The 69,499-nt window shown below is 38.5% G+C and overlaps 4 protein-coding genes and 2 pseudogenes across 4 annotated transcripts; 2 read left to right on the plus strand and 4 right to left on the minus strand.

The window, feature by feature from the left end:
• Positions 1 to 72, plus strand: part of LOC129356555 (ras guanyl-releasing protein 3-like) — a 7,830-nt pseudogene extending 7,758 nt beyond the window's left edge.
• A 533-nt stretch (positions 73 to 605) lies between these two features.
• Positions 606 to 8,379, minus strand: LOC129356558 (E3 ubiquitin-protein ligase RNF166). Its single transcript, XM_055026143.1, has 6 exons — positions 7,892 to 8,379; positions 5,400 to 5,556; positions 5,119 to 5,231; positions 4,900 to 5,014; positions 4,577 to 4,684; positions 606 to 3,836 (listed from the first exon to the last, which is right to left on the minus strand). Exons 1-6 carry the CDS (start codon positions 8,077 to 8,079, stop codon positions 3,771 to 3,773), a joined length of 747 nt encoding a protein of 248 aa, XP_054882118.1. The 5' UTR covers positions 8,080 to 8,379; the 3' UTR covers positions 606 to 3,770.
• Positions 8,380 to 9,477: 1,098 nt separating this feature from the next.
• ctu2 (cytosolic thiouridylase subunit 2 homolog (S. pombe)) lies at positions 9,478 to 16,165 on the plus strand. Its single transcript, XM_055026130.1, is given in 17 exon segments — positions 9,478 to 9,654; positions 10,242 to 10,316; positions 10,527 to 10,605; positions 11,069 to 11,128; positions 11,682 to 11,742; positions 11,944 to 12,053; positions 12,377 to 12,467; positions 12,470 to 12,614; positions 13,063 to 13,198; positions 13,281 to 13,412; positions 13,516 to 13,607; positions 14,014 to 14,102; positions 14,403 to 14,459; positions 14,593 to 14,695; positions 14,886 to 14,952; positions 15,681 to 15,739; positions 16,066 to 16,165. Coding segments are annotated over 17 exon segments (1,473 nt in total). The 5' UTR covers positions 9,478 to 9,598; the 3' UTR covers positions 16,127 to 16,165.
• Positions 16,166 to 16,676: 511 nt separating this feature from the next.
• LOC129356561 (cyclin-dependent kinase 1-like) lies at positions 16,677 to 21,825 on the minus strand. Its single transcript, XM_055026145.1, is given in 9 exon segments — positions 16,677 to 16,859; positions 18,117 to 18,258; positions 18,881 to 19,044; positions 19,122 to 19,292; positions 19,377 to 19,500; positions 19,566 to 19,574; positions 20,485 to 20,545; positions 20,548 to 20,631; positions 21,792 to 21,825. Coding segments are annotated over 9 exon segments (903 nt in total). The 3' UTR covers positions 16,677 to 16,745.
• A 5,750-nt stretch (positions 21,826 to 27,575) lies between these two features.
• On the minus strand, positions 27,576 to 47,149 carry LOC129356559 (heterogeneous nuclear ribonucleoprotein L-like; annotated as a pseudogene).
• A 4,008-nt stretch (positions 47,150 to 51,157) lies between these two features.
• LOC129356560 (galactose mutarotase-like) lies at positions 51,158 to 55,460 on the minus strand. The gene is made up of 8 exons (XM_055026144.1): positions 55,267 to 55,460; positions 54,810 to 54,964; positions 54,193 to 54,306; positions 53,596 to 53,688; positions 52,687 to 52,762; positions 52,251 to 52,401; positions 52,001 to 52,175; positions 51,158 to 51,335 (listed from the first exon to the last, which is right to left on the minus strand). The coding sequence occupies exons 1-8, from the start codon at positions 55,451 to 55,453 to the stop codon at positions 51,258 to 51,260; spliced, it is 1,029 nt and encodes a 342-aa protein (XP_054882119.1). The 5' UTR covers positions 55,454 to 55,460; the 3' UTR covers positions 51,158 to 51,257.
• Between the last annotated feature and the right edge of the window lie 14,039 nt (positions 55,461 to 69,499).

Here is a 69,499-nt window from a genome sequence, read left to right on the forward strand (position 1 = left end):
GCTGAGCGCCATCGCTGTTTGGAAGGACGGGATGACTCTGAGGGAGTCACCCCGGTCCTGTACAACTTTTAACTGTGATGAGTTTTATCCTTGTTCTTACCTGCTTTTAGTTTAACTTAAATTAATGAAATTGTATCTATTAAAAAAAAATGAAAAAGATTTTCTGTATAACAGCATAAATGCCATGTTTTTAAAATGTCCCATGTAACAATAAATTTTTTCGAAGGAAAAAAATTCATATCCATATAAAATTATATGGATATGATATATCCATATGATATATCTTATGAAAACTTTTTTTCACTTTTTATGAAAAGTGAAAAAACTTGTGATCTTGGGTTTGAATCCTGGCCTGGGTTCTTTATGCACAGGGTTTGCTTGTTCTCCATGAGCATGACTGGGTTCTTTGCATGTCTGTAATTATAATTGCCAGCATTTATTCTTTTGTCAGATTCCTCATGGGAGGGAAAGTTGTTTTTTTTCCTTGTTATCCAGTTCCAGCGTTTCTGAAGTTTCCACTGGTTTCTGCCATCCAGCTGAACTCAGGGACTTAGTGAAAAGATTTTAGAATTGAACTGGATGAGATACACATAAAATGACTGGATTGTAAAATAGTTTTATTCAAAAGAATAAAAGTGGACCAAATTAATTTCCAGAAATTGTTTTTTAGACTCGTAAGCAATACAGTGTGTTCTCAGTATAGAAGAGATAAATCTAACAGACAGCTTAGCTATGACAATAAGTATGTTGAAATCAGATCAGGGAGGACTCATTTGATACATAATCTGTTTCCCATGGTAACATAGTACAGAAACAAACAAACAACAAAAAAAGAACAGTTTCAGGAAAAATATCAGTCTGGAGGATTATTCCCAGAACATAAAACAAACAGTGACAATGAAAAGTCCAAAAGAGCTCAGATTCTTGAGACACTAATTTTTCTTCTGTCTCTACATAACAGCAAAGTGGTATTGCTTAGAATGTGAAGGACGTTTCTATATCAAACGTAATGCCCTTTCTTGGTCAACTGTTAATTATTGGCAGATTTCTGAATTGGTTGTCCAACTTTTGTCATAATGACACATATCAATCAATCATCACCCACATGAAGTAAAACAACAAAAACAAAACAACAAATATTTTCTCCAAAGTCTAGAGGCTCCACAACCCTCAGCAGCAGCTTTACAAACATCCAGCCTGCAGGTGACAACCAACTCCACAAAGGTACATATTAATGTGACCAAAATAAGAAAACTGAAATATTTAGAATACAAGTAGCACCCATCTGTCCATCTTTTAACTTATCCACATCAGGTTATTGTGCGGATTTGGATTTACAAGACCTATGTGTAGCTCATATTCAGTACAGAATATGTATGGCTGGGAAAAGACTGACATCTACTGGTTAAACTGTAGCTGTGTATGAAACTGATGTATGAAGTTTGTTAAGTATAGCAAAACTGTCTGTTCTGACAGACAACAGCTGACATCTGTACATATTCAGACTGGAAAAGTGCTGTTTTTCTGTATTTTCTATATCTTCTCTAACCCCCAGCAGGTTTCCAGAGATGATCTTATTGGGTCTGGTTCTGGTTTCCTCCTGTTAAAGGAGAGTTGTTCATTTCTGCCAACTCCACATGCTTGTTCAATACCTTTTAGTAATATTATTCCACGAGGAATGGCTCTTTGCCAATAGACCTGTGTCAGTCAGGCGTTAGCAACAACACCTGACCAACTGAATGGCATTAAAATTCATATCAGACTGTTTGGTGTCACATTTGGGATGAGATGGGACTGTCACTAAATCTAATCTGTCACTATGTTCGGACTGTTTTTGGATAATTTACATAAAATATTTCAAGATAATTAGAGGTGAATTGGAGCCGTGTGTCCTGCAGAAACTTATCCCAGGACACAAGTTGGGAATGATGCCGCACCTGTTACAATTCAACAAAACAGCAAGATTTGCTGTTTATTTTTAGTGCCAACTACCATTAGCTTTGTGACCAAATGTATATAAAAAAAAAAAACTAAAGTAACATGTTCATAAATAGAGGTTGCACAGAAGTTAGGATGCACTTCTTACAGGCATAACCTGTAGAAGGTGCAAATGAAGGATTTTCATTGGCCGGCTCGGCATCACTACATCCCCCAGCAGCCACATTGGATATTTGAAGTCACTGCTGCTTGGCAAGCCTCAACGTTCCTGTTGGCATTCGGACTCCAGGGGGCGCTCTTGTTGTGGGAAATTGAATTGTTTGCGCCAAAAATGTTGGATACTATGGAGAGAACCTGATGGCACTGTGCGTAAAGCAGGACGCAGTCATTACCCTAATGTAGACAATATAATGTTCTATTTTAGAGGTTCTTAAAGTGAATTGGTTTTTAAACACACATGGGATTGACACCTGATTGGAGTTTGTATCTGTACAATCTCACATATAAATGACTGGGATCTTTCTGTATGTGGGACAACCACTTCAATCCTGTCTGGATTTCTAAACCGTGTTTAACCTGTGACTCTTCCCGGGCTGGACGTTGTGATCCTTGTTGGCTATTAAATCCCCTTAGATTACAGAACACTGTGCCAGCTAACTCGGGATTACTTAATCTGAAACTACCTTTAAATCCTTTACAAAATTTGTTTCTGACAATTTTTTGATGTTATTGACTTAGATGTTTTTTTTTTTTGATGCACTTTGGGACTTTTTGTACCTTTTTTAGTCTTTCATGTGACTGTATTGTAAGTACTAAATAAAACCCAGTATGCTGGAGTCATTACTTCTCCACATGGGTCCAGGTTCAATCCTAAAGGAACTTCTGTCCTTTAGGATTGAAATCAACATTTCAAATAGCTTCTCAAATTTACTCAGATTATTGATGTCCAACATATTTTTATAATGATCTGAAACTTTTAATTGGGACAAAAAAAGCAAAAAGAAAAGAAATGTGTAACTTTCTGCCAGGCGTCTGCCTCATAATCAAAACGGTAAAACTACTATCAGGTCAGTCAGGGGTGGTGGGTGCACTGATCACTGATCATAACCATAAAACATGTTGTGAACAGCAACATGGATGGGATAAAAAGCAAGTCTAATGAAATAATCTCACTTCCGAGCCACATAAAAAGTCCCGTTTTTGTGTGAATGATCCACTGCAGCCTGACAATGCTGCTGAAGAATCACCTCCAGGGTTTTGTCTTTGAGGAGATGCATGGATTTGTGCAGATGCTTGTTAGATCTTGCTGATGGGTAGCCAAAGGTTCCGTCCAGATCAGTGCAGGAGCAGAAACCGAGGCCAGCTTACTCACAGTGTCTACCTTCGTGGATCGGTGCATCTGGTCCGGGAGCCGGACCACAGAGGAGGCCTTAAGAGTCAGCAGCAGGTTTTTCCCAGGAGGTAGCCCTTCATGCTGCAGAGGCCCAAACGGGATCTGATGAACTGCTTCCAAACCGTAGATGAGGGGGCTTGCAACGGTCAAGGTGTGTGAGTTTTTCCCGGGTGGGAATTGGATCCACTCCGGACCTACGGTCCAACCTGCCCTCAAAACCGTTAAATCCATACGGCGCAGTGAGGATTGGTCACGCTGCTTTTGTTTTGGAATAAAATGAAAGTGCTCTGCTACACCAGGAGAAAGAAGTGAGGTTATTATTTAAAGTTGGCTGCAGTTTTATCATACAGTCGAGTCAGGTGCCTCCATGTGACGTCTGAGAGGTTCTGACCCGTGGAAGAACAGCAGAGGAGTGGAGAGGACAGAGCGGGGTCCGATGTCAGTTTTCAGCCAGTGACAGTGCCAGAGCTGCCTGAAGCGCTGCCTCTTCATCAATGCTGTAATCCTGACAAAGAAAACAGACACAACAGCTGTCAGCTGCTGCTAGGAACTTTGCTCAACATGAAACACTTTGTGTCATTCCTAAAACTAAAAGACTGTGAATTTCTGACAATAACGCAAAGACAAAAACTTCAAAATTGCCAAATTGTGTGTTTTTTTATTTTTTAATTAGTAGAATATCAACAAAGATTTGTGCACATCCATAGTGGAAACACAGCTCCAGTCAGAAGTTCAAATCTCATGTTCAGTGGTGATTTTTGATGCTGTCTGGAATTATTATATAACATAAATCTGCAATGATGTTTAAAAGCAACAACTGAATGTGATAAGAACAGATCAAGTCTGTTAACTACCAGGGGACGAGATGGACTTTGAATTTTATCCAGATACTTTGTGGTACTATTGTGATAACGATAACAATTATGATAATTTAAAACAAAAAACTATTATGTCTTTCTTAGATACATTTTTGGCACAGCTTTCATCGCGCCACAAACAAAAAAGCTGTTCTTGAAAAACATTCCCATTTGAAATATGCTTCTTTATGAGATTGTTTACTGATACAAGTGAGATTTATATCACTAAATTACACACAGTAACTGAATTTAATCATATTTTAGAATTTACTGATATTTATTGATACACTGTGGAGAAAAAAAAAGTACATTTTTGTTTTATTTTTTATTTAACATTGATAATTGTAATTTATTAATCAATTCTATAACTATATAGAACTGGACTTACAACAAAGGTGTCGTATGAGAACTTATGTCTGTGAAGAAGATGCTGCAGAAAGTTGGAGCTTTTGTAGGTGGGGTCTCCCCATGGCATGGCTGAACACACCGGGCACACCTGTAGGGACAAAAACATGAGCGCCATCCGGTCAGCTTACTGGACCAGCTGATATAAAGTTCACAGCAGCACATTTGGTTGGAACGACTCGTCCAACACCGTTTAATGTCCAACATTCCTACCAGATTAGAAGAATCATCCTTTTTTTTATTTTGGGGGGATTTGGCATCTAACCTCAAGCAGCCAATCAAATTCCATCTAGAGTGTCTCCTCACCACTTTGTTGGGATCATTGCGGTGGTTTTCCATACAGTGCTTCACGAGTTCCTGCTGGTCCAAGTTTCTGGCCCCACAGAACGGACATACAAACGTCGACCGGTTTGGAATATTGCTACACGGCGAAAGACACAAAAAAAGTCAAATCATTCCTCAGAAGAACAGATGCTTCCTGAACCATCGAATGAAACACAAAACTGTGTGAGAACACGTGTGTACCTTGGTATAGGTTGGGATGTGGGGACCACAGGGACAAACTTGGGACAGTTGGCTATCTGCTCTTGTACTTTGGAACACGAGGAAATGTGGGACCTCATCTTCACCAGAGACACCTGTCAACAGAGCCGATATTGTTACCTGCATGTCTGAAATGATGAGATCAGCTGCATGTCAGTCAGAAAAGATGGTCAACAAAACATCATCAGTGATTCATGGAGAGATTTCCGGTGACCTAAGGACCAATGAGATGACTTCTTTAACATGGAGGAGCTATTCTGGACCTTTTTGCTGCAGCCTCTGCAGGGGGCTTTGTAGGAGGCCAACTGTTTCTCCACATTGGAGGAGCGCTCCACTTTTTTGGGGTCAAAGGGCACACGACAAAGAGGGCAGAGGGGCGAGGCCACCTGAAGACATGGCTGCAGACATTCCCCACAGAACCTAAAAGACAAAGACGAGAGACATCAGCTCATGGGCTTCACCCAGAGCTACTGTGTTGCACACTGGATTCAGTCCAATTGAAATAAAACGAGTTTACTGATAATCTCAGAGAAATTTGCATTTTTAGATTTATTTTTATATCTGTGACATTCTAATATTAACCTTTTTATTTAAAAAGAGTTGTCATCCATTTCCTGATCTTATGAAAGATTGCCACATTCCATGTGAAATGTGGCAATTGTCCATCCTCACAAATAATAAGAAAGCACAGATGGAAGGTGACGATGGTGTTTAGGGGGTCAAAGTTCAACACTGACAGCGATTACAAGAACACTTGTAATCTCTGCTGTTAGCTTCCTACATAGAAAGAACTGCAATACAGAGGTTTCAAAATCATCTGTATCACAGTTAAATCCTGCAGCAGCACAGCTTAATGCAAGAGCAAAAAACGTTTGTGTTCTGTGACTAATGGTTTCATAAAAAAAACCATTCACAAATTCAGTGACAAAAGTGCATTATAAATAAGTTTCCGTGACAGCATCATTCCCCGCCACCCCAACAAGCAATTTGAAGATTATGAGATGAAGGAAACCCGAAACTACAGCCACGGTTCTGAATATCCGGTCCCATCGAGGAGCTTCTCTCATCTTTATGAAGGCAGAATTATTCTGAGCGAGCCAGAAAAATATAAAAAGAAGAATACTGACACATAAAACATGAAGCTATATTTGTGCCGGCATGAATGTGGGAGACATTTTTAGCTGATTTGGTTCATTGTGTATATGTAACCTTTTTTTATTACTGCAGGTACAATGCCATACTGAGTATAGTAATACTATGGCAATAAGGCATGTTAAATGAGGATACTTTATAATGATTCATATACAAAGCATCATATCTGAATGAAGAGATTATCTCTATATCTTTCCTTGCTCCACAAACACAAATCATAGTAACAGAAACATAGTATTAATGCTAGCAAAGATGAATATGAATTAAATTAGGCTTATTTAATCAAAAAGGGGAAAATGGTGGTAATAATAAAAACAACAGCAGTAACACAAGAAGGATGAGAATATCAGACAAAATCAAAATAAAATGAGCAAAGAACAATTATATTATGGTGTTAAAGCTAATATTTGGAAAAGGTCAATGTTATCATGTGTAGATACAATGAAGAGGAGCAAAGATATATATTTAAAGTTATTGAGATATACTTATTTATTATTATTTTATTAATGTATTTGACTTACCTTTTAGAGTTGCTATTTTTAAACTTTGTTATGCTTTCTTTCTTTAAAAAAAATCCATAAAAAAAGACATTTGAATTATGAAATTGTATTCTGATGCTAAATAAACAGATCCTGAGTCAAAATCTGCTCGGAATAAAGCAGATAATAACGATGCTACTAATATCACTATTAATAGCAACCACAATGAGCGGCTAATTTACTTAAGTGGTGGCAGAATGACTTATTTTTAATCAGAAGTGGTGACCAAACAGGCCTGTCACAATAACACATTTTGCTTGGCGATGAAGTATTGTTGTTTTGAGATCCTTCTGAAGTATTATTATGGCGTCTGCGTTTTATTATGCAAGGACACATTCTCAAAGATCAATAAACTTCTAATGGACATTTAACACTGGAGCTGGGAGGCATTTTAAATTACCAAAATAATAACAACAACAAAAAAAGCAAGAAAAACAACAAATAAAATTAAGAATGACATCTATAAACAAAATTGTTATTCAAAATAGGGCTGGTTCTGGTTGAGGCCAGAGCACCAAACTGGAGACTTTTGTGATGCAATTTTGGTAGAAAGAGAGAAAACAGAAATGAAAATGATTAAATTAGTTTTTAGTTATTATTTAATTGACAGACCTAATTCTAATATGTTTTGGTTATGGCTCTGTTTTGGTTGATAGTTAAACTCAGTAGAATCTGACTACTGGTATTGTTATTGTTTTATTAAGCCATAATGTGAATTAGAGATCAGAGTCACTTTAGTTTTTTTTTTTTGTGTTTTGTTTTGTTTTTGTTTTTGGGGGGGGGGGAGATTGCTGCAAAGGTAAACTATGTTTCAGACATTTTATTATTAATTATTATTATTATTATTATCATTATTATTAACCAGAGCTCATTGCTCAGTAGCAATAGTCAAGAGTCTCTGCTGTATTTGAGGGTTTGTCATCCTGCGCTCATCCCGGTTCTATCAGAACCTACTCTGGGACTTGTTGAAGCCACGTGACGAAATGTTTGGACCACAAACAACGCGGCCAGTGACCGTGGAGACATCTGGCCTCAGACAGTGAAAGAAGAGCGGGGTACTTTACGTGTGTCCGCAGCTGGCGATGCTGACGGGTTTGTGGTAAACCTCTAAGCAGATGGGACAGGAGAACTGGCTCTCTACGCCCTCAGGGGGGGCTGCTAGCGGGCCGGGGCCGCTGCTGGACTGCTGCTGCTGCTGCTGCTGACGGAACTGGGTGCTCGCCGACACAAAGCTCCGAAACATCGCCATCATGGAGCCGAAGAGGAGCCGCAGTTGTCGACAAAAGCCTCACCAGGGAATAACAGTTCAAACTAGCTGGTGCATATTCCGTTACAGATGTCGGGGGGAAGGGTCCCTCTACTACGGTTTTTTCTAAAAAATAAAATAAAACAAACGAGAGAAACGTCTCCTGTGTTGTTCAGCTTTACTTCCCCCTGGCTGGAGAAGACATGCCAGAGAAGTAAACATTGGAAGCAGCGCTCGCAGGCGACTGAAAGCACGACGCTGTGATGCTTGACCTCAATTAAAACCCTCGACCCATAAGCGTGTGGATCGCGGGGAATGCTGCATCCAGATGGCTGTGAGATCAGCGCTGACGGCTCGAGAGAAGCGCTTTGCTCGCGAGGCTCCTCCGTGGCGCTTCGCGCGCTCAGCCTTCTGGGAGATGAAGTCCCGCAGTTCATCCGCTGGCAGCAGGAGGAGGATCCGAGGAACTGCAATCCCACAGAGCAGTTCACCCAGAAACAGCAGGCAGAAAACATCGGGGTCACTTCTGAGCTTCAGCCCGTCCTTTGTCCAATGTGTCCACTCTGTCTCATATAATAGTTTTACATTACTGGCTCCAAACTAAGAGCCTTATGCTCTGTTTACAACTTTAGCCAATACAAAGTACCAGATAAAACTAATATTTGCAATTGTTGTTGAAGGGGCAGTATTGTGAAAAATGTACCCTTTTTTGTAGCCTATATCATCTTATAATGTTATTCCCTTGTCAAAAACAAACCCAGAGTGTTGGCTTGATTCTGCATGTTTGAAAAATCATTGAATCTCCCTGCGCAAAACACGTGGTTGGATCTTGCCCCTCCTCCTCCGAGGTGTAGCTCCTCCTCCTCAGAGCTGCAGTCCCCAGGCTGAGCTTCCGCCTCACAGAGCAGCTCTACCCTGCAACTCAGTCCCTTTAGACTAGCTGGCAGCAATTAGCAAATACCTGGCAGAACTGTGAATCTGCTGAACTCTGTATACAAGCTACTTCTCTGTGCAAAGTTGAAACAAAAACATTGTTGAAGGGTTAATAGAGGAGAGATGTTGTGATGACTTCCTACCTCTGGTGTAATGTGACATAATGAAAAAGGTTCAAAGGGCACCAATATATTTATGAGGCTGTACCTGTAAGGCAAATAAGCTGTTTTATTTTGCTTCAAAACATCTGCCTTTACATTGACACACTAACAAAATACAGGAAAACTTAATACTGAAAGAGAACAAATATGAAACTAATTTAATTACATGTCGTGAAAATCATGGTGGGTGCATATGAAAATGGTATTCCTTTATTTATACACGCCTGCTGCCTCACCCTGAGTCCACTAGGTGGTGGTGTTGCACCACGAGCTGGTTTACAATCTTGAGGAAAACCAACAGAAGAAGAAAGAAGAGCCTGTAGTCGGAGTTGTGGTTGTTTGTAAACCTCCCATCTGAAGCAGAACCACCTGCTCTGATCCTTGGTGGTTCAGACCCGAGCTGGAAACGCGTCTCGTCCCTCCGCGCAGCGATGTGTCAGGTGGAAGAAGAATACCACGAGCAGCTGGAGCGCGTGGACCCACCCAGGTAGGCGGCGTGAACCTCCACGCGTCTGGAGAGCACAGCACGGAAAACGCCGGCGTTTAAAGACGGTGTTTGGCTTTTCAGTGACGCTGCAGAAACTTTGTGAGACGAGTTGAATGTTTTCTAACGGGCAGGAAGTCATGTGGTGAACGGAGCCGCAAGCATTTCACATAAAAGGACCAACAGGGAAGTTTCTGCAATCTGTTTTTGTTCCTAAACGAAATAAATATTGTTTATATTTTCTGAGGTCATCTTTGGCTGATGTTAGAAATATTAGTATCAGACGTTGTAGTCAGGAGAGTGAAGTTATTAGGTAATTATGCCAAACATTTAATTCAGGATCTCACAGTAACAAGCCCTGGATGACTGTCTGATAACTGACTGCTTATCCACCTCATTTGCTTTTGCAGTGCCTCTTTAGGTCTCTGTCTGATATATGATTTCCAGAAACTGTGACTGACATTACAAAGGCAAATGTTAAAAAGATGGATTGTTTATTTGCTCCACTCTGTGTGGTATTTTACTGTGTTTCTAAAACACTTTATTATGTAACTTCTTTAACCAAACACAGTTTTTCTCTCTGTTGTCAGTGCTTCGAAAAAATGTGTCAAATGCAAAGAGGAGCTGGCGGCTGTGGTCATCAGAGCAGGAGATGCATACTGCAGGTAGGACAGCAGCATCACTCAGCCAGCGTGGCACTGTGAAAACGAGGTTTACATAAGACTGAGAGTAAGTGACGCAGCTTGGATCACTGTAAACTGATTTAATCTGCAGCCGTTTATCATAATAATTGTGATCTGTTAGACAGATGTTGCTCGCGTCAATGAGAAAAGTTTTGAAATTGTTGTGCTTCCTGCCTGCTTCCTTGCTTCCAGGAACTGTTTCAGAGAGAGCTTCATTCACAAGTTCAGAGCCATGCTGGGTAAAACCCGGGTCATCTTCCCTGGAGAGAAGGTGAGGAGGTCACCAACTCTGACTCTGGATGGTTTTAAATCCAGTTCTTCTATTTCGTCAAGAAGATGTTTTTATTTTTATTATTATTAAAAGCCAGAATTGTTTCTTCATTCCATCCACCAAAAAACTTTGGAAAAAGAAAATGGCACGAAGGCAGTGATTAGGTTTGAACTGGCTGAGGTCAGACCTGTTGAGTCGGGTTTTCTAATGACTAACACACACACGTTTTAATTAGTTTGAATGTCATGTTTAGCTTCTATTAATATGCAACAACATTGATGATGATGAAAGATATAGAAAATGTTCCCTAGACGTGTATAAAACCATAACGCCTCCTCTCACATCTGGAGGGTACCAGCAGAACCCAGTGGGTCCAAACTGAGCTGGAAACTCCATGCGTTCTGGCAGCTGTAGTGGTGAGTTCAGTGGAAGTCGTAACTCTGAGCGTCCCCTCTGTCTGCAGGTGCTGCTGGCCGTCTCCGGGGGTCCTTCTTCCTGCTCAATGCTCAGCCAAGTCCAAGAGGTGTGAACATGTCAGCCAGCCTGCTGAGTGAAACCGGGTCGTATCGTTGCATCCAGCCGCTCTTCTCACTGTCCTGTCAGCGCAGGAGTTTTAGGCTCTGACTGGATTAGTTTATTATTATTATTATTATTCCAGGTTTGCGTCAACATGAACCCACCACTTAAGCGTCCCCGTAATACTGTTTTCCAGAAACCAGTTCCAGAGTGAAACAGTGGCGTTTGCAAACAGATATATTAATGTATAGTTATCGAACCCCATGAATATTCCAGTCTCAACATGAACCTGTCACTGCACTGCAGAAACACTCAGTCTTACCAAAAATCTTTATCTAGTTCTATTGCAAATATTTTAGTGTACTTGAAATGAGACAAAATCAGTAACTTTTCAGCAAGACAAAGGTGCTTGTTTTAAGTCAATAATTATTAAATATAGATAAAACGAATAGTTCCACTGGGAGATTTCTTCACTTAAAACTTTTCAACATTTTTCCTGTTTTAGGTGAAAAACTGAAGTGTGTAACCGGTGTTAATGTCATGCTGTGTCTCCCTCTCAGGGTGTGAGTCAGAACGCTCATAAAAAGCTGCGCTTCGTCCCTGGGATCGTTTACATCGACGGTAAATGAAATCATTTCTGTAACTCCAGTTACTTCCTCTCTGGCTGAAGGAAATCTGTTAGACGCATCTTCTTTGGTGTGTGTGTGTGTGTGTGTGTGTGTGTGTGTGTGTGTGTGTGTGTGTGTGTGTGTGTGTGTGTGTGTGTGTGTGTGTGTGTGTGTGTGTGTGTGTGTGTGTGTGTGTGCGTGTGTGTGTTTCCAGAGGGTGGCGCTCTTGGCCAGCCTAATGAGATGAGACAGAAAACAACATCTGAGCTGTGTGATATGTTCAGATCAACTGGTTTTCCCTTCTGCATCCTTCCTCTGGAGCAGGTCAGTCTGAGCGCAGGGACAGACCTGTTTCCACGATTACAGATAGGCCTGTCAGCATAACAAATTTTGCTGGACATTAAATTGCTCCAGTAGTTATTGCAATAAAAAGATGATGTTGTTGTTTAGAGACCATTTCCAAGTAATATTATGGTAATGGCTTAATAAGGCAGGAACACATTCTCAAAGATCAATAAACTTTCAATTCTGATGAACATTTAACAATGGAACTGGAGGACATTTTAAATATCCAAAACAAATAAACAGAACAACAGAAATAACAAATAAAATGAATTGTGAAGTGTCGTTTTCATCCCTCCTTCCAGGTTCTGGACCTCCCTGGATCCGTCCTGACTCCCTCACCGCCGTCAGACCAACCAGGCTCCGCCTACAAAGCAGCTGTGGATGTCTTCGTGCAGCGGCGGCGGCGGCAGCTGACAGAAAGGCTGAGGAGCAGGAGTGTGTGTCGCCGCCTGCTGTTTCGGGAGTCACACGGCTGCTGCAGCAGCTGATTGGCTCAGCTCAAACCCTGACAGCCAAACAAGACCTGCTGAACACACTCAGGTTGGATCACCTGGAATTCTTCTTAAAATTTACATCAGCAAAGTGTAACACGTTTATGTTTACTAAAATATTACTTGTTATTAGGCGGCTTATTTTCCTAGAAAATGTTGTTATTGTTGACTGAATAATAACTCTCATAATTTAGTTCAAAGATTATAAGTCAATAGGCAATTGGGATCAGGGCCGACCCTGGGGCCCTAATCTGATTGTAATTCGAGGCCCCCCACAGCAAATGCAGATTTTTCATTAGTCCTAGGCTGCACTGTATACCTTCTATTATTGGTCATTTGTAATTAGATTAGCTATTGCGCAGATGAGCTGATGGTGCGGATCGTGCAACATCTCCATGTTCTGTTCTCTGCCCTCTATTTGTTGAAGCAACAATCAACAATAGATAGTTTTACTGACGGTGAAACACACGGTGGCCTGACTGACTTTCCTCCTAAAGGCAGCACCTGCTGGTGCACACGGCTCGGACCAGAGGCTACAGTAAGCTCATGCTGGGAGACAGCTGCACCAGACTGGCTGTGAAGCTGATCACCAGTATCTCACTGGGCAGAGGAGCCCAGCTGGCCCAGGACACGGTGCGTACCGGGGCAGACCACACGCCCAGCGGCTCCTATCCGACCTATTTAGATGGAACATATCTGATTTAGTTTTTTCCAGGGCTTCTCTGACTGCAGATACGGTGATGTAACAGTAGTGAGACCCATGAGGGAATACTCCGCTAAAGAAATAGCTTTCTACAATCATATGTTCAAGGTTCCATCCGTTGTCATTCCAAACCTGGACACAAAGGTGAGGAACCATCTGGTCACCGTCGCTCTCCTCTTGTTGCTTCAGAACAGGACGGCTCTGTTTCTGTCCCGATTACCTGAGGCAGACATGTTCTTCCCTCCAGACACCGGACAAGGCCAGCATCCAGCGCCTGACCCAGAGCTTCGTCACCACGCTGCAGGCCGACTTCCCCTCCACTGTCAGCACAATCTACCGGTCAGTCTGGACGGACGTCCAGCATCGCTGCACTGCACAAACACTAAATCTCACCAAGTATTTCTGCTCTGGTTTTTAGTTCAAATATTTTGAAATAAAACAAAACTAACTTACAAGCACCGATAACTTTTCAGAAAAGTTGAAACTTTCACTCATAACATTGGAAAAATGTCTTGTAACTAGTATTTTTTTAACCAGTGTTATGAGATCACTGACTAAAACAGCTGTCCACCTGTGGACGTGGAGGAGCTCTGAGTTTGTACCTTTGTCAGTGAAGTGTGTGAAGAAGAGCGGAGAATGACAGACAGCAGAGCTGAAACGTCTCCTTGCTGAGAGAACACAAACGGAGCAAAATCTGGACTGATGAAGGCAGAATCACAGCTTGACCTTTGAACCGTGTTTTCAGGACCGGGGAGAAGCTGCAGACGGCAGGCAGGAGCCTCCACCGCCGAGCGCTGTGTGTGCTGTGTGTGTGTGGCCTGGACACTGCTGCTGGTGAGTCACAGCGGCAGCATGTCTTCCGTTAACACTGTAACTTTGTACATCTTGCTCTGCAGAGCAGTGGCATGCTCAGACATTTTGGGGATCAGATGCTCAAATGGAACCACTGACTTGAGGCTCAGCTTGAACATCATGTCTACGTCCCTTTTTCAAATCAATATCCATGCTGTCTGATGTAGATGTTTAATGTTCATCCCAGAGGAAAGAAATAAACTCAAAACGGCTTCCAGGTTCTATACAGAGCTCTGGCTCTCCGCTGCCAATCAGTGAAGTTGTGTTTTCTCCTGATTTCAGAAGAGGCTTCAGCGCTCCAGGCCACGCTTATTTCAGAGCAGCTCTCTCAGAGTTCAGGTGAGGTATTCCATCAGATCACCTGAGATGCTCTTACTGATCGTAGAGCAGGTGCCATTTCTGGGGACCATTCTGGTCTTCTGGGGAGCAGTCAGATCAGTCCTATGACTTTTTGTGTCCTTGTTTCCAACAGTTCCAGTGAAACCAGAACCACCTTCTACTGTTGGACAGTGTTGCTCCTCTGAAAGTCCCTGTAGAGGGTCAGGAGGGGCTAGTGACTGCTGTAGGTCTTCAAGGTAAAAGTTGATTATTTACTAAAATCTGACCACCAGGACAGGAGGGACACTTGGGATGCAGAATCAGGTCTCTGTCCTTTTTCCTCAGCCTGTTCAAGTTATTGAGGGACAGGGACGAGGCAGTTTGCAACACTTTAGAAGCACCAAAACACGCTCTGTGCTGCCCTCTTGTGGGCTCTTTGTCTTCCAGGGACCATGAGGCCACTGAGCTGACGAGCCTGCTGTGCTACAGCTGCAGACGGACTGTCAGAGACATGGTGAGTGGAAACTGTCCCATGAAGTTTAGGAACCTGATGTAAGTTCTGTTTGGTCATCTCTGTCCCCTAATTGGTGAACCAAATGGAGATTGTACTTTTCCAAAGTTTCCCCCAGAAAACTTGCCACGCCTGGTAGAGGTGGTAGGGTCAGTAAGAATAAGAAATGTTAAAAAATCTGGAGGTGAATAAAAACATTAAAGGGACGGGGAAATTGATTCTCACCATCTAAAGCCCAGTTGAAAGAGTCAACTATATAGCAAATGGTCTGAACTCATACAGCACATTTTCAGTCATGTGCAGACTGGTAGGCATCTTGGTTTTAAGTGCCTTGCCCAGGGGCATATTGACTACAACCTGATTACAAGATGACTAATCTACCCACTGAGCCACAGACACTACAGAACTAGCTATAAGTTTAGCTTAATCTGTCTTTACAGTCACCATTACTGATGTATTAAAAATCCTATTTAAAACAAAGAAACGATGCTCAGCCTGGTGGGGGGGGGCAAGTGAAGCCTGGAGGCCCGCCAGGCTTATAATACACTGGGAGGAAACCCTGCTTCTGTAAAAGAACTAAAGATCCAGAAATGTGCTGGTCTGGTCTCCGTTTCCTATTTCTATGCAGGAAGGAGGATTTTCCTGAAGTACCAGGATTTCCATAATGATACATTAAAGTATATTTAAAAGCGTTGTCTTTTTTCAGCCCATTTCTTCTGTTTTCCTCACAGACTTCAGTCACTCATCTCCCTCAGTATGTCCTGTCAGAGACTCAGAGGAGACAAAACCGGTGAGACATTCAGCCTTCACACTCGGTACAAGATGATCAAATACTTTAAACCCACACTTCAGTCACTCATCAATTATTATAAAGTACACTTATCAAATTAATCCTTTTAATAACTGAATATCCATCTGATCATTCTGGGCTATAACCTTCCAAAACTGTTTTGAAGTATTTTGGCTGCATTGTTGCCTTATTTCCATCATTAGGAAATGTAATCCAGTATGAGTTTGATTGTTGGTTGTTTTGGTAAAAGCCCACTGTAATGAACTCTAAAGACCTTTATTCTGCTTACTAGTGTACACATGAGTTCTCACCTTCATCTTCTGCAGGTCTGCAATGAAAGAGCAGATCAGTAAGTTTCTGCTGGATGATGCTGATGAAAACGATTAAGGACAAGATGATCAAACTTGCTTCATTTTTTAATGGTGGAACTTCTTGTAACTAGAACTTCTCAATATTGTATCAATAAATAAATATCCTCTCTCTGAAATCAGCATGTTTCCTAACTGCTCTGCCTTGAATCATTCATAACTTTAGATGAAACAGCAGTACACCACAGTCCATCCATCCATCTTATGCCGCTTATCCGAGGTCGGGTTATTTTCACCTTAAATCAGTCAGTCGGGTATTAATCAGTTTTGGCTTAACTGAAGGAAATCTAAGGAAAAAAACCTCTTTAAGCAAGTAGCATAAAAATCAGTCTTGTATCATTTGGTGATTCTGCAGATATTCTGAAATAAAAAAAATGAATATACCTCCTCTAGCTCAACAGAGCCATCTCAAGGTTGGGTATGTCCATAGATTCTGGTAGAGCCGAACAGAAGTAGAATTTGACCCACAAGGGATTAAAAAACCCCAAAACATTTCAGATAGACAAAAAAAAAAAAGAATGGAGAAAATCACACAAGGTGCATTTTTATTGAAAAGATATTAGAAACTTTAGGTCTGCAACAAATCCACACAAACATACAAGTATTTACAGGTTATTAGTTCACAGAATAATGTGTTTCTACATGTTGATGTTGGCAGCTGGCAGAGTGGATTTGTCCAGGTCATCGAAGTACGGATGGCTCAGAGCCTCCCGGGCAGAGATCCTCTTTGGTGGATTGTAGATCAACATTTTCTGTTAGAGAAGACGGACAAGGAGAAAAACATTAGGATTCAGGAGTCACCTCGCTATGGACTCTGGCTTTATGTTCATTCCTCTCCCTAATCGAGTTTTTTCTTCTGTCTTCAACTGGATTCATGTTCTAATTGAACTTTGTACCACATGAACAAGAGGACTGCTTGTCCAAGCACTCCAATGAGTGCATGGTAGCCATGTTATTTATGCTAACTCAGAACTGTGGGACTTTAGCAGCATCCAGAAGATTCTCTGCTGTAAACATTTGATTGTCCAGCCAACAACCGATCTGACCAAAACGGTAAAAATTTCACAATTACAAATTTTGCTGGATGATAAATTATCCCAAAAAGTTATTACGATAAATATGCTTTGAGACCATTTTCAAGTAATGGTAACGGCTCAATAATGCAAGAACATAGAGTCAAAGAATTCAAATGAACATTTAACACTGGAACTGAAAAACATAAAATATGCAAAATAAATAAAACAGAAACAATAAGTACAATGAACTATGAAGCCTCTAAACAAAATTCTCCTTCAGAGAATGAGTCTAGTTGAGACCAAAGCACCAGACTCAAGACTTTTATCATCTAGTTTTTGGTAGAAAAGAGAAAATACATGATGCAAATGGAACAAGCCGTCAGTGTCTGCAGACATGCTGCTCTCTGGACTGGTGCAATAGAGCCCTTCACTGTGTGTACAATCAATAGGCAACTGAGCATTTTGACCACATCATTTTTATGCATTATATTTCTAAGTTTTATAGAAAACTTGAATCAGTTTGAACATGAAACTGAACAGGATGGCTTTGTTTGATAAGTAGGATGAAACTGGAGCGGATGAATCTGTATGACTGGCTTGAATCAACTGTATAAATTATGATTTTTCCTGTTTTTGTAAAGTGCATTGAAATACTTGTTAATCTGCACTACAACATAAAACTGAATTGAAAATGGAGTCAAGTATCATCCAAGAGGAAATGGAAGATGTGTTTATCAGAGAAGAAGCTCTGGGGAAAAATCCTAAACAACCTTGATATCATTTAATCAGTACTGAACACATCCAACTGCAGCTCGGCCTGCGTTTCACTTGAATTGTCCAGGATGTGTGTCACACAAAAAGCATTGAAATCATTTATCATACAGGGAACAAGTTGAAATTCTTACAGGAGTGTGTGTGTGTGTGTGTGTGTGTGTGTGTGTGTGTGTGTGTGTGTGTGTGTGTGTGTGTGTGTGTGGGATCCATTGCCCTCACCGCCAGCAGGTCCAGGCCGTTCTTATCCAGGTTCTTCACCATCGACGACAGGTTTCCTCCCTTCCATTTAGGGAAAGTGCTTTTGTAGTCAGGCAGGTTCTCCACATCAGGCCAAACATCGTTATTCGGAGTTCCCAGCGTTCTGAAAAAAAAAATGCAACTAGACATTCATCAAGAATATCAAGAGTTGTTAATAATTTTATCCTGAAATACCAGCTTTCCAGACGCTCATGTCAGACAGCATTTTATTTGACCTGCAGGTTAATTTTCATAAAAACTGACCCACAGTTATATCAACGCTTAAAAATAACATTTTTTTGTTTTCATACAGAACCGACTTTCAGCGATTTTCCCCTTCCTTTTATCCCCTGAATACGTACATAAATGTTAATAAATAATGTCAGAAGATGCTTAACATTGCTCATTTTAATTTTCTGCTATTTTTTTGTGTTGGGAGTTGTCATAAAATTACTACTTTAGTCTCCTCATGTTATGACTTCACGCTCTTAATTTAAAAATAAAGAAAGAAATCTCAGCCTGGCCCTAATATTTTGTCGTAGAGTTGACCTGAATTCAAAGTCCAAATAAATAGAAGCTGTAAAACTCAAATCACTCAGAACTATGTGAACCCAAGAAAAGAATTTGCATGGGAAAAGAATTTAAATTTCCCAAAATTAAAGATAAAAATAGTGAATCAGTAAACTCAATGCGTCGCCCAGCTCCAGTCATATCAGCCCGTTTGTTCAGTTTCTCTGCTGAATGACCTGAAGATCCTGAAGAGCTGGTCGATCTCAGAGTCTCCGTGGAAAAGCGGCTTCTTGGTGGCGAGCTCAGCGAAGATGGTTCCGGTGCTCCAAACGTCCACAGGGGTGGAGTATCTGGGGGAGCCCAGCAGGACCTCTGGAGCCCGATACCAAAGGGTCACGACCTGGAAGCACACAGTTTACGATCAGAGTAAAACCTTCAAACAGGCAGAGTGGGTCCAGTTCGCTCGACGCGTCTCACCTCATGGGTGTAGACCCTGACCGGTACGCCAAAGGCTCGGGCCAAGCCAAAGTCCGCCAGTTTGATCACGCCCTTGTTGTCGATCAGGAGGTTCTGGGGTTTCAGGTCCCGGTGGAGAACCCGGCGACAGTGGCAGAAGTAGATTCCCTCCAGGATCTGGTAAAGGTAGCTCTGGGGAAAACCCGACAAGGAGACGCAAACAATCAGGAAGACGCATCACTGACAGCAGACTGCGGTCAGCCTGTCAGGACGTACCTTGACCAGCATGGGGTCCATGTACTGGCCAGACGGGATGGAGTCCAGATACTTCTTCAGGTCCATGGACAAGAACTCAAAGATGAGGTAGAGACGAGACTCTTGCATCAGGACGTCCAGGAGTCTGTGTGCACACACACACACACGCACACACATACACACGAACCTGGGTTTGTGCCAAACTTCAGCTCTAGAATCCTATTTGTTCTCATGTCAACAGTGAGATAATCAGCATTATTAGAAACCAACTTTTATATATATATATATTTTTTCCTTTAAAAAAGAGGTTAAATAAACTAATACCTTTGAAGTTTAAATGTTTTACGAAGGTATTCCTCGCTAATAAAACAGTTATGCGTAGGCCTGTCACAATAAATTTAGCTGGATAAATCTCCCAGAAATAATTAGAATTCCATTATTCCAATTAAATTATTGAAATTATTGCAACAAACTATAATCTTACTGTTGGAGCCCATTTTTATGTGGTATAATATTAATGGCATATTAGTGCAAGAACACATCATCAAATATCAAACTTTCAATTCTAATGAACATTTAACATTGGAAGACATTTAAATATCCAATATAAATAAACAGAACAGAAAACAAATAAAAATGAATTATGAAGTCTCTGTAATAAAAACAATAGGCCAGTTAAGACCAAAGCACCAGACTTATTACATTTTTGGTAGAAAGAGAGAAAGTAGGGGGGAGGGATCCTGCAAATGGAAATTATTGAGCTCATTTAAGTCAGGATTATTTCACTAGTGATTTTAGTGAAAGCAGAGCAGAAACCGTCTGTGACCCTGTGGAAAGTCTGCTCTGCTGGTAGGCTGTCAGATTTGAACTCAGAGCTCAGTGTACCAGCAAAGCAGCTTTTTGCTGATGCTGAGCTTCTTTGTGTATCCTCCTCTGATACAGTCTGTAAAGATACATAATTAACCTTATGAAGAATTTGTAGCAGACACTGAAACACCATTAACATTTGTGTGATGAATCTGAGCCATGTCGGCATCTGAAGAGGTGACCCATGAGGCCGCCGCACATCCCCCACAGCGGTCACATCCTCCCGCCACCCCGTCCAGCTGCAGGTGGCGTACCGTACAACGTTGGGTGTTTGAGCTCCTGCAGCAGAGACACCTCTCTGACAGCGGTGCTGGGAACTCCTCCTCCTCGCTCTCCAGTCGGATTTTCTTCATAGCCACAACTTGTCCTGTGGACTTATGTCTGCCCTTATACACCACCCCATAGGTCCCTGGAAAACAACCAAGAAGAAAAAGTCACACACAAACCTCGTCTCTGATCGAAATTCTAATTCTATTGATCAAAACAACTCAATCATTGCTTTTCCTGACAAGATCTGATTCAATGTTCAAGTTTTCCCCCAATAAACTTGCTAAGCCTGGTTGTTCGGTGCTGGGCCAGTCATCCATCCAGTGGCCCATCGTGTTTTGAGTTTGTTTTTTTTTTTTTTTTTTTTTTTAAAGATTGACAGGAAATTTGAAAATATAACTTGACAATTACATGTTATTGAAAGATTAGAAGATTAATACTTGAACACCAACTATAAAGTCTTAAAAATGCATTTTAAAAAGACTTAAATAAATAAGCAATGCTGATCCTGGTGGGGGAACAAGTAAAGCCTTGTGACCCACCAGGCTTATAATACACTGGGGGAAATGCTGCATTGAGATTTTATGAGGCATATAAATCCAGTGGGATGAATCAGATGGAAACACTTTTTGTCACTTGCAACGAGGACACATAATAAATGAAAACAGACAATTTCCATTTGTATGATATATTGCTTCTCTCTTTAATCTCTATTTCTATCAAAAATTAGATGACAAAAGTCATCAGTCTGGTGCTTTGGTCTCAACTAGCCCTTTTTGTCAAAGGATGACATTGTTTACAGACTTCATAATTAATTTTAATTATCGTTTACTTATTTTGGATATTTAAATGTTTCAATCAATCAACTTTACTTGGGCAACACATTGCAGCAATAAGGCAGATCAAAGTGTTTTATGTTATAAAACGTCACCAAATTATTCCCAAAGTTAGTAAAAACACTAATTTCCTCTGTTATTATTATTTAAATTAAAGTTCAATGATCTTTGAGAATTGCATTTTTTATGCATTATTTGAAAATGGTCTCACAACAATATATCATTCATTCCAATAACTTCTAGGACAATTTATTTTCCAGCAAAATTTGTTATCATGACAGGCCCAGAAGAAACCTTCACAGAAGATCCTTCTGATAAACCAGAGGAGCTTTCTGCCTGCAGTGATTAGTGATTGAACACCAGATGCAGTCTGACTGTTTTTAAGGACAGCAGTTCAACTCTGACACTCTGATAAGACAAATGTAGACTTTTACCTTTTTTAGAATAAAAAGCCATGTATACAAACCTTCTCCAATCTTCTCTATTTTCACATAATCCATCACTGCCTTGAAGAAGGGAAAACGCGTCATTTAGGCAAATAGCGGGTATTTCAGCATGTTCCATCAGATACAAACCGATTCAGTAGCTTAGATATTACTGAAACCGTTTGTTCGTAGTTAACTTCAGTCAACTACGAACAAACATGTTCTTCGTCCATGCAGACATTCTTCACCTCCTCACCTACCGTTAGCTTACCTAATGCTAACAAGAGTAACCTTTCTCCACTTTTAAAACTATTCTCAAACTTCTAACGAGGAATAAAAAGTCCTTGTCTAGCCTCCAACTAGTAAACAAGGCATTCACTTATTTGTTAACATGACGAAACGAAGATAAATACCTAGTTTTGTAGCGTTTTGTCGAGCAGCTCTTTCTTCATTAACCGACCGTCGCTACTGGAATGCTGACAAACCCTTTTGAATAAACCGCAGTACAGGGGCCGTTCAAAACGCACCAATGAGTTCACTCGATACATTTCAAAGCGACCAATCAAAGAGTGGGATACTTGCCTGTTGGTTGAGCGGGAGACGACGCGCCGACGTAAGAGCGTTTGAACAGTACAGGTTTGAAGGGTGGATGTGTTACTGATGAGATATTTATACTATTTTACAACTTTATCAAAAAAAAAAAAAAAAACATAAAGCTTACAAATCCGAATTACGAAGTCAACTTGAAACAAAGTGACAAAGCAGGTAATTTCTTTTGAAGGTTCATAACAGTCTGGTAATATGAAATACTTATTTTGCCAAAACTCAACCTTGTATTGTTTCTTCTAGAGACATGACATAGGCTATATATTTTTTCTTTAATGAAATCTTGTTTTTCCACCAAACGTATATATTTAAATTTGAAACACCTGTACATTGAGAACAAACTTAAATTCCTGGTTCGTGTGCATTAATTTGTTCAATAAAACTGATTCTGGCTGAATTTGCATGAGGCCCTTTATGGATGAAGTGTAATCTATGGAATAGAATTATTTAATCATTTTTGTTTGCATGGCAGCTACTTTGACACTACTGAAACTTACACTAGTAAAGATGCACAATAATAAATCATCTGATCTATTACTTACTAGTCTGTGTTTACCTTTGTTCTATTATATTTCAAATAGAAAATATCTTATTAGCAGCTTATCTTTACATATTTATGGTCCAAATATTACTTTAGGAATTGAGGTTTAGATCAACAGATAAAGGAACATGATTTTTGCAATCACATTGCAGTATATCTACACACAACTGGCAGCTCCTTGTGTTCAAACTGTAACATTATGTCTACTAACTTTCATTACCTGTAACTCTTTAAATGTTTCAAATTCAGATCTCTGAAATGATCATCAGGTTAACACCCTGTAGTACAGCAATAACACTTTAGCCCAGTTGAATAATTGTTCTTGTTCAAGAGATTAGCGCGTCGCATTTCTTTAATAAACTTTGCCGTACTTTGGTGCAGCTGGGTTTGTTTTCCAAGTGAATGAATGAAAATGAAAAAGGGGAATACTGAATTAAAACGTCCAAAACTGAAGAAACACCAGGCAAATTTATCTGTTTACTGATTTATTGACATACAAATAGGCAACCTACAAATCTGTCTTCATCATTATTTCCTGCTAATCATAAAGATGTCTAAAAACAAAAAGCCTGCACTATAAAGTAAAAAAGTCCTGTGGAAAAAAGTGCACCCTTTTACAATTCATAACATTACCCCAAACCAAAAAGCAAATATATACTTCTCTGATTATAGTCAGCAAAAACTGAACTTAAACACAGAAGTATGTAAAAACTGAGAAACATCTTTTATTTTAATGTAGAGTTTAAAATGTCTTTATTGCCATTTCACAGTAGAAGTCATCCCACAACACGATACAGAGAGGAAACGATAAACAGCATCTTAACCACTAACAGACCTCAGAGATGATCTCTAACTAGGCTGTGGACCTTTGGCCACTCTGCTTCACAACATCCAGAAAGAGTCCAGTTAAAGTTTCTGACTCACCGCAAAATTTAACTAGTAAGCCAGTTAAAGGCTTAACTGATTGATTAATCAATCAGCCCTTAATCATCCTCCTCCTTCTTGGAGCAGCAGAAAGAGTGGAAGCCATTTCTCAGACTGATTCCTAAGTTTCTGAGGACGGTTCCTGTTCAAACTAATCCAACCGTGGCAAATTAATTTACTCTGGGTTTTTACTAGACATCTCACTGATTGTAGTGATTTGTTAGTTGCTGAATCATGAAACAGAAATGTGTTGCCCTGTATGACAAATCAAAAAAGATCTGACATCATAAATACCCAACTTTTTCTGGACTCTATGTAAACATGTCATCTCCCAGGCAGCATCACCGAGGTGACGAGGAGGGCACTGGTAGACACTAGACTGCTGGGAACTTGTATCCTGGCTCATTCTGCAACAACAATTAGCTCATCGCTAAAACGATCTAATGTCAGGTCCAGATACTAACAGCTTTCATTCCAACAAATATGTCATCCAAGCAGCAGTGACCACTGATAGGATGAGGAACACCGAGAACATCCAACACAGGAAGGAAGTGGATGAAGATCGCACTTCATCACCAAACATGGAGAAGCATTCGGCTTCTGTGCACCACAAACACTGCATTGCTTTAAATCAAGGCTAAAAACCCACCTGTTTAGAGTTGTGTTTGAACCATAAAACATTGACCAAAATATTTGATGTGCACTGATGGTTTTAACAATGACATTTGTCAAAATGTAATATTGGTTTTCTCAATTGTTGACTCTATATAGTGTTTTTGACTTGGTTTTGTTGTGTTTTTCGTTGCTGTTGCTGAAATGTGCTATGCAAATAAACTTGACTGATTGAGTGACAAAGCAAAGCACCAACAGAGGAGACAGAAAACAGCTGACTGAGCCACTACCAAAGCGTTCCATGACCCAAGCCCCTATTCTAGTTATAGTTAGATTGTTCTGTTAAATGTTTAATATATTATTTAATAATCTTTAAAGCACATCTATGGATATTATACTTAAATCCATTAGAAAAACTGAGACAAAAAAATATATATAACAATGCAGTAACAATAAAAAAAATGGGGATTGGCGAGAATTCAGAAATACCCTAAAAATATTTTATATATATATATATATATATATATATATATATATATATATATATATATATATAAAATGTTGGTCACATCTACTGCCATAAAATTCATTTTGATCTATTACTTACTAGTCTGACTGTTAACACCCAAAATACTTAATAAATGATTTTATCAATCATTTGATCCAGTGACGGCTAACGATGGCTAACTTTCAACTGGCATAGAGGTGGAGCATCTGGACAGTTTCTGTCCAGAGCTTCTGCTGAATGTACCTGTGTTACACTGTAAATATGTTTTATATGTTCCATATCTATGTTTGTATCGAACACTTTTTATTAATATAGAACGATCCTTTATTGGTCCTTCAGTAGAAACATTGATTTGCATCAACATGAAATCAACAGGCAAATGGAAGAATAAATATAAGTAATTATAATAAAATGAAACTAATTACATGACTGAGTCAGAGGTATATGTCCATAAAACATGTCAACACTTAACCTGTTACCTACAGTGCCACCAAAAAGGGAAGTGACACTTTTATGTGATATGTTTATAAATGCCCTACAAAAACAACAAAATTTATCAAGAGTTTGACTCATTTCTACTGCATATATTTTAGTTCACTTGAATTAAGACAAGGTTAACTTACAAGTAACTTCTCAGCAAAACACAAGCCTGTTTTCAATAATTCTTAAAGCAGGAGAAATGACTTGTGTGACATAATCTGCAAGTGGAACTAGTACTGTTTTCTATCAAGAATTAGTGACTTAAAGTAAGCTTGTATTTTGCTAAAAAGTTACTTTTAAATTAGTTTTGTCTTATTTCAAGATACTTGAACTAGAAATTAGACCAAAAATACTTGCTAAGATTTTGTGTTTTTTGCAGTGTGAGGGCAGCTGTCAGCAGTAGATGGGTGACTTGGTCCAGGCCAGACCACATGTGCCAAACGTGTCGACCATTTAGTCACAGCACCTTTCAACACATGCAGCTTCATTTCATCTGAACACTCTGTGGGTGCAGAACTTCCAGTTAAGTGTGGATTTGAAATATTAAAGGCAGACTTTAAAAATGTAAAAACCAAAACTTTTTAATGCCCATGTGAGGGTGTAGCATATTGTTCTATTTATGTCAGACAGCATGGGAGTTTAAAAGTTGCTGATGTGCAGAACAGTAACCGTGGCGATTAACAAATGAGGGTTCAGGCTATAAAGGGGCAGCACTGTGTGGTTTCCAGGCATATAGTATCATTTTATAGCACAACCAAGTAACTATGTTACCTTCTGTTATAAAAATGCTGTATTAAATATGACTAAGTTTGCAATTTAACACCTTGAAATTGGGCCACTGTATCTTTAAGAAACTCCCGTTTCTGAAACTCCACCTTCAGGAAGTCATCACAATGCACCTGCATTGACACTTCAACAATGTTCTTACAGGCGTTGTGCAGTTCTACCAGGTTGCTAGTTGCTGCGGACTAGTCTGAAGGAGCTGCCTGAGGGAGTTGCGTCGGAGGGCTGCTCTGTGAGGCAGAGCTTTGGAAAACTGGAGGAGAAGCTGCGCCACGAAGGCGGGACTAGGTCCATCCAGGCATTTTGCACAGCAGAGTGGTTGCCATAGAACAGGGGTGTCAAACTCCAGTCCTCGAGGGCCACTGTCCTGCAGTTTTTTGATGTGCCACAAGTACAAAACACAGGAATGAAATGGCTTAATTGCATCCTCCTTGTGTAGACAAGCTCTCCAGCCTTGCTAATGACCTCATCATTCTATTCAGGTGTGGTGCAGCAGAGGCACATCTAAAAGTTGCAGTTCAACGGCCCTCAAGGACTGGATGTTGACACCCCTGCCATAGAAATTAAAAGATTTTTCAAACATGCATGAAAGAATTAAGGCAAAACCCCAGGTATGCTTTGATTAGGGAATAACATTATAACATGAGGTAAAGTTGAAAAAAGTCCATTTCACATAATACTGCCCCTTTAAAGCATCCTTCCCACTTATGCAGTGATGTGTTCAGATGTGCCACAGAAAATGACCATCATAAAACACACTGTACATTAATCAGCATATATTTGTTAGGATTTCTATGGTAACCAACTGCAGCCACTCTGCTTCAGTCTGTCGCTCTCACCTGCAGATGGAGTGAAATGAGAAGTCCTGCTCATGAATACCTGAGGACTCATGAAATAGTTATGGCTAAAATTCTCATATGATTCTGTAAAAAGGCAACACGTTGTGTCAAAATAATCAGTTTCATATATATTGAAATGTTTGCCTCTAAGTATCCAGTGTCCTACATCCTCCAGCTGATCAGCAATGGAGGCATCTCATGCTGACCAAACAGCTGGGAAATATCTGTAGCTGCCACAAGACGAAAGGAATACAGAACATGCACCGTTAAACACTGGATGAGAACTTAAAACGTTGTTCCTACTTATTTAAACTCTTACAGTGATATTCAAAAGCACAATGGATTTATCAGGTGTCTTAACAGGAAATATTCTTAAAGCGTGCATGAGTAACTGTGAGAGATGTCAGAGCCACGTTCAGGTAGAATCCAGACAGGTCAGGTTTTCCCTTCATGTTCCAGACGGAGTGGTAAACACACCCTCAGGTGTTTTCATTGGTCAGACCTCTGGACAGTTTGTTCCTTCACTCTCCATTTCTTTCACCAACCATCTCACCATCATCCAGGTAGCTAACCTGCAGAGTGTCTCTCCGTGGTTCTGTTGAGTCTTACTTCCATCAGAGTCACACATCAGCAGCCTGCAACGCTCTGATTGTGCTTGATAGCCTTTATAAATGAGATGAGGTGGAAAAAACACAGTTTCAGTGTGTATGGGTTGGATCCGTCTGCAAGATAAGCAGAAACAGATACTTTGATACAGATTTGAAAAACAAACTGAACTGTGGCGCTCATACTGGCAGCATGCTGGAACAGCTCTGTTACTTTAGCTCTGATTTCTCTCTTGCAGATTTTAGTTTAGAATCATTCTGGTTGAATCACTGCTTGTTTTTATTCCCTATAGTTCTGGATTCTCCAGATGTCCCACAAAGGGAGTGTGACGTGTGAGGGCCTTAAAATACATTCACAGGTGTTTCCCCATAAGCTTGCCATCATTATCAGTTTCCCATCCTGTCATAAAGTTAAAAATGCTAATTTACTAAATGCAGAGCAGATGTATTAAAACTGAATTTGAAGGAAGTTAGAAGAGTTTGTCTAATACTGAATTAAATTGAAATGATTCAACCAAGTGTCTGTCTAAGTTATTGAGGATTTCATTTGACATATTTCAGGAAATAAAGTCTATCTAGATAAAACTGTAACTCATCCTTATTAGAGACTGGACTCAATCCTTGATGTTAAGATTTCAAAGAAACAGACAGACTTACTTGGTATCCTAATCTGGTAGTGATTGAGAACAGTAAGAGCCTCCACAGCCTCCGTCTTACTGTCAAACTCCAGCAACCCAGAGATGGTCTTAGAGGAGGCTGAGAGGAAGATGATCGACACGTCACTTCACACAGGAAAGTCCAGGCAATTCATACAACTACAAAACAGCACTGGTTTAAAAACATGCAGCAAAATTATATGAACCCAATAATATGATCTACTTACGCTTGGCGTCAAACATCTTGAATTGATGAAGCCAGGCACGTCGTGCTCCCTACACAGCTGCCAAAAACATATTGTTCCAAATAAATACAAACATGTGACTAGCTACCACCCACAGCTTGTTTAAGCCATGTTGAGCCATGAATCCTTTTCGCTCTCAGTAGTGATGATGCCATTTGTTTATCTACAAATAAGATTATTTCTGAAATCCTAACACTGCTGCATCCAGATGTCAAAGAGAGTAAACAGGTACTGGTGTCTCAGCTGGTTATGTCCTGATGTGGAGATTCTAGATATTAAGGTCTGAATATGACAATAATGTTTCCCACTGTAGGACGGTGGTCCTCCACTGTGGGAAATGCTTTTTTTATGGTGTGAAAAAGACTTTGTGCCCTTCTGGGTTTCCTGTTCTTTTGCATGTTTGTGTTTCAGAACATCAAACCAAAATATATAATAATTGGCTGAGTCACCTTTAGCAGCTGCAACCAAGTGTTTTTATGATAACGTGCAGAGAGTTTTATCCACCTTCCTCTAGTGTCTCTGTAGAGAGACACTAGAGGAAGTTTGGCCACTCATCTTTGCAGAATTATTCTTTCAGCCATGTCGAAAGGTTTTCCAGTATGATCTTGCCATTTTTGTCATGCCACAGCATCTCAATAGGATTCAGGTCAGTCTTTGGATAGGCCACTTCCACATTTTTATTTTAATTTAGCTTTTCAGGAGATAAGGTTTCCCCAAAATTCAAAACTTTGGAAATGTTTTCACCATATGTGGATAACGGCTCTCACCCTGGTTCACCGGAGACCCAAAAGCTTTAGAAATCGCTGCGTAATCCTTTCCAGACTGATAGATATCTGTTATTTTCTTTATTTTTTTTGTTCCTGCATGATGACTAGCTTTAGAGGGCCATTTGGTGCACTTGAACTTGTCCTCCAGGTCCTATTAAAGTGACGTCTTTATTGAGAACAGGTGTGACAGTAATCAGTAAGCAGTATTGTACCTTGAGCAGCTGGTCCTGGGATATACAGGGAGGAACGTTGTAATAGTGTAGCACAGCAGACGGAGGCTGGATGATGTTCTTGGAGGCTTGTCCAGCGCTGCTGAAGCGGTTATTCCTGGTCATGGCGAAGTCCTTGTAGCTGCTGCTGCCCATCTTCTAACTCAAACACCTGGCTGGGAATCACTGCGTGTTGCTTAGAGACACTGCACCCAACAACACAACAACATTCTCATCTGTCCACTTATTACAGGCTGAAACATGCTAATGAGCATGAGTGGATTAGAGTTCCTCTCACCAGACATTGAGTCTTTTTCCAAACAGCTTGATACTGTTGAGGTGTGTGATGGCTCGGTCCACTGCATACTCGTCTCCCATCTCCACCAGCGCCGTACCTGGAACGCTCTTCATAAACTTCACCTGGAACACACACACACACACATGCACACACGCACACACACACACAGACGCACGCACACACACATAAACACACACACACACACACAAAAAAACACACACACGCACACACACACACGCACGCACGCACACACGCACACACACATGCAAACACGCACACACACACACACACACAGACGCACACACACACATAAACACAAACACACGCACACACACACACACACACACACAGACAAACGTCTGTAATGTTAAAGTCAAAAGAAGCGGAAGGGCTGCAGCACATTTCAAGAAGTGTAAGGTATAGTAGACACAGAAAAAGACAAATAACAGGAAAAAACTGGACAGGACATTTTATGTAGTGGTAAAGACATTAACCTAAGAAAAGTTTCCTGTTTTCCAAAGACACAGCACTGGTGTTCCCAAAGACATTTTCTAATGAATATTTTGTTTCATAAAATTTTGTAACAAATTTGACAGTTTGGATAGCTTCTGTCTGTCGAAACTAAAAGAGTCTTTTCTCAAAGCAAAAATCACAGTGAAACCATTTCTTTATGACTTAAGAACTAACATGAATTAAAACAAACCTTCAAAAAACAAACATGGTATTAACATGTATTCCTACCTTCTCTATGTTACCATAGAGACAGAAGAGGTTGAAGATGCGGGTGCAGTTCATCTTGGATGGATGGAGGCCGCTCACCATGGCTACGGAGCTAGGGGCGTGGCCAGAGTAGGACGGGGAAGACTGGGGCAGGGGGTAGGAAACCATGTCTGGGACATCCACTGAGCTGAGCTTGTACCTGCTATTGCTTGTTAGAGGCAGCAGGGGGCAGGCCAGGCCTAAAGTAATAAACAGCATTAGCCACAAAAATGAGCCTCTGGCCTTAGGGTTTTACTAAAACATCACTTTCTGCTTTTGTTGTTTAGATGAGCTGCACTGTTTTAATCCTAATAATATACTAGCCTGAGATAAAATCACACATTTGCCTCTTAAATCTCTAATAATATATAGAACTTGGTAAAAGTATTCACACCCCCTTGAACATTTTCAGATTTAGTCAAGCTGATATCATTATGTTAATAAATGACTGATCTGGTGCCAATGCTGATGTTGATGCAGATATTTTTAAAATAATAGTTTTATTAGAAGGAACACTCCTCAACTGATCAGTACGACGGCATGTTAGGGCCAGCGTAGATAGACAAAAACAAGACGGATAAGTTTCTGCCAAAAAACAATCAGAAATTTTGAGATTCTTTTCAAATTTGGGGTTTTGAAAAAGCAATATGCAGCCCGCTAAACTTCTGAATTGTATTCCTTTCTGCTGTATGAAAGTTGTTCACTGAAACTGCTTTTGTCCACAAAATGTGTGAGCACATCAGTCAGACGTTAAGTGATGATGAGAGTGGGTGTGGAAATCTTACCATAACCATTGTCAGCATAAGATGATGGGTGTTCTCCTAAAATAGCCTGCTTTTGTCTCCCTTTCCCACGTTCTGAAACATACAAGCAAACACATGGATCATTAGAAAGTCAGCACAGCCCTTCCTCATCCATCTGAGGCCAATACGGCATGTTGCTGCTTTCAACAATTCAAAAACTTGTTTTGTGAAAACTGATTTAACATGGAGCTTTCCTCAACATAGATTAAACCCTGTGTGGCACTACTGCTGGAATTCACTTCTGGAAAATATTCTTCAGCATAAAAATCACTCAATCATTTAAATTATGAAGGCAAAATAGCTTCAGTTCAAAATTATTATTATTTTTTATCATTCCAGCAGGGAGAAGAGGTAACTCAACAGCTGGTAGACAAGACACATTGTCTTGATTTTAAATCAGCAATTCAAGATGATTTAAATTGTATCCTTATTTATTGAAACAACATAAACTACAGAAATGTTGTGTGAAAAATAGTCTACTCCATCATTCAGTAGACTGTGAATCCAACTTTATCTGCAATAACTCAGTAAACAACTTTGGACTCATACCTTGCTGTGTAACATGCTAACTGTAGCTGATGAATCTGAGGCCTTGTACACATGTAGCCAGGCATTTTAAAAATTAATATTTCTGCTGTATATTTTAAAAAGTAATACGCACACATTGGAGCAGATTCAGAAAAGTTTTTGTCCACATGAAGTTGAAAAAATCTGCCCCAGAGCTTTGCTTTAAATATGCCAAACATATAGGGGGCAGTGCAGCACAAAGGTAATATCTGTAAACCAATTAGATTGCTTCAAAACAATCAAAACTTTGTTAAAAATTGAACACGGTGTCACAAGGGTTGTTTGTGTGGGCAGACAGACATATAAGTTGAAGTACCTTAAAATATCATATAATAATATAAAGTTCATAAGACAAAACAATGTCAATTGGGAATGATGTAAGCAAAGTATATGGATATATTGGTGCATTATTTGTTGCAGACTGCAATGCACTGTGGTACATCACTAAATCTCCGTTTTCCCATGTACACACGCACACACAAAGATTTTTTTATTTATTTTGTTTATACGCTCTACATCTTTACAGGGCCTCTGACAGTGTCACTCATTCCAGCAAACATTAGTGTCAGTATAGTGAGATGAAAGAGAAAACAGCTTGTCTTACCTCGTCTGACCAAGTATGGTTAGTGTAATCCCCCTCTCATTGTCATTCTTTATTACATTCAGACGTGTTGGCTGTTGACACAGAAATAAAACATATTAAGGAACCATGTAATGGTTTTACTTTTACTGCACCATATCACACACAACCCCACATATACATAGTATGTATGTATGTATATATATGTATGTATGCATGTATACATTATATATATATATGTAATTAGAGTTAATTACAGGCGTGTAATTAACTCTGAGTCTGGAGCTTAGGGGTACATGGCAACAGGTAGAAGAGGGGCTCTAGAGACACTGTGAGGCTCCGGCTGTGCCACCCACAGCAGTGAAACAAAGGTAGGAATGAGGAAGACGAGTCAGGGCATGTGTGGATATCAAGTCATTGTTCTAAGCTAATACGGGCACAGTAATTATTTTTCACCTCATTCTTCACCTAAAACTTTTGTGCAGCCAATGCTGCAGGTCTGGCAGTGTGGTGTAAATGTTACAGCTTTACCCATCATTTTAATAATTCCCATTTAGGTTTAGATCACATCTGATGGTATTAATACAATGGAAACAGTCTTAATAGATAAAGTACCAGGACTGAGAGGAGGGAGTCAATCCACCTCATCATTGTCTGGAAAATCTGGAAATTCATTTATCCAGCAGATAAAAATGTGGAACTACAGTTAACAGCATAATTAAGTGGAGCCATTAGTGATGACTCATTGTATGACTCATGTATTGCTTCTAATCTAAAAGTGTCATTAAAGATCAATACATCTGTATGGATAGTATTGATACTACCCATAAGGTGAATGTGCCTCAGTAAAGATGTCAGTGCATGCTCAGTTTTAACTTGAACTTACAGCAGTCATGCTCTGTATGTAATTGATCAGAGGATTATTGCTTTATGAGTCAGTGTGATTATTATAATCTCTTAATAGCTCATCATGCTGGTGAGTACAAATGCTGGTGGGTGCTTCAACAATCCTAAATCCTGATAATTAGGGTTTCTTTTTTTACCTGTGCGATTAAATGTTTTGGTTTGCAGTAGATAAATATAAATTCTTTAATAGATGATGGATTTAGATATTACTTTTATATTTTGTCTTCTAAAACTTATAAAATTAGAATTATGTAAATTATCTGTAAAAGGTGCTGTGATTCCATTGGCAGATTATTTCACATATAACATGAAAAAAAATTATTTTTGTAAGTGAAATAATTCATCAGTGGAACTTGGGCTTTTTCAAATCTTCCTGAGAAGTTACATGCAAGTAAATTTTGTGCCATTTCAAGTGTACTAAGGTATTTGTACTAGAAACTAGACCAAAGATTTTGTGTTTTTGCACTAGATGCATTTGATGTCCTTTTTTGAGCTTCATGAAACAATAAAAATAATTTTAGAACCAGATGCTTTGATGCATAAATAGAAATAAATGCATAAATAATCTATTCTTCAAACCTCCACTGGAGAATCTGCAGATCTTCGTAGTCTAAATTTTAGCTGTTGAAGAATGCCAATCGACCGAGTCGATCAGAATCGTAACCCGGAGGTCAGACCAAGCTGGTATCAGCCAGTCAACTGATATCAGCTCGGTCAGCAAAAGCTGCTGATGTGTTTTCTGTTTCTTACCCTTGCATATTCAATCTTGAGTGTACAGCAGCCAGCATAAATGTCAGCTCCATTTAGCGCTGCTTTGGCCTTCTGGGCACACTGAACTGACTCAAACCTGGAAGAGTCACATTAAGGAACACAAACACGTCAACGCTGCCCAATCCAGAGCATGCACATCACATTTCATCTGTTAGAGCCTCGTGTTTAAGTGCAGCTACTAGAGTCAGAGATCCCCATGCAACAGAGCAGCAGCCAGCAGATCTCTGTGTGGTTTTAGATGGATTATGTGTAAGAAAAGGTGAGAGCCGGGGCCGTTTCTAAAAGGGTGTGTTTGAAACGACAGACAATAGGTGGAGGGGCTGTGACTCAGACGGGTGTGGTTTGAACTAAGCCGCCAGAAACAGAAAGAAACAAAGATGGCAACATAGGGAAAAAACATTTCTGGATGAGCAGAAGACTTTCTATGGCCCCGCCCACTTAGATGACCAAGGCATGTAGATGCAGTGACCCCTGAGGAAAAGGATACTCCACCATGGCCTGGATTCCATTTCTCTTAAAGATGACGATCCTCAGCACGCTGCCTATGGGGTTACACACAGTGTAGAGAACATCCTGGACAAAAACACAAAGAAATTATTCAGCGCCACATACATTAGTTTAAGAAGAGCATAAATAATCGTCACTAATGTGTTTTGTTAAAACATACTGTAAAAAACTTTTACCAACATTTATAAGTTGTTTAATTATAAACATTTTTAGAGACGTCTGTTTCATTTCTTGTCATGAATGCATATCTAAGTTAACATAAAATAATTTAGATCTTAATTTGCCAGGGTATGAATACTTTTGGGCAGAAATTATGAATATGATCTGCTTTAGATTCCAAAGTATACACAATAGATTCCAGTTCTTCTCAATCATACGACTTTGGTTTGTTGAGTTTGCAGGTATGTGCCTTAAAGTCCCACCACAAAATTTCAATTGAATTAAGATCTGGACTTTGACTAGGCCATTGGTCTAGTTGTTCTGTCAAAAGAAGTGTTATGTCTGGGGAATATAACACTTCTTTGAAACAGGTTCAATCCTTTAGCCCTCTACCACCATGTAGAATACTGATTTTGTGTGTGTAGGACCACAATGTATACATTGTGGTCCTACATCTTTACCTTGATCCTCCATCTCTACCTTGGTAGAGATGTATTTTCATCATTTGATGAAATACTAATATTTCCATCATTTGCTCCATGTCTCACCTTTTTCTCTCCTCCATATTTCCCATCCATTTCAGTACAATAACACTAGAGATTATAAATAAGGTTTCCTACTTTCGACTGAGCCATCTCACTGCAGAATGATGGACTTAGTTAAAAAATGTCAATGTAATCATTTCTAATGTCATTGCTGATGTCTTGAAGCCATTTATGAATTTGTTTTTAAAATAACACTGATGCAAAAGCAATATTAACTGTCTGTTTCATCTTTCATCTTTATAGGGAGCTTAAAAATGCAGTAAAAACTAAAATACACACACAATCTTGTGTGTGTGCGTGCGCACGTGTATATCTGTACTGTTAAAGGTGAATTGGAGACGGGTCTGAGCTTGTCCATCTGACTCATCACATAGCCGTAGGACCAGCTCCTTTCCCAGACTGAACTATTGTTCATCTCCTCTAACCAGTCAGTTCAACAAACAGTTGTGAGCTCTCTCACCACCCCAGGTGTGAAGAGGTTCACTACCTTTTCTCTAACCACAATGCTTTCCTTCCTCTCACATTTTTTAACAGATAACATCATGCCTGACTTGGTCCAACACATATTATGATTTTCTAGAATGCAGATAAAACCCTGTAGATGGTTCAATCAGCAGATCTTGTGTCTGACAAACAGAAAGTGCAAAGTTTGTTTTATCATGTTTATCTGTTTTATACAGTAACATGCAAGTGTTAACAGCTAAGTAATCTAAACTGGTTCTGCTCTTCCGGTACAAGCCTCAGGAAGTCCTACACACAACCGCCATTACTTACAACTTAGGCTCTTGTTTGTCACTATTGGAAGAAACAACAACCAGCCAGATGTGATCAGAATGAGTGGTTTCCACTGGGTGTAATGCAATGTAATGTCAACCAATGTGAAGATATGCAGTTTTAGTTTGTCTGCTGAGAAAATATGGAGTAAATTCATAGTATGTCACTAGGCAGTCAGGGACTACAACCAGCTGAATCTGACTCACTGGACTGTTTTAATCTTAGTTGGTTCCTAAATTATGTTCAACAGTCAATTTACATTTTAATATTCAGGTTTGAACATCCTGAAGAAACAGCAAAGTTTTTCCTCAACCCCTCTTCCTTTAGAGACAGACAGTGATGGTCTTTACATTAACTATCAATCAATCATCAAGACTGCAAACACTCCAGGGCTTCACATGCAAACACAAATCATCTGTTACACAACTACTCTGATCTTCCAAAAGATCAAAGTAGGAATACAGTGAGTGTTCTGTGGCACTGGTATGTACCAGTACATACCAGTTATGTACCATTTATGTACCAGCAACAATCAGACATGACTGTAAATGTTTAAAATGAAGGCGTGTGTGTTTACCGTTGTGATGGGGTAGAGTGGGTTCTGGATGGACAACAGCAGAACCTTGTTGCCGCTGTTTGGGTTGTCAGCGTTTGTTGGTCTGGTGATTCTCTTCGATGTGGAGTAGTTAAAGTAAGCCTGTTGTCCTAGTTAACAAATCAGTCAAAACACGAACACATCAGATCAATGGGACCCAAGTCCATTATCTTTAAACTGGTTGGTAATTAGACATGTGAATGGTAGATGGATTCAATTTACCTGTAAAAAATGCTAAGTTACTGATTTACTGTGTAATGTCTTTTATGACTTTGTAAGTTTGTGTTTTGTGATGTAAAGCACTTTTAACTGCTGTGTTGCTGAACTGTGCAATACAAATAAAATTGATTTTTTGATTGATTGAATTTTCAAAGCATCTTTCCAATCATATAAACCACTCAAAGTGCTTTACACTACAGACTCATTCACCCATTTTCACTAACACCCACAACTACACAACTATTCACCAATATGCAGATCAGTAGGCAGCTTGAGGCTAAGTGCCTTGCCAGAGGCACATTGACATGTAGCAGGAGGAATCAAATCTGCAATCTTGCAAATGCAAACCTCAATCATCACCATCATCCAGCAGTAATCAAGTTGACGGCCCCTTGACAGAACTTAATCCAAGAATATACACCAATACCTAAAGTTGAAGACTAACAATTGGCCAACACTGACTTGTGGTCCTGAACATGTACTAAACATCATTCAGATTTCTAACTGGATAAGACATTTCTCTCCACAAATATCCAAACCATTTAGTGTTGGTCTTAAATCTCCCTTTACAACTCAAAATAAAAAATTTCAAAAGATTTAAGGACAATTGTGCGCTTCATACAAGCCAGAGTTCTCCAAAAAATCCCAGCAGAGGAAGAAGTACCTGCGATGTACACCGGCTCTTTCGCTCCGCAGGACACACAGCGATCAGCACTCTCCACTGCAGAGAACTCCACCAAGGCCTGACGCTTGAAGGGCATCATCATCACATAGCTGGAGAGAAAAAGAAAGAAATATATGATAGGAAAAGACAAGCACACACTTCGCTCTCAGATCTTTTCAATTTTATGACATTTTTTCTGGATTTCTGCAGAAAAAAAGTCAACAGCATCTTATGCAAACATCTCAGAACAAATGATTTTGTATTAGTGACCAAAACATTTGATTGTGCAACGGCTGGCAACAAAAAGGAACTGGTCCTCAGTATGAGTTCTGTTCAGCATGCCATGGTCCTCAGTGGTTGGCACTGCTTTTGTGTTTATCCACTTGATTATTAATGTATTTAATTGCCTAACTTTGATCTGCAGCAAAGTTAGACACTCATGGTGTCAATAATTTGTTATAGTTAAATCAACACAATGAGGCCTGTGATTTTGGGTCTGAGTCCTCACTTCTTTCTAAAAGTCTAACTCAAATATGTTTGAGATTCTCCAAGAATGATTGTAAAATCTTTAAGCACATTAAACCTACAATAAGTTACATCACTAAATGAAGTTTGGCAAACCCAGTAGGGATTTCCTGGCATTTGAATCCTTTAGCTAAACCCATTCAGGAAGAGAGAAGAACTTACAAAAGATTCAGAAAAATCTCATTGGTCAAAGACATCAACCAGTGGAAAGGAACAACATTAAAAAAAAAAACAACAGTAGGGTTGGCACAATATGAACATTTTAAACTCCATAACGACAGACATTCGAAAGTCATTTTCTATTTATAGTGCTACCAAACATTTGAACATTTTTATTATTTATAATTAAGAATAGAAGTTTTAAATGTGGAATTGAAATGTGAAAGTGGTTCTCTCTTTGACCATGACCATTGCACAAAGAGTTTTCTGTACTTCACCATTAATTTAATCTAATGATGTGGTTAAGATGAGACATGAATTCAGCAGAATCTTTCAGACAATGTGTAGTGTCAACAGCAGAAACATGCACTCTTGTTGATACTATACGTGCCACAATAAGCAATAATAATTAATTGCCGAAATTTCATAATTTACATTAACATGATTTATAAGTTTTCTCTTTTCTCTCTCTCTTTTACCAAAAACGATGACAAAAGTCTCCAGTCTGGTGCTTTAGTCTCAACTAGTCCTTTGTTTGGCTGACAGTTTGTATGTTTTATTTATTTTGGAGATTTAAAATGTCTCCCAGTTCCAGTGATAAATGTACAATAGAATTGAAGTTTATTTATCTTTGAGAATCTGTTCTTGCATTGTCATGCCATTACCACTATATCATTTGAAAATATTCTCAAAATATTACTGCAGTAACTTCTGACACAGCAAAACATGCTGCCAGGCCTAGAAACACTGAAATTTGAGTTTTTCTTATCTTTAAACCATAACCATCAAGATACCTAAAGTCTTGAAATATTTCCTTTTATGCATCTCTCTTTGAGTTTCACTTTCTCATGAGTAGCAAAAAATATTGACATTTTTCATATTTACAGATTTTTTAAAGCTATCCTACAGAAAAATAGTCAATTCAAACCAAACATAAAGGCAAATTCCAAATCTAGCACATGCATAGCAAGTTGATCGTCGTTGTCAAAGAAAGTAACTCCATACTGAACTTGAACAGTCAAGTTCTGGGTATCATTCATATTGGTTGAAAAGTTTTCTGTCTGAAGCAATCCATCAACATGAACATGGAAGTGATGTGGAGTGAAGATCAGTTCAGTCCAGGGCAAGGTTCACAACTAGACAGCTGAGAAACAATAACAGGAAACACATGATCTGCTAGGTTCGTGGAAGGATGTTGTTATAAAAGTCACTTTTATAAAATTATGTAAAACCATTGTGTGCTGCAGGCTTTCAGCATTCACAAACTTGATAGGATTTGAGAAGACAGAGCAGGTAAAACATTAAAAACTGGATTCAATTTTTATTTATTGGTCCCTTTAAAAGTTGATTTTAAGGAAATGGAGATTCTGTTTTAAGCCATTAAACTTGATAAACTAAACATAATGAAAACCTCTAATCCTTCAAGGTTTAGTTTTCTCTATGATCATCTCAGATAAAAGGGCGGTTTAAATAAATCTAGTTTCTCAACATTCACAGTTTATGCTAAACTGTGTGCATAATTTTATTGGGCATATTTCTTGTATGTATATTTTCTTGTATGTTTTACTTTGTAATTCAGTTGAGTGATATTAGCTTAGTGAGGCTGTTTAACTGGAAAGTTGAATCATTTTTTATAATAAACTAATATTAAATGGAAGTTATCTGTCATTATTTTTCTGAGTAGAGCTGGTTTTGGACTTTTAACTTCTTTGATTGTTATTTTAATACCAAAGCAAGTAGAGAAGCAACAGCTGAAACTGAACTATTTGGTTGTTTATTTTTCTGATAATCAGGTGGTGCCCTGACAAAGTAATTTTGATCTAAATAGCTAGTTTTGTTAATAATTGCCCTGTGTAATTATTTATAGTCATTCATAGCCAAACCAGAGCCTATTGCTGCACAAGATGGTAAGCAATATTACTGTCAACAGTTACAACAGTGTAATTTTTGACACAAACATCTTTGCATACTTTAATAATGTGGTGTCTTCTTAAATCTCACACTTTAAAACAGTAAACCCTTTGCTCCTCCTTCTCCATGATGCAATGTTTCTAAACTCTCTGAATAAAACACGTTGGGCCCAGATAGTTCTCATTCTGCTTGTGCTTTGTGGTTATTTCATGTTTAAAATTAGTGTTTGGCTCTGTGAACCAGATTTTAGCATGAATGTCAAACCGCTGTTAAGAGCACACTGACAGGTTCATGCTGTGGCATGTCTCCTCTAGAAGTTGTTCAGAACGTATGTTTTAATGCGCAAAAGATTTATACATGATTAATTGCTTTTATGTCTTTCATATAGAGAGTGTCCGTCCAGAACCTTTGTATTCATGCATTTCTGGTTTGCCTGTAAATCTGATGCACAAGCGACATTTGCTAACAACAGCAATTGGCGACAAAAATGCTTTTCTTAGCCCACTGGGGATTCATTTTTGCTTCAAAAACCAATCTATGGAAAGTCTATTGTTGTGTTCAACTTGTGCTAACTTAGCTGTTATCCTACACAAGCCTAAAATGTCATCTCAATGCTAAGCATGTCGCAGCAGAACAGACGTCCAACACTAATGTCAGAGTCCACTGTCCACATTCCAAAAGGCGTTCCATGAACAAGCAGGAGTTATTGAAACACTGGGAAGCTGAATGGATGGAATAACACGTTGCACAAATCTGAGGAAGAATCTGAAGATCAGATTAAAAACAATATATATCTGAGCTCATATGTCTATTTATTCAATTTAGCTGCAAAAGGGGTTTTTGAATTGAAAATGTTGCTTGTTTTGTTCATATATGGTTTTTGATTAAAATGCGATTAATTGTGATAAATTAATTTTATCTTGCAATTAACTGAATTAAAAATTTTAAGCAAGTACTACCGGTACTACTAAAAAACAAAACTTTGTAAACTTAAAAATAGATTGCAAGAGAGCAAAAAATTGAATAACATTTTTTTTTATTAAAAAAAAAACACTAAAACTCCTACAGTTCATAAAGACACTTCCACACAGAGCATAACTGTATAAAATTAATTTACTACAAAATGCTAAAAAGGGAGAAAGAAGGCCATCGGTGTAAATGGGCCAGTCGGCTCTCCCTTTTGCCAAATCCAACTAACGTCCCCTTTATCCACCGGCTCTACTTCAGCTGCTCCACAACACAATTTGTGAATTCACCCGTTCATGACAGACTGACGAGTTTGGCTAATGATTTCTGGTTATCAAATGATGTTCCAACTTCTTTCTATTGAAAGAACCTTTAACTCTATTAATAATAAATTATTGATCCTAATTAGCTGCACAAGTCGAGCTTTGATGCAATCCCTGTTGCACAACAGTTGTCTGTGCTAAAACATAAGATGTAAAATACTGATTAAAAAACCATATCACCTCTGCCATTGAAATAATTCATTCTGAAGTCATTATATTACAGGTGAGGAAAAACTTATTTTGAAAGTTGTTTTATAATTCTCCAAGAGAAACTGGCACCAGCTAGTGTTAAAGACGTTCTTTGTTTATGCGTTCAGCTGAAAGTGGGGAGCGGCTGAGTCAGTCTGTGTGAAGTTATGCAACACCTGGAGTAGACCAAGATGTCCAGCTGTCACAGACCATAACAAAACTGAGCATTTGAGTAAATCTCAGATATTAGTAATGATATTAATTTCTGTAACTGTCTTTAGGGGTTTTTCCCTCCATTTTCTTAACAGAACTGACTGGTCAGTGTTTTGAAATTAACCCCAGTTGCAAAGCCTTCACTGAGTTGGTCCTGAGAAGCTGCCCAGCTGAGGTTGCCATGGTGATATATCAGAAATGGATTTATTTATTCATGGAGACAACCTGTAAATGTCAAGATAACAAGTAAAAATATTGCAATCCTATTTCTTATTACATGTTTCACATGCCTTAGACATAAACAATTAGATTTCTGAACCTGTCAGAACGTTTTTAGCAGTGAAGCCAACATGAAATATAACTGTTGTGATGGGCAGACTCATTAATGAGATTTTTCTCTCTCTGGCACACACACACGTATGTTGGTCTTGCTAGCTTTATGGGGATTTTCCACCGACTTCCATTAATTTCTACAGCCTAACCCTATCACCTTAGTCCTAAACCTAACCCCTAACCCAAAAAACAACATTTTTGGGTTAGGGGTTACATTTTACTGCAGTGAGTCACCACAACATAATATAAAACACAGAACCAGTGGATGCGTTCTCACCATATTGGTCCAAATTTCTTCAGGGCATCGATTAGGTCTGCTTCCACCACAGCCTCACAGAGACCCCGGACATGGACCACCGGACTAGGAGAGATGAGATGGGAGTCTTCGCCATTATCCTGCAACACAGTTAGCCACATTCACAGTAAAGCTACTTCATATCTTGCTGTATCATGCTTGGCATCTTCAGTATCCATTTTCTGACTTTATTGCCACAAAATAATATGGTCAGCAAGACAAATAAAACACCCTGCAAAAGTTCAATTTTCACTTTCTTGTAAATGATATGCGGTCTGACAGAGATCTTCAAAGCTCTATTAGCTTTGAAAATCTAAATCCTTTTGACTTCTGCTGTAAAGAACAGCTCAAGATCAGACTGAGTAGATAAAGTGTCTGTAAATAATCAAGTCTTTCCTCAAATTCTCAAACAAACTAGCTCTATGCTTTGACTAAGCCATTTTTCAAGACTAATAAACACAAAATTAAATATTAGCAGAACAAATCATACAGTGATATTGCTGCTAAGGAAGACATATGAGGAGGAAAAAGAGGCGTAGAAAAGGACGGGTGGCGTGTCAGAGCCTAAGATGATGTCTAGACCTGAGCAATACCTTTCAGAACAGAAGCATAAACCCTTAGAGAGCACTAGATAAACTGTGCTTCCACCTAGCTTTAAACTAGACAAAGTGATGAGAGACCAAAGGGCTCCAACCAAACCGAGACCCAGGTTTCGAGACCTAACTCTGAATTCAGGCAGACGAGAGTTCACTTTTTGCATAAGAGTTCGACAGCATATTCATATATCCCGAAATGAACAAGACTTTCTAGGAAAACTAACTATAGTTTTGATTAAAGCAGACTAAGAACAGTTGGTGTGAATGCATCCTTAAATGAAAATCCAACCTTATAATGAGCTGGCCAGATTCTAGATAATGTCCAGGGACTGAACCAAGAGAAAGGTTCAACAACTGGACTCACATACACCACGAGTCGACTTATGCATAGGTCACCTCCAACGGGATTCTGTGGTCCGCTGCACATGATGGGGATTTCCCCGGGCTCCCACTTCAGCCTAACGGACTGTGAAGTGCACAAACTCACAGTATGTCCATACTACTCCAAAAATTCTCCAGGTTACACTTCGAATGTACTATTCTGTATTAAGTTTCGCTATCCATCAAAACAGGAGGAACTGTTCTTAGTGCATTAAATGCTAAGATCCAGCATCTAATGCATCTTCCAGCATTAAATGCTGGAAGATGAATGGGGGACAGCTTTCATCTTCTGAATGGGGGACAGCTTCTCCAATGTAGCCATGGTCTTCTTGGTTGCTTTTCTGATTAATGCTCTCCTTACCCAGACTGTCAGTCTAGATGGATGTCCATGTCTTGGTAAGCCATCCAGTCTCTATCTCAAGATGACGGATTGACTCTGGAAAATGTTCAAAGTTTGGGATGTTGTTGTAGAGTCTAGCCCCGCTTTAAACTATATAGGCGTATCAGACTGAAGCAAACAACAATTTCTACGAAGAGCTGAGCAGCATCTAAAGCCATCAATGAAAATCTCTGGAGAATTTGACCAAATCTCTCTCTGTCACACTGCACATAGTTTATCTAGTGCTCTCTAAGTGAACACACCACACTGAATGTCCTCTGTGCAGTTCTTTGGAGATGCTCATGGCTCCTCTCCTTGTCCTTCATGAGGAAAAGCAAGACCACACAGTCTGTTGTTGCTTGTCACATGTGGGTCCACCCACTCACCCACTGTTCAACAGCAACCTGTGGGCAGAGGAGCGATGAGAAGGTCATCAAAGAAGGATGAATTTAATTTGTAGAGAGAACCTTTGAAGATGCCTCACCATAACAGTTTTTATGCCAGAACGGAGTGCTTGACAAGATATATACGTGGGCAAACATCTTCCCCAACAACATGGTGAGATCTATTATTCTTAGAGGAGAATACTCTAACCTGGCACCGATTCGCTCATCACTGGGTTTTGAAAAAAGGGTTGCATTGGAAGTTTTTAGACCTCATTGGTTTCAGTTCTGATCAGTCAGGCTGAGGTTTGAGACGTTAGGTCACAGTGAGAACAGCTAAAACCATTAAATTGCACGTTTAAAACGGCACAGAAGAGGACTTCCTGTGTCTATGAGGTCACCTAGTTCTATATCTATTAGTCTAATCACTAGATAATCTTGATCAACGCATCTAAACCATGAACGTTGACATGTTCAGAGTGTTACTAGTTTATAGACTCTGTTGAAGTATCTTCAAAAATCCAGTATCAGCTTATGTGCAGCTGCTGTGACAATTGGTCATCCCCTCAGGTGACGAATGCCCCATTATGTCTGTGTCTTGGTTGTGTCTTTTTGAAATCAAAGTAAGAAATGAAGCCAAACACGTTCAGTTTAATTTAATTTCCATAGAAGTATTGTCTCTTTATAAGAAAAGCCTTTTTGATTCAATATCTCACACATTCCAATGGAATCTTAACATCAAACAGTGCAATAAAAAGTTTAGAGAAGAACTGAACACCAAAAATGTTGTCCCATAAACTCAGTTGATTGAACTTGTTTTAGAAAGTCACACACCTCTCTAAGTCCCACAGTTGACTGTACAGGTCAGAGGTCAAATACCAAGCATGAAATCAAATGAATTGTCTGAAGACCTAGAATCTCTATCTCTGTAGCCATCAACTAATCAAGCCTGGATAGAAGAGTGGTCGAATGAAAGCAACTCCTTTATAAAAGGCTCATGGCACCCCGACTGGAGTTGATCAAAAAGTATCAGAAGGACTCTTAGACCTGGAGAAACAAGATTCTCTGGTCTGATTAGCCAAAGATGGCCAGACTTGAATCTAGCTGAACATCTCTGATAAGATCAGAAAATGACTTACAGATGTTTCCATCCAACCTGATGGAGCTGGAACAAAACTGCAGAGAAGAACAGACCACGCTGCCTAAAGACGACTGGCGGATGGAATTGGTGCAAAAGGTGGATCAATAAAGTAGTACTAGGCAAAGCTGTGAATAGTTTTGTAAAGTGATTTATTGGTTTATATTTTAAGAAATTTGCAAAATCTCAAAAACCTTTTTCCACATTGTCATAATGGAATTTATAGAATTGAGGAGAGAGACTGATATGGCTGTAACACAACAAGGGCGTCCCGTTGAAGGTTAAGTAGTTAAAACATTTATTTACTTTTGCAAATTCAAATTCCATTATGTCATTCAAATTACATAACAGTTATGAGATATGCTCAAGAGCAATAATCTCTGAAAATCTGACAATCAATATTTTTTTTAAAGTGATCTTTTTGACTCTTGAATGTCTTTACTGTGGAGACATACATCTGTCTTTTCTTCAGACACACACAGTTGCTCTATATCATCTAAACAAATAAACTTGAGCTAATCTGGCAGTTAGAGGATGAAGTCATCCTGGTTAAATACACATCCAGCATCACTCTGCTCTCCTGCTGCTTCACTTGACTCGACTTTATAAGGTGTGAAAATGTCATTTTAATTTTAGTGACATGCCTCCTCTCTTTCACGGCTAACAATGTGCATGGTACACTAACAGGACATAATTTTGTACTTGATGGAAATGTGATCTATATTGTTACTCTGTGTTTTTGGCGAATTGGTTCAGAGGAACTTTTCAGCAGCTTTATAGCCAAACCCAGACCAGAGCTTGGTTGTTCTCCTTCTTCCTACACACAGCAGCATCCTACTCCAGTGAAGGCCAGGCTGCCTGCCAGGTATCTCCTGTTCTGGGCTCTACCGCGGAGCCTGGATGCCTGGATGCTGACTCCATCAACCTGCGTGATGATGCAGTCAGACCCCCTCCATGGAGCAACCAGTGAACGGCAGCTGGCGCACACACACACACACACACACACACACACACACACACACACACACACACAGCAAACCAGAGGCCACGCGCACGCGCATGCCAGCCTATGCGGTGCTGCTCGGTTCCGTCAGCTTAGGTAATAGCATCCCTGCTCTCCTTACCTTTCGTCCTGAACCGAACTGCCTGCCGCTCCATCGGGCCCGACTATCCGTCTCTGCCTCCCCGTTACCGGGCAGCGACCCGCTGTCCGAGTCCTCACCCTCCTCCAGCTCATCCTCCGCTCTGTCCTCCTTCTCCTCCAGCGGCGGCTCCTCCATTTTCAGCCGCTTGGCAGCTCTTCCGTACACCCCGTCCTCGCGCTGACTGCCTGCTTCCACCGTCGACATGTTCGCGGCTTGCGGTAGAGCTGTCGGGGAGCGGGGAGGAGAGCCTCTGCTGTCCGTTGCTCCTACACGTCCATTCCAGTAGTTGTCCCTGTCTCCACTGCGAGCAGCCTCCCGGCCTGCGCGTCTCCGTGTTACCTGTCCCGCGTTGCGTCACCGGTCCAGGCTCCTGTCTGATTCACAGAGGCTCTGCGACGCCACAGATTTCTGAGTGTGGAGGTGTGAGGGGTCCGCCACATCCCGCCCCGCGCGCCTCTTATTATTGGAGAGTGTTTTCAGCGCACTGGAAACACGGCACGTGATTGGTCGATGCTAGGGCGTCAGCGGCTCCCAGTCCTGCAGCGGGGGACCAGAGACAGGAATGATGGCAAAGATTCAGAGGCGGACTGGAAACAGTAGAGGAACAAATTAAAGGCATGACACTTGTGTTGTTGTAATAAACAGTTCACTGAATTATTAAAAGGAAGTGATCCATTTAACTACATTGCTCTAGACATAAAATCATTTAACTTATGTAAGGATCAGCATTAACCTAAACATACTTTGGTTGGTATTAACCAACGAATGATTTTATTTTATTTTTTTTATGTAAAAAAAACCACGATAACATAGCAAAACAAAGGAACTATGAACATGCGTGTGAAAAGAGAACAATACCAATGTGAAGCAATCAACTAACTGCAAGCTATTAGGAAACCTAAGAGGAGGTTGCAAGCATTGCCTAAGCATCTTGAAGTGATACAGGAAGTGCAAATAAAGTTGACAGACAACAGGGGTAATTCATCTGGTTTTGTGTTGAGCCCAATCCTGTACAGTTTGGGTGATTGATTCAAATGTTTCTGGGCTCAACCCGAACCCAGTACCTACAGTGACACTGCCTGCTCCTCCAACTAAAGTTGTATGGACAACATTTTATTACCAGGTAAGAAGTTCATGATTTCAAGAGTCTGTGTGCATGTGTGTTTTATTTACCAAATACATTGTCATAAAGCTCACTCTGTGTTTGTGATCCATTTGTATACAGCACTCTTAATAAAATATCAGCTCCTCCTTCATCAGTGGCCTGAAAAAAAAAACACCTTAATGAAGAAATATGAGAAGTAGGTTATGGAATTGCCAGAGGGATTCGTAATGGGAACAGAGCGGCATTCTTTTCAGGAAGTGTTTCATGTCTGAGAATCTCATTCAGGGAGGATGTGTTTCGATGGGAAATCCTCACTCAGAGTAGCAGCGCAGATCCCAGTTTGTCCTCCAAGTCAGGCTAACATGGCCACACTGCTGCAAGTCATAATGACTTTGTCAAGTCATTATTGTAACTCTACTTTCACCTACCTGCTCAAAACTGTTGCTGGTATGGATGAGTAGTTTTGGGGCTGATGGAAAGACAAACACACCTGGCAGCTAACAGAACAATCTGTTGCTGAATGTAGGAAACTAACTAGCTGATAACACCTGGGGAGGTGATTAGTGAAATGGGAACCAGGTGAGCACAGAAAGGGCAAAAGACCTAAGAAAGAAACACATACTGTATTTTCCAGTCACTATTAAAAACAGTTCAAAAAGTGCTACATATATCAAATATGACTGAACAGAATTTGACTTAGTAATTTAATGTGTTAAAATTTGGCCTCTGTCTCTTTAAAACTGCTCTTTCTGAAACTCCACCTTCAGGAAGTTATTACAACATGGCTCCTCTATTAACTCTTTAGCAACTTTTTAGAGAAGTAGCTCCTATAATGAGCTCAGCAGGTGTGCAGTTCCATCAGGTGTTTGCTAATTTCTGCTGGCTAGTCTGAAGGAGCTGAGTGGGAGAGTTATGATGGAGGGCTGCTCTCTGAGCTCTTCACCATAACTCCACCTCTGTGAGGCGGAAGCTTGGAATCTGCAGCTCCAAAGAGGGCCTTGGTGCTTGGAGGGGATGTTTGGTCCAACCAGGTGTTTTGGACACCTGGAACTGCCATGGAGATTGAAGGATTTCTCAAACATGCATGAATGAGTCAAGACAACATTTTATGTGTGTTTTTGATAAAGAAATCACACTATAACATGATGTAAAACTAAAAAAAAAGTTTATTTTATGCAACACTTCCCCTTTAATCTCATCGAATTCAAGAACACACTGAAGTCTGTCAGTCTGGAAAGGCTAAGTCATTTCCCAGACTTTGGGACTCCAGTGTAGCATCTGATTACTTTTTTTACTCTGCCACTCAGTTCAGTCTGTTTACAGATCTCACACACGCACGCCCACACGCCACACACACACACACACACACACACACACACACACACACACACACACACACACACACACACACACACACACACACACACACACACACACGACAGACTTGGAGAAAAATCATCTAAATGTGAATTCAGAGAGGTTATGCTAAAAATCTGTAATTACAGACACATTTTTAAATCAATATGTTGTCTTTTAATTGATAGAGCAAACGTGATTATTAAATTAAAGGATAACTCCAAGGTATTTCAGATAGGTTTGCTAAGTGTCCTTTATTTTTTCAAACCCTTCCATCTGTAACAGTAGAAATGGTTTGTTGTTATATTCATCTTAGTTCAGTTTATTATGAGTGGAGAAAATAATGAACCTGTAATTTATCTAAGTTTAAATATTACTAATGAGACTACTGACATAAAATTCTTACCAGATGTTATTAACAACCATATTAATAGGCACAAAAATGAAATTAGAGTCACTATTTACAATTACTCTTTGAAAAATTTGAATTAATATAAGTCACAAGATTTAATTATATTTAAAGATTCAAATACGTTTGACATGCCATACGCCTGATCTTTATCAGCCAATTCATGCTGGAAAACCTTTTACCACCCCAGACATTGACATCAAAATAAAATTTAATGCCCAAGTACTTTTGCAAACAAGGAACTTGACGTAGAATCAGACACGTGAGAGGAGGAAGCTGGAATCAAGACTACAAATTTCCAATTGCAAGAGGATAAATCTATCGACTAAGTCCATTAATGGATACTGCAAAGACAAACTGTTGGCTATTTCGCAGCATGAGATTCAGACCCAGTACATCTTAAAACCCAAACTGTAGCTTTGTCCTAAACAATAAAGATACTTTACATATTGTTATCTCACTGTTTGGATAAATAATTTGGTAATAATCAGATGAGCAAGGGGACATTTCATCTTTATGATCAAAACATTACTGAAAGCTGAGCATGATGCAGGGTTCCACTTCCTCCCTCTGCGTGAGCTCAAAGCTCTCTGTTCCTGTTTAATGACAATGACAATGACAACACAAACTGTGAGAATAGTCTCTGATTTTGCTGGGACTTTTTTGCACTTCTCTGTAAATATTTTTCAATAATCAATATATATATATATATATGTATATATATTTATATATGTATTTATATACATGTGCAATGTCATGTGTGCTTCAAGTTATTTCGGTGACTGTTGAGGAATTTTATGTTATCAAAACATAAAATATCAAACAAAGATTACATAAGAAAATATCACAGCATTTTCTGAAATTATAATTATAAGGGAAATAAAATGTAACCAAACCAGTCAGGCCCTATGAGGGTAAAAGTAATGAATAATTACATTTAAAAAAAACTATTGTAAAGCAGATTCATAAGTCTGTATACGCCACGAAACAGCGCCCTCTTCAGACATGAGATATTAAATGCATGTCTGGATTTGATGTTTGTCATACAAAAATAAATTTTTGCAGAAATGTTTTCCTTAGAGCCCGTTCTGATGTAGAGTTTCTCATCGTGGGCCTTTAAATGACTTATTTTAGCTTGAGTTATTTTTAAAAGCAATATCATGTGAACAAATCTGGATATATTGCGGATTTTCTTAAATAAGGTCAAAACTAAACATACAGATATCAATATCCATACATATGTTGTAGTTACTGCTAAAGAAACCCCTACATTCATATATTTTTTAAAAAATTAGAATAGAAATTTAATACAACTTTAGTAGTTATAGTTTTCTAACTTCCGTTTATTTATTATTTATTTGACATTGGTTGTTCTACTCCTAATTCCTAGTGATGTATTCAATTGTGCTGTACAAGTGAAGCGTTAGCAAATAGATTTGTAAGTCAGCATATTTATGTATGTATTTAAAGCAAAGTTTTAAGTCAATTCAGCTCTTTTTTCACTTCCAGGATCAGTAACAGATATCGGTTTGGGAAGTGAAACCAAACCGATATCTGGTGCATCATTACTGCAGCTTAAAAATGATGTGTTTGTTAAAGTGTCAATAGCTATCAGTTACTTCACATAATTGATAAGACTGATGGTTTTTAGATATTCATATGAAGAGGGCCCAAACCAGTTTGAATGATCAAACCTTTACTTTATTACAACTCATGCAGTCATAAAGCAAAGCTTTGACTTAGATATGTGTCAGAGGTCATCGCTGGAGTCCTGACTGTTCAGACGGTGGTGAAGGTGAAGCGAGACACATGATGGTATTCATCCCCGGGACGCAGGAGGCAATCTGGGAAGGAAGCCTAAACATACACACACACACACACACCTTTGGTTTGGCAACACAGACATGACTTAAAAACACATGTTTTTGATTAAACCACATATTTAGACAAAATGGGCAGAAAGAGCAGTGAGCGTTAGGGAGGTGGCTCTCTTCTTTAAAAAGATCCTTCTGTGTAACCAGGAGAATCGACTGAAAGTGTAATTATTCATTCATCTAGTTTCTCCCAGGTTATTATTAATGCATCTTATTCAAACATTGCAGTTACATTATTGCATTTTTAGCGAGAAGTGTTATTTTTTATTCAAAAAAGTAACAGAAAATTATCTTATCTTTGTTTAATGTATTTTTAATGTGTAAAAAAAAGGCTTAAGTGGTTAAATAAAAAACCTGCGGAAGATGCCAATTTTCTAGAGAGATTATTTGAATAATTGTCAGAACAATTGATTACTAAAAAGAATCATTAGTTGCTGTCCTAAATAATAGTAACTTTTATGTATTACTATAAATAAATAGTGATATTGGATTATCCCATTGAAATCAACATGTCTCAATCATAACAAAGACCTTGCAAAGAACAGCATCAAACAGAGCATAAAAAAACCAAGAAAAAAGTTACAGTTGTAAGATTTTGATATTTTCCTAAGTTTAATCATTGGAGTGATTCTCCATCCAGCCACATACCTGGTTAACAGCATTGGGCCAGTTTTGTGTCTCTAAACAGAAGGCGCTGTGCTTCCCATACGTCACTCCTCCCTTTCCTCTGACGGAGCCATCCAGGACATTGGCGGTGTAGAACTGGACTCCTGGTTGGCTGGTTGACACCTCCAGGACACGCCCACTGGGGGGATGAAGCACTCTGAAACGAGGAATAAGGTTTGCCTTTCAAAATCAATAACAGTTTTTGCTGTGTGAGCATGCATTGTGCGGCTACCTGGCAGCATGTCTTTCTGTCCAGTCATCTCTGGGCGAACACAGGCAGAAGTTGTGGTCAAAGCCGAGGCCAGGAACTTTCTTCAGCCGGACACCGACAGGAACCGGCACCCGGAGGTCAAAGGGTGTGTCCTCCACAGGGCGGATCTCTCCTGCCAACAGATTGGCTCTGACTTATTTTCTTAAAAAGCATCTTTTTGGGGGGACGTAACAAGAAAAAAAAAGTATTTTCTCTTATTCATGAATCTTAAAGGGAATTCAAAAGTGACTAGAACTGTTATTAGCAGGTCAGAACTTTACATGCAGCCTAAAAATCTTCAATTGGTGAATCTCTAATAACATTCCTTCCACTATCCCACTATTGTCAGAAGTAGAGCAGCTTAAGACTAAGGTAAGAGACTATATTATGTCAGAGAAGGACAAACGTCTGCACTCACCTGTAGGGATTGATGTGTCATCAACAGGCAGGTAAGACTGTGCACTGATTGACACCTCATGATCATAGATCTGCCGCTCCCTTCATCCAAAGGATGTAAGAACACAAACACACACATATAGAAATGATTTATCACCGTGTGTAGCAAATAGTATTTGTGTCATGATGTGTGTGTGACATCGCTATGCATTAAGTTGGGAACATTTATGGTGGGGAAAGCAGAAGCAGTCAAGCAAAGAATCTCAAAATATGAATGTGAGTTTTGCTGTTAACTGTCAAAACTTCAGCAATAAGGCAAGAATCACATTTTCACTGGTCAGTAAAATATTTTAATGAAAATGCAAAATCTGGATATATAGCTCAGTTAAGCTAGCTTGACTTTTACAATCTTATGTATTTTTAAAAGTTATATGTATCAAAAATAACTTTAAAGAAATTTGACTGTAATTTAATGCCTTAAAAGTGGGACTCTTGTCTCTTTAAAAACACCTGCTCTTTCTGAAACTCCGCCTTCAGGAAGTCATCACAACATGGTTCCTGTGTTACAATGTTTTTACCAGCGATGCTCTGGTAAGTAGCTCCTATAATGGGCTCACCAGGTGCACAGCTCTGGTGGAGGTGTTTGCTAATTGCAGTTGGCTAGTTTGAGAAACTGAGGGAAGAGCTCCTCTGTGAGGTGGAAGCTCTGAAGCTGCAGCTCTGAGGAGGAACTGTGTTTTGAAGGCGGGGCTATGTCCACCCAGGCGTTTTGCACAGTTGAATGGTTGCCGTGGAGATTAAAGGATTTCTAAACATGCAACACTCCAGGCGCATCTTTGATGCAGGAATAACATTGTACATGATGTAAAGCTGAAAAAAGTTGATTTCACATAATAAAGTTTCCAGGGTGTGAATGATGTCGAGGTCTTACCTGCCCTGCTAGGTTGAAGTAGGAGTGGTTGGTGAGGTTGATGGGAGTGGTTTTGGTGGAGCGGGCTCGGTAGTCAGCAGTTAAAGTTTCCCCCTAAGTAGAAACAGAAAACACAAACTTCACCAACACAGGCAGGTCATGTGCAAAATCAGCTCAGTAAAACATCAAGATGAGCCGAAGATGATATTTGAAAGATGAGTCTGGGAAACAATCTGGATAACCGAGGCGCTGTCCAGTCTGCGACGTTTTCCATCCCAACCGGCCTAGTTGCTATAGAATCCGTCCTTCAACCTTCTCGTTTTCAGGAGTAATGGTCTGGAACACACTGCAGCTCCATCTGAAGCTGATAGTTCAGCGACAAACTTCTACTCAGGTTTTTAATGGTCTTCTCCTCAGATGTAGATTTTTAATCTTTATTTATTGTTCAGTTAACCTAACTCTAGTGTTTTCAGCAACGACTTTCTACAAACCTTTCTTCCTCTTCTGAAATGATTGTTGCTATGAACTTCACAATCCTTGTTTTATACATCCTTCAGAGAAGAAATGAGGCAAATGTTCTGATACATGGTTCTGATGCTGAGACATGAGTATGTTTACCTGTAGAGTGTAGGAGACAGAGACCTGAAGTTCACCAGGGTAGCCCTGGTCTCCATCTGGACTCGTATGACTGAGGATCACACCACCTTCCACTTGTGCAGCAAGCCAGACTGCCTGGACAGAGACACCCAGGGAGGAACTCAAGAAAAGAAGATTTCCTTTTGAAACGTCCCCATAGAACCAGGAAACACAAACAGCTGCCCTACATCTGGTCCTTAAAGTTTTTATCTCCTGGATGAGATGAAGAATCTTCATCTACAGAAAAAAAAGCCCCAAGAATTGGAAGAAAAACTGGAAAGCATTCTTGACAACTTGTTGCTTCAGTCATTTATCAACCTAGTTAGGCTCTCAAAATATAGAAATCATCTTAAGCAATCAAACGAAAAGCCAATATTAATCAATGTCCTACATTAAACTTAACACTGCCTGGGTAAAAAAGATAGGCATTTTGGTTTGGTCTCCTCTTTCTTTTATTTTCAAAAAGAAAGAAACTTGCTGTAGCTGTCCTGTTACTGGACGAGGAAATGCTTCACATTTTCTCTGAACCCACCTTGAAATGTTTCATTGATGTTTCCAGACCAGGAACAGCAAACACACTCCCCAAGCGTTCGTCTTACCTTGTTGAAGCCATGCAGGCCTCCATGCAGGGCATTTGGTCCATTGTTGGTATCTAGTTGGAACTCTTTTCCTTCCACCACAAACTGTCCTTTTGCTATCCTGTTAGCCACACGACCCACCAAGGCCCCCAGGTACCGTTTATCTGACACATAACCTGACAACATAAAAATGTGATTGTTCACCTTTATCAAAGGTAAGTATGCAGTCACTTCAATTTCTCTCAGCTTTTCCAGGCATCGGCCCAAATCAAGTTTCAAGCTAACTGGACTGGTTAGCTTGATCAATCAAACAGACTCTGACCAGAACTTATTACAAAAGATCTAAAGTTAGTCACAACTGAGGGTTGGAAGAAATGTGTTGTAGGGGTGGGAGCCCTCTACAATACATTTGTATTACTTTGTTAATTTATTATTTATCAAATAATTTTTTTCAAATGTTGAATATTTTATGTCTTACCTTCCAGGTCGTCGTAGCCGAGGACTACATCCTCCATCTGCCCATGTTTTCCTCTGCAGTACACAGACCTTATAATGGCACCCAGGGTCAGGACCTCCACCCGCACCTGGGGGGACTGGAGGGTCCACATGTCCACGCTGCCGAGGCCAGGGACCTGTCCCCACTGCTGATGGCTGACCTGAGTCATCCCGAGTCTGATCCTCAACATGGAGGGAAAGAAAAAACAATGGCCATCTCTTTAAAACCATCCATCTTTCAAAAAATATCTGTGATTTCAGTTCAATTACACAAATATCGTAGAATACAGAACCGCCTTTACCTTCTGGGGTCCAGAGCATTTATGGTTTGTTTTATTTACCTTTATATTTCTCCATAAAAACCATTAATATCGCCTGATGTGGTGTCAGTTTTTTCACTTATTTTTTCTTTTAGGTACACTGTTATTGCATATTAGACCTTTAGTCGTATAAAAACATAAAATCTCACTTGGATTTTTTTTTTCACTGTGAACCCACAACTATTTACAACATTTTTTTCTTTTCATTTAGAATGCAAATGTATAAATGTACATTTCAAAAAATGATGTAAAAGTATTGCAAGCAACACAGTTTTATTAAATTATTAGCATGGAAATGCAAAGAATTCCTTATTTGTTTGAGTACAATAATTTGTGAAACCCCATAGGCCAAAAGGCCCTTCTCACGTTCACCAAACGTATCCAGACGAACCTCTAGAGTGATGTGAAAATATTCATCGACTGCAGAGACAAAGCATGTGTGTCCTGTTGCGTCTGGAACAAAACTAACAGCATGTCAGAACTGCACACCAACCTCCAGACATGGTGGTGGCAGGTAATGGTCTGGAATTGATTTTCTTCGTTAGAACCTGGAGATGGACGGTTCAAGCAACTCCTACATTTTTCTTTATATGTTGGACGTGTTTGGAAAACAAATGTCTGAGCTGACAGTTTTGACCTGAAGGAAAAACAGAAATGTGTCTCAGCCAAGAGAATAGGACGTAAATTTCAAAATTGGTCCAACAGTAAGTATTCCTTATATATACAGTATTATATGACTTGACATGTCTGTGCTGCAAGATTAGTTTGTTTATATTTGAGGTGCAGACATTTAAATGAGCTTCTTATTTTGTTAATGATGAAAACGATTTGCAGCTGCTGTGCGAACATCTCTGAGTGTCTTCTGTGGAAATGTCTGCAGACTCTGGGATAACCATCATTCTGATTTCTGTTCAAATAACTCTATTTCTCTGAAGCAACATGAAAAATATGAACTCCAGTTCCAAGTATAAACAATTTTAAGAAGCAGCATGAAACTGAATTATTTACAGTGCTTCTCTGTGGTCACCACCAGGCTGTTTAAAAAACTTCGGTCAAATCTGCTGGTTGTCACTAAACCTCGCCGCGTTAAATGTCCAGTGCAGAAGAACCACCACGACATGAGCGGCCAGGTGTGCCCCTTAGTTTCGTACACCCACAAAGAGCGCCTCGATAAATTCTGACTTAAAAGTGGAAAAGGTCGCTGACCTTTAATGGGGGCTGGGAGGCAAAGTTCGGGAGAACACCTGAGCCGACTGGACCTTTCCTCGTCAGAAACCCAGAGCTGAAGTCCAGCTGAGGAGCTGACAGGCTCACGAGCTTCTCCTTCCAGGCCAAGCCTGAAAACCAGTGTGAATGCTCCGCTTCCAGCCCCTTACCTGCGAACGCCTCACCAAGTCCAGGAGAGAAGAAAGCGCGTGAGACGTCAGACGAATGCGGAAGTCACGTGACTGAAGGGGCGTGCCTCAAACAGTTCTCTCCATAAGAATCTACGACATGTGAGAAATATCCCGAAACTCAGCAAAAATATCTACTGACCAAGTTGTTGAATATTTTGATTTGGCATCACTTAAATACTATGGCTGGAGACGTTAGAAGGGATGTAAATCTTTAGTTATTTTAGGCCAAAAACATTATTTTGACATTTAATTATTTTCTAGTTCTGTGCTGGATTTATGTGACCTGTCAGCCTGACGCATCAGCCTCAGTGGTCAGCAACAGTAGCACTGTTTTACAGAGGATTCACACAATCAAATGTCTGTTTCACGATGCAGCGCAAGAAGTATGAAATCTTTTTTAAAAATTACATTACCTTGCATTATTGTTTTAAAGAATGTGTAATTTGCATTTTATGTGGAATAAGTGTTAGATACTTATTGGGAAAACCCAGTTAATATTGGGCCATAAATCTTTGTTTCCCATTCCAGAGACCAGATGTTTCCTGTAGTTCTGGACCAGGCTTGCACTGCAGTATGGGTTCTGGTCCACTCCTCCAGAGGAAGCGAAAGCAAAAGTTGAGACTCACTACAGATTCTGAGAAAGTAGGGCAGATTTGAGCCCAAGCACCAAAAGCCTAAGTGGAAACAGTCAATGAACACAAACCATGAAATTAACTTTCAGGTTCTCAGCTCTGTTTATGGGAATCATTATGAGTCAATCCATCAAAGGAACATCCCACTATTTTCTACATGGAGATCTTGAGTATGAAAACATATCAGTGTTAATTTATTGTCCTCTTAGGGCAAATTTCCTTGCAGCAAAGCAGTAAAAAAAAATAAAAATTAAGAGACCCCAAAACAGAGTCAACAAAACTACAACAGAACAAATACAGATGGTGAAATGTATTTATGACCATATTAAATATTAGCATATTTTAGAATAATCACAAAATTATCGAGTGTAACACAAAACGGATTTCTCTTTCAAAACCTAGTCTCCAACATCTTCATGCTCTAAAAATGAACTGTCATCAAAAAAACGTCACCAGGAGTTCAGTAACTCTGAAATGTATTCAAACTTTTGTTAAAAAACAAACAAACAGGTTCTTCTATTTTTTATACATGTACAATATATCTACTTATCCACTTAGTTAAAACTAACAATATTATTATAAAGTTTTTTTTTATTTCAGTAATAATTCACCAAGTAAAACACACTTTGTAGGTTATTTCCACACAGACTGGTGTGCTCCTTCAAGATATTCATATCTTACAAACCAGTGTGTATCTGATAAGCAGTACATATTTCCTAGTATTTTTAAGTCTGCAACCAAACAAGTTGTTCCTATTGTGCACCACAAGGTGGCAGGATAGCAATAGATGGTACTTTATGCTGGGTATCTGCAGGGCTTTTCCAAGGTAACAATTAACAATGTACATCGATCCGAAGCCAAAACAAGTAAGCCGGAGAAAGGTTTTAAGATGTTCTTAATTCAGGACTGTTTGGAAATCCATGAAATGGTGCAAAGAGCCCATATACTATGCAGTGAAGTTTCCCGCTTGGCCTTCTGACATGGACGTCGTTTCTTCTGGAACTGGACTCTATATGAAGCTCTTGAAGCTGTTTTCCTCTGTTGCGCCTCGTTAACCCGCTCTGCCAGGCCCTGTACCTCTGTGGCAAAACTGTCCAGCTTACCGTTGATCTCATGTCCCAGATGGTCAATGTTTTGTTGTAGCTTTCATTATCCCCCGTCTACTCAGTTTGCTTCACCTGAAATCATCATGTTGTTTTTAAAAAAATAATTATTCATTTAACCTAATGATAGTCAGTTCTGATTGCAAAAACAATAATATTTTCTAATAACAATGTACTTGCCCTGATTCTCTGCATTTAACATACATACAGTCATATGAAAAAGTTTGGGCACCCCCATTAATCTTTATTATTGTTATTTCTAAATATTTGGGTGTTTGCAACGGCTATCTCAGTTTGATATATCTAATAACCGATGCACACAGTTATATTTCAGTACTGAAATGAGGTTTATTGTACTAATAGAAAATGGGCAATATGCATAAAAACAAAATTTGACAGGTGCAAAAATTTGGGTACCCTTATCATTTAATTGATTTGAATACTCCTAACTACTTTTCACTGACTTACTGAAACACAAAATTGGTTTGGCAACCTCATTAAGCTTTGAACTTCATAGCCAGGTGTATCCAATCATGAGAAAGGTATTTAAGGTGGCCGATTGCAAGTTGTTCTCCAGTCTGGATCTCCTATGAAGAGTGGCATCATGGGCACATCAAAACAACTCTCAAATGATCTGAAAACAAAGATTGTTCAACACAGTTGTTTAGGGGAAGGATACAAAAAGTTATCTCAGAGATTTAAACTGTCAGTTTCCACTGTGAGGAACATAGTAAGGAAATGGAAGACCACAGGGACAGTACATGTTAAACCCAGAAGTGGCAGGCCAAGAAAAATATCAGAGAGGCAGAGAAGAAGAATGGTGAGAACTATGAAGGACAACCCACAGACCACCTCCAAAGACCTGCAGCATCATCTTGCTGCAGATGGTGTCACAACAATTCAGCGCACTTTGCAGAAACAGAAGCTGTATGGGAGAGTGATGCGACGGAAGTCTTTTCTGCAAGCACGCCACAACGGAGTCGATTGAGGTATGCAAAAGCACATTTGGACAAGCCAACTTCATTTTGGAATAAGGTCCTGTGGACTGATGAAACAAAGATTGAGTGGTTTGGTCATAAAAAAAGGCGTTATGCATGGCGGCAGAAAAACACAGCGTTCCAAGAAAAACACTTCCTACCCACTGTGAAATTTGGTGGAGGTTCCATCATGCTTTGGGGCTGTGTGGCCAATGCTGCTGGGAATATTGTTAAAGTTGAGTTTTGCATGGATTCCACTCAATATCAACAGATTCTTGAGACTAATGTTCAAGAATCAGTTATGAAGTTGAAGCTACGCCGGGGATGGATATTTCAGCAAGACAATGATCCAAAACACCGCTCCGAATCTACTTAGGCATTCATGCAGAGGAACAATTACAATGTTCTGGAATGACCATCCCAATCCCCAGACCTGAATATTGTTGAACATCTGTGGGATGATTTGAAGCGGGCTGTCCATGCTCGGCGACCATCAAACTTAACTGAACTGGAATTGTTTTGCAAAGAAGAGTGGTCACAAATACCTTCATCCAGGATCCAGGAACTCATTAGAAGCTACCGGAAGCGACTAGAGGCTGTTATTGTTGCAAAAGGAGGATCTACTAAATATTAATGTTGCTTTTCTGTTGAGGTGCCCATAGTTTTGCACCTGTCAAATTTTGTGTTTATGTGTACTGCACATTTTCTTTTAGTCCAATAAACCTCATTTCAATATTAAAATGTTACTGTGTCCATAAGTTATTGGTTATATCAAACTGAAATAGTTATTGCAAACATCCAAATATTTAGAGATGAAAATAATTTAGATTAATAGGGGCGCCCAAACTTTTTCATATGACTGTAGAAAGTACATCAGTTGATGAAGAGATTCATTGTGTGCTAATGGTTTCACAGGACAGAAAACATAAAAAATGTGACGTTTCTTTCTCCAGCAGAACTGAATTTAAGGATGTGCTCAGCTTTAAGCCTCAGACATTCAAACTTAAGCTGGATTTCTATGCGCCGTTTTCTACTTTGTATTTGGGAATCCCAAGCTACTCATTCAATAGGAATTTTATTCCAGTAAAATAGTGAAATCGTAAATATAAATGTAACAGAGAAGGAAATGTGACTGTTTTAACTCTTGGCAAGACAACTTAGATTGTTGAAAAGTCTGTTAATCACCCCATAAATGACGACACATTTCTAAACACAACTCATAAAAGGTTCAGTTCACCTATTTTCTACCAAGCAAAGAAACTTATTTCCTATTCACAATGTTAATGTTATGAGGTGCGATGAAGGTGGTGAGGAAAAATGCAGCGGACCCAGGTTGCAATGACATAAATTATGGTTTTAATGCTGATTGGCACACAAATAACTCTAAAAGTCCAGGTTGCTGGTGGCAACTGGTGAACCTCAAAAACAACACACAGACTGGACGGAGGAAAGGACCCGACTAGACGTGACCAGACGGGGACCTGACCAGAAACAAGGGACACAGGTGGGTTTAAATGTGTTTAGCTTTTAAATTGATAAATATTCATTGTTTTGGGGACAGGGAGTCTTTTTTTCTGCTTGCTTCGTTTTGCTTCTTTAGATCAATGCAGAGTTGTATGATTTTTGTTTCACACTGAAAGAAAATGCAGGAATCAATACAATCTAAGCAGCATAAAAATAGAGGCAACACATCCCACAATCTAGCAGCCAAGCAATTGCATAAAATAACCTTTTGGCCTTTCAAATGCTCCTCTCTGGTGATTTTTTGATTGTTTTTAATGTTGCTCCAGTGTAAGGGAAACTCTATTTATGACATAGTGATATAAATAAATTGGTGTGAATTCAGGACAAATCAATAATTTGATGAACACATCAGGATGGAGGAAGTATGGGTCGGTTTGGAAGCTAGCAATTTCCAACTTTTGTAAATATCACCGTCTATGATCCCCAATCAGGTTTGTTACGTTCACAGACAAGTTATCTCCACTCCAACAAGAAGAAGCCACCAAGAAACTGGTAAAAACAACTTGGATAAATAACTGAAGTCACTCTGTTCAGTTCTCCCATCCTTCACTGCCGACGTCCGTCATGGCGCCTCCAATGATGAAGTGAAGCAGTTGCAAAGGGTTAATAGTTTCAATCATGCAGAACTGATCTGACTGTTGCTATAGCAACGATCAGAAGCAAGACATTGTCCAGAACTACAGTGAGCTCATTGTAGCTATGACCTCATCAATGACTTAGATCTATGACATAGTTCTATGTCATAGATCTAAGAACCTCTGAGGCTATAAAAACTTGCATCTCAAAACCTCAGTTTTCAGTTGCAATTCTGTTTAGCCATGTCTTTGGATCTGAAAGCGATTGGAACGACATTTTCTTTCCTGTGTCTTTTGGGCTTGGTTATTTGGCCAGCACAGCCATCAGGAAAACATTGAATGTTATCCTGCCAAACCTACAATTTGGAATGCCATCTAAGGATGAGGACCTGGATGTCTTTGATTCCTTCCTCTTCAATCCTTCTCCGGCTGGAGAAGAGAGTGACGAGGATAGACTTCCCTACCAGGAAGAGTGGCCGGATGATTTTAACGCTTTTCTCTTCAATCCTTCTCCGGCTGGAGAGGATTGCTCAGAGGATAATCTTCCCTCTGCACGATGGATGGATGATTATGATGTGATAGATGCCTATCTTTTCAGGCCTTCACCACCTGCGACGCAAACTTCTCCGGCTGGAGAAGTTTGCGTCGCTTCAACCAAAGATGAAGCAAAAATCAACAGTGTGGAAGAGACTCCTCAGCTAGGAGTCTCTGAACTAAACAAGGAAAAGCCGGAAGAGCCGACGTCTGCAACAAAAGAGGACGTAAAAGACATCGGCGTGGAAGAGACTCCTCAGCCAGGAGTCTCTGAACTAAACAAGGAAAAGCCGGAAGAGCCGACGTCTGCAACAAAAGAGGACGTAAAAGACATCGGCGTGGAAGAGACTCCTCAGCCAGGAGTCTCTGAACTAAACAAGGAAAAGCCGGAAGAGCCGACGTCTGCAACAAAAGAGGACGTAAAAGACATCGGCGTGGAAGAGACTCCTCAGCCAGGAGTCTCTGAACTAAACAAAGAAAAGCCGGAAGAGCCGACATCTTCAACAAAGGAGGACGTAAAAGACATCGATGTGGAAGATGGAAACAAAGAGAAGCCTAAAGAGCAGAAAGCTTCTCCTCCATCAAAAAGAGCCCTAGAAGATTGGACTCCAAAAGATTCTTTTAGTTTTCTTCCAAAACAAACTTCCCCGGCTGGGGAAGCTTTGAAGATTAGGAGGTTTTCACCTCTACCTCCCCCACCACCTGTGGAAATTTGGGATGATAAGAAGGCAGTGAAGAGAAGTAAGAAGGCATGTTGTCGATTATCTTGACTGCCTGATTTTAAGTATGTAGCATCTTGTTTTTTCACTTTTCATTTCGATGAAAAGTGAAAAAACTTGCGAAACAGAGGTCTTGGGTTTGAATCCTGGCCTGGGTTCAAACCCAAGACCTCTTGATCTCCATGAGCATGAGTGGGTTCTCTCCGGGTACTCCGGCTTCCTCCCACAGTACAAAAAGATTTTTTAGATAAAAAGTGCGTACATTGGGTTGTGCCTTTGTGATTTCTAGGCTGTTCTCATTCTGTCTAGTTTCTAGTTGAAGTGTCACTTTGTGTCTGATGAATAAAACTTCAATCCAGCTGAGTTTACCAGTTAGTAAATGATTGCAAACACACATCAAATTTGCCATTTTCTCAAAGAAGAATGTCTCAGACAAATTGTTTAATCCCACAAAATCAACATTACTTTGAGTTTGGTGATGAGGAAATGCAAACTGAGGGGATGAAATCCCAATCATCAATTCATTTTTAAAAAGCAAACCTTCCATCTTCCTTGAGCATTACTGCAGACTGTAAGTAAAGCATAGACCAATCGCCACACGTTTTCCACAATCCACCAAATGGTTCATAAATTAGTTAAATTGATTTGCTATGACAGCAAACAGATGCGTCAGTTATTTTTCACACTCACTGATCTTTATCCAAAACACAAAATGAGTCCAGAAATGGGAAATTAGCTGCAATACTCTCAAAGTCTTCTTGTGATATATAGCCATCCTGGTCATAGTCATAATTTCTGAAAACGTAGCTCTGATAGTCGGTGAACTGCAGACAAATGGGAATTATTGCCAAGACTCATTTGTATGAATCATTTTCATAGAGGCTATGCAATGTAGTTTAGCTCTATTTGGATTTTAATGTTACAATCAGTTAAATGAAAGACACAACCAGCTGCTTACTGTAAAATTTTATGCAGGAAGATAAAAAAAACAGGATTCAGCTGAAAATTTAGGAAGCAAAAAACAAAGATATGGGTAAAAAAAAAAGTAATTTATATGGAAGCCCATTTCCGCCAAGGAAAAAGAAGACCAACAGAAAGTCATAATTTCGACTTTCAAAGTCATAATTATGAGATTCAAAGTCATAGTTATGAGATTTGAAGTCATAATCATGAGATTCAGTCATAATTATGAGATTCAAAGTCATAATTATGAGATTCAAAGTCATAATCATGAGATTCAGAGTCATAATTATGAGATCCAGAGTCATAATTATGAGATTCAAAGTCATAATTATGAGATTCAGTCATAATTATGAGATTCAGAGTCATAATTATGAGATTCAAAGTCATAATTATGAGATTCAGTCATAATTATGAGATTCAAAGTCATAATTATGAGAATCAAAGTCATAATTTTGACTTTCAAAGTCAATTATGAAATTCAAAGTCATAATCATGAGATTCAGTCATAATTATGAGATTCAGAGTCATAATTATGAGATTTGAGTCATAATCATGAGATTCAGTCATAATTGAGATTCAAAGTCATAATTATGAGATTCAAAGTCATAATTGAGATTCAGAGTCATAATTATGAGATTCAGAGTCTTAATTATGAGATTCAAAGTCATAATTATGAGATTCAGTCATAATTATGAGATTCAGAGTCATAATTATGAGATTCAAAGTCATAATTATGAGATTCAGTCATAATTATGAGATTCAAAGTCATAATTATGAGATCAAGTCATAATTTTGACTTCAAGTCATAATTATGAGATTCAAAGTCATAATCATGAGATTCAGTCATAATTATGAGATTCGAGTCATAATTATGAGATTCAAGTCATAATTATGAGATTCAGTCATAATTATGAGATTCAAGTCATAATTATGAGATTCAAAGTCATAATTATGAGATTCAGAGTCATAATTATGAGATTCAGAGTCTAATCATGAGATTCAAAGTCATAATTATGAGATTCAGTCATAATTATGAGATTTGAAGTCATATTATGAGATTCAAGTCATAATTATGAGATTCAAAGTCATAATTTTGACTTCAAAGTCATAATTATGAGATTCAATGTCATAATTATGAGATTCAGAGTCATAATTATGAGATTCACATAATTATGAGATTCAAAGTCATAATCATGAGATTCAGAGTCATAATTATGAGATCAGAGTCATAATTATGAGATTCAAAGTCATAATTATGAGATTCAGTCATAATTATGAGATTCAAAGTCATAATTATGAGATTCAAAGTCATAATTATGAGATTCAGTCATAATTATGAGATTCAAAGTCATAATTATGAGATTCAAAGTCATAATTATGAGATTCGAAGTAATGATTATGAGATTCAAAGTCATAATTTTGACTTTCAAAGTCATTATGAATTCAAGTCATAATCATGAGATTCAGTCATAATTATGAGATTCAGAGTCATAATTATGAGATTTGAAGTCATAATCATGAGATTCAGTCATAATTATGAGATTCAAGTCATAATTATGAGATTCAAGTCATAATTATGAGATTCAGAGTCATAATTATGAGATTCAGTCATAATTATGAGATTCAAAGTCATAATTATGAGATTCAGTCATAATTATGAGATTCAGAGTCATAATTATGAGATTCAAAGTCATAATTATGAGATTCAGAGTCATAATTATGAGATTCAAAGTCATAATTATGAGATTCAAAGTCATAATTTTGACTTCAAAGTCAATTATGAATTCAAAGTCATAATCATGAGATTCAGTCATAATTATGATTCAGAGTCATAATTATGAGATTCAAGTCATAATTATGAGATTCAAAGTCATAATTATGAGATTCAGTCATAATTATGAGATTCAAAGTCATAATTATGAGATTCAGAGTCATAATTATGAGATTCAAGTCTAATCATGAGATTCAAAGTCATAATTATGAGATTCAAGTCATAATTATGAGATTTGAAGTCATTATTATGAGATTCAGAGTCATAATTATAGATTCAAAGTCATAATTATGACTTCAAAGTCATAATTATGAGATTCAAGTCATAATTATGAGATTCAGAGTCATAATTATGAGATTCAAAGTCATAATTATGAGATTCAAAGTCATAATTGAGATTCAGAGTCATAATTATGAGATCAAGTCATAATTATGAGATTCAAAGTCATAATTATGAGATTCAGTCATAATTATGAGATTCAAGTCATAATTATGAGATTCAAAGTCATAATTATGAGATTCAGTCATAATTATGAGATTCAGTCATAATTATGAGATTCAAGAGTCATAATTATGAGATTCGAAGTCATAATTATGAGATTCAAAGTCATAATTTTGAGTTCAAAGTCATAATTATGAGATTCAAAGTCATAATTATGAGATTCAAGTCATAATTTGACTTCAAGTAAATTTGATTCAAAGTCATAATTATGAGATTCAGTCATAATTATGAGATTCAGAGTCATAATTATGAGATTCAGAGTCATAATTATGACATTCAAAGTCATAATTATGAGATTCAAAGTCATAATTATGAGATTCAGAGTCATAATTATGAGATTCAAAGTCATAATTATGAGATTCAGTCATAATTATGAGATTCAAAGTCATAATTATGAGATTAAGAGTCATAATTATGAGATTCAAAGTCATAATTATTAGATTCAAAGTCATAATTATGAGATTCAAAGTCATAATTTTGACTTCAAGTCATAATTATGAGATTCAGAGTCATATGAGATTCAGTCATAATTATGATTCAAAGTCATAATTATGAGATTCAAAGTCATAATTATGAGATTCAAAGTCATAATTATGAGATTCAGTCATAATTATGAGATTCAAAGTCATAATTATGAGATTCAGTCATAATTATGAGATTCAAAGTCATAATTATGAGATTCAAGAGTCATAATTATGAGATTCAAGTCATAATTATGAGATTCAAAGTCATAATTATGAGATTCAAGTCAAATTATGAGATTCAAAGTCATAATTTGAGATTCAAGTCATAATTATGAGATTCAAAGTCATAATTATGAGATTCAAAGTCATAATTTGATTCAGTCATAATTATGAGATTCACAGTCATAATTATGAGATTCAAAGTCATAATTATGAGATTCAGTCATAATTATGAGATTCAAAGTCATAATTATGAGATTCAGTCATAATTATGAGATTCAAGTCATAATTATGAGATTCAAAGTCATAATTTGACTTCAAAGTCATTTTGAATTCAAAGTCATAATCATGAGATTCAGTCATAATTATGAGATTCAGAGTCATAATTATGAGATTCAGAGTCATAATTATGACATTCAAGTCATAATCATGAGATTAAGAGTCATAATTATGAGATTCGAAGTAATAATTATGAGATTCAAAGTCATAATTTTGACGTTCAAAGTCATAATTATTAGATTCAAAGTCATAATTATGAGATTCAAGTCATAATTTTGACTTTCAAAGTCATAATTATGAGATTCAGAGTCATAATTATGAGATTCAAGTCATAATTTGACGTTCAAAGTCATAATTATGAGATTCAAAGTCATAATTATGAGATTCAGAGTCATAATTATGAGATTAAGAGTCATAATTATGAGATTCGAAGTATAATTATGAGATTCAAGTCATAATTTCGATTCAAAGTCATAATTATTAGATTCAAAGTCATAATTATGAGATTCAAGTCATAATTTGACTTCAAAGTCATAATTATGAGATTCGAAGTATAATTATGAGATTCAAGTCATAATTTTGAGTTCAAAGTCATAATTATTAGATTCAAAGTCATAATTATGAGATTCAAAGTCATAATTATGAGATTCAGTCATAATTATGATTTGAAGTCATAATTATGAGATTCAAAGTCATAATTATAGATTCAAGTCATAATTTTGAGATTTAAAGTCATAATTATGAGATTCAAAGTCATAATTATGAGATTCAGAGTCATAATTATGAGATTCAAAGTCATAATTATGAGATTAAGAGTCATAATTATGAGATTAAGAGTCATAATTATGAGATCAGAGTCATAATTATGAGATTCAAAGTCATAATTATGAGATTCAGTCATAATTATGAGATTCAAGTCATAATTATGAGATTCAAAGTCATAATTATGAGATTCAGTCATAATTATGAGATTCAAGTCATAATTTGAGATTAAAGTCATAATTATGAGATTCGAAGTAATAATTATGAGATTCAAAGTCATAATTTTGACGTTCAAAGTCATAATTTATAGATTCAAAGTCATAATTATGAGATTCAGTCATAATTTGACTTTCAAGTAATTATGAGATTCAAGTCATAATGAGATTCAAGTCATAATTATGAGATTCAAAGTCATAATTATGAGATTCAAAGTCATAATTATGACATTCAAAGTCATAATATTAGATTCAAAGTCATAATTATGAGATTCAGTCATAATTATGAGATTCAAAGTCATAATTATGAGATTCATCATAATTATGAGATTCAAAGTCATAATTATGAGATTCAAAGTCATAATTTGATTCAAAGTCAATTTGAGATTCAAAGTCATAATCATGAGATTCAGTCATAATTATGAGATTCAGAGTCATAATTATGAGATTCAGAGTCATAATTATGTTCAAAGTCATAATCTGAGATTCAGAGTCATAATTATGAGATTCAAAGTCATAATTATGAGATTCAAAGTCATAATTATGAGATTCAGTCATAATTATGAGATTCAAAGTCATAATTTGAGATTCAAAGTCATAATTATGAGATTCAAGTAATTATGAGATTCAAAGTCATAATTTGACGTTCAAAGTCATAATTATTAGATTCAAGTCATAATTATGAGATTCAAAGTCATAATTTTGACTTCAAGTCATAATTATGAGATTCAAAGTCATAATTATGAGATTCAAGTCATAATTATGAGATTCAAGTCATAATTATGAGATTCAAAGTCATAATTATGAGATTCAGAGTCATAATTATGAGATTCAAAGTCATAATTATGAGATTCAAAGTCATAATTATGAGATTCAAAGTCATATTTGAGTTCAAGTCATAATTATGAGATTCAAAGTCATAATTATGAGATTCAGTCATAATTATGAGATTCAAGTCATAATTATGAGATTCGAAGTATAATTATGAGATTCAAAGTCATAATTTTGACGTTCAAAGTCATAATTATGAGATTCAAAGTCATAATTATGAGATTCAAAGTCATAATTTGACTTCAAGTCATAATTATGAGATTCAAAGTCATAATTATGAGATTCAAGTCATAATTATGAGATTCAGTCATAATTATGAGATTCAAAGTCATAATTATGAGATTCAAATTCATAATTTTTCAAAGTCATTCTGAATTCAAAGTCATAATCATGAGATTCAGTCATAATTATGAGATTCAGTCATAATTAT

This window comes from Poeciliopsis prolifica, unplaced genomic scaffold, assembly GCF_027474105.1.
Source record: "Poeciliopsis prolifica strain line A6 unplaced genomic scaffold, Auburn_PproV2 SCAFFOLD178, whole genome shotgun sequence".
Taxonomy (NCBI): Eukaryota; Metazoa; Chordata; class Actinopteri; order Cyprinodontiformes; family Poeciliidae; genus Poeciliopsis; species Poeciliopsis prolifica.

What these genes read in the sequence shown, in the direction of transcription:
- LOC129356558 (XM_055026143.1), bottom strand. Translation starts at nt 8,079, where the DNA reads ATGATGGCGATGTTTCGGAGCTTTGTGTCGGCGAGCACCCAGTTCCGT. An exon ending in ATCGCCAGCTGCGGACACAC is followed by an intron (nt 5,557 to 7,891) that starts GTAAAGTACCCC and finishes TTTGTCTTTTAG; the next exon opens with GTTCTGTGGGGAATGTCTGC. An exon ending in GCAGAGGCTGCAGCAAAAAG is followed by an intron (nt 5,232 to 5,399) that starts GTCCAGAATAGC and finishes CTCTGTTGACAG; the next exon opens with GTGTCTCTGGTGAAGATGAG.
- LOC129356560 (XM_055026144.1), bottom strand. Translation starts at nt 55,453, where the DNA reads ATGACTCAGGTCAGCCATCAGCAGTGGGGACAGGTCCCTGGCCTCGGC. An exon ending in CGGCTACGACGACCTGGAAG is followed by an intron (nt 54,965 to 55,266) that starts GTAAGACATAAA and finishes TTATGTTGTCAG; the next exon opens with GTTATGTGTCAGATAAACGG. An exon ending in TGACACATCAATCCCTACAG is followed by an intron (nt 52,402 to 52,686) that starts GTGAGTGCAGAC and finishes ATCTGTTGGCAG; the next exon opens with GAGAGATCCGCCCTGTGGAG.